Below are 69964 nucleotides of genomic sequence, written 5' to 3' on the forward strand. Positions count from 1 at the left end.
TTGAGCTCCACTTGGTGCCCACACTGCCTCCTGCATCCCTGCATCCTCTGGGCTGTGTCCTGTGCCCCAGGCTCGGGCTAGTTTCCCCTGTAATTAACTCCTGCCTGGGCTCAAACCGTAGAGACACTGCTGGGCCTGGCTAGCCCCAGTGGCCTGTGAGGGCCCAGTCGTTCCAGCTCCAGGTCAGAGTGAAACATCTGCTCTGTGGTGGCTACCTCCAGCCCGCCCAGCACATTCCTCAGGCTTATCTGGGGCCCCGCCCCTCTGGACTCTGCCCTCCCACCCAGGAAGCAGCACCCAGAGGAGTGGCCTAAGAGCTCCAGGGGCCAGAGTGGGCCTGGGATGGTGATTCTCAGCTTTCCATCCTGGGCTGGAGAGAACCAGGTATAGGATGGGGTAGAGCAGAGGATTTTGGGTCTGCTAAAGCCAATAGGGTAAACTGCCTAACTCCAGGGAGGTGGGGTTCACTCAGACCCCAGCCCCTGGGCCCCCTCCTAGCACTCTCCTTCCCATCTGGGGGCACCTGCTCCCTGTGTGTGTGTGTGTGGAGGGGAGGCTTCTGCTTTGGCAGGTTGCACCCGAGTCTGCCCAGAGTTGTAACAGGATAGCAGCTCTGTGGCCCCCCACCCCCCGCCCAGGGCTCCTGGCTTCTTCTGCCCCCACCTCCACAGCAGGAGCTGGAGCCAGCCTCCCAGGAAGGGGTTAACTGCCAGCCCCAGCGTGAGGGAGGGGACTGGGCTGGACCATTTTCCTCACGCTGCCTCCACCTCGTTTTCCTGAATGGTTCTGCCGTCCTGGGGTGGGGAGGGAAGGGAAGGAAGAGGGGCGGAGGGAAGGAGGGAGGAGTGTGGGAAGAGGAAGGAAAAAAGAGCGAGACGGCGGCGGCGAGGGGAAGAGAAAGATGTCACTGTCTCTAATCTCCCTGTCATTTGTGTTTCCAGCAGGCACCGGGCGCTAGTACAATGCTAAGGCGGGCGAGGTGAGGAGGCGCGACAGAGCCGAGCGAGCATCTGGAACAGGTGATCCCGGAGTCCGAGACCGAGGCCACCTGGGCATCCCTCCTGTCTCAGTCTCAGCCCAGCCCAGCGCCCCAGAGACGGCGGGACAGCCATGGCGACCAATTTTAACGACATTGTCAAGCAAGGTTACGTGAAGATGAAGAGCAGGAAGCTGGGGGTGAGCGACCCTCGAGGCCCCGCCGAGGACCGGGCTGGCCGGGTGGCCGGGCACCGTGCGTTTGTAGTCTCCAGGCTTCTCGCCACAGGCTGCCTGGCATGTGCTGCCTGGCTCTGCCCATCGCAGCCCCGCCCCAACGGGGCCGGCTGGCATCCCAGCTGCTGGGCCAGCGGTGGTGGTGGTGGCCAAGGGGCCGGCGGCTCCCCTGCTATTGTTGAAGTTGTGAACGCTGCAGCAGCAGCAGCAGTGGCGGCTGGAGCGCGCTGGGCTGTCTGAGCTGAGCCCAGCTGCCTGCTTCCCGGGCTCCTCCCTCCCCTCTCCTGGCCTCTTTTCTTTAAAGCACCTCATTTCCCCGCTTCCCCCGGCTCTCTTGAGTGTGGATAGTCATCGTATTTTGGGTTGTGGTCTTTAGGGTTACAGAAGTGTTTGGACAGGAGCATGGTCAGTGGGGGTTGGGGGCAAGGAGCAAGGGAGTGAGCCTCCTCTGTTCTGTGGCTGAGAAGTTGGGGCAGAATGTCCCCTTGCCCTGGGACAGGCTGCTGCTTTCCTCCAAGTCCTATGGTTGGTGCTTGGCCTCCAGATGGGGCTTGGAGGGGCTCTGCTAATGAGGCCTTAGAGGGTTTCTCACCTCCTGTAGATGGACTCCCAGCTGGGGAAGATCCCCCCAGAAGTATGAATAGATGCCCTGGGGACCACTTAATGATCTTGGCGAGGTGTCTTCTCCCGCCTCCAGCCTCCACCGAGGGGTCTGACAGCTCCCCACTCCCCAGCAGGAAGGAAAGCCGTGGTGCCTGGGGTCGCCCACCTCTGTGTTTTACCCAAGACTCCTGGTCCTTTCTCCTTCCCTCCCCCATTGCCTTGATTGGGGGGGGGGTAGGACCAGACTGTTCAATACTTCCTGGTTTAGCCTGTGTGGGGTGGAACCCAAGGAGGGGAGGCCCAGGGATCTGGCACCTGGCTCCTCGCCTGGGTACCAGACAGGCAGGACTAGCCTTGGAGAGCGTGGTTTATGCCTCCTGGGGCCCCTGTATTAAGGCAGGGGCCATGGCCTCACTTGCCATCAGCTGGGCCATTGGTCCTTCACGGCAGAGGTGAAGACATGTCTTACCTAGACTTGAATTTGTACTCCAGCCTGGTGGAGATGGGGCTCTGGCAGCCATCAGCCTCTTTGCCTCTCTCTCGGCAGGGATCCAGCCCACTGACTTAGATCCCAGAACAAAGAGAGAGAGGCTGAGCCCCAGGTGGGGAGGCCAGGGAAGCCAGAGCCCAGCTTCTGAAACCACTTCTTGTTTCTATGGCCCAGACCTAGCGCTTCCCTAGGGGGCCAACCAGGCTATGGGCCTGTGCAGGACAGAGCTTGCCAGTAGAAGGAACTGGCCACAGGGGTAGCCACTGGGGGTCTGTATCAGAACTGTTCCAGAAGGAGCCTGGAACCCAAGTAGAGAGGTGGATGCAGTCAGCAGAAGGGTTTGGGAGGTGGGGTGTGGCCAGGCATTATCTGGGGTTCACTCCCAGCCAGGGAATTCAGCTTCCCTCTGCAGATTTGAGCCTCTCCTCCCCTGCTGTGAGGGGCTGCAGCCACCTCTGGGCAGCTGTTCTTGTCTCAGCCCACAGGGGGGAGAGGCTGGAAGGATGGAGCCCACCCTCCTACCTGCCAGGGCCTCCCTCCCGTGGCAGAGCTATGGTAGAGCGCTTCTGAAGCGCTGATCAAAGACCTGGGAGAAGTGGGAAGGAGCGCTCTTGAGTGCGTGGCTCCCTGGGGCGGTGTGAGTGTGTATCCTGTAACCAGGCAACCCGGGTGCTCACCCCCACCCCCAGCCTTCTGCCCCTGACGCCGCAGGCTGCACAGGGCCAACCTGGCAGGGCGTATCTGGGTCGGCTGCATGTACTCATTCATTCATCCATCCATTCCTTCACTTTGCTTTCATATGGTCATTCAGCAGAGCTCTGTTAACCAGACTACCAGGATTTCAGTGAGGATGCTGAGAATAAAGTGCAGTTTCTGCCTTAGAGGAGCTCCACACCTGGGAGCCCAAGGCTGCTGCAGCTTAGGGGCTGGGGCAGGGACTGTCTAGGCCCATTGTACCCTGTGACTCTGCCTGGGAAGGACCTAGTACATTAGGGCTGGGCAGGGGGCCTGCCAGGTTTCTGGAGCCTGCTGAAAGGAGGGGGAATCCCAGTCAGAGTGGGCCAGAAGGGAGCATGCAGTGAGAGCAGGCCCTGGAAGGAAGAGTCGATCAGTACCTAGGGCAGTGGCCGGGTCACCCCTCTGGGTGTCTGACAGGCCCCTTTGTCCCCTCAACCCTAGAGAATGGTCAGTCCTCCTCATTCCTGCTGCCCTGGGAGTTTGTTACATTTTAGAGAATCTAGGTTGCAGAAAACTCAGGGCATTGACCCAGTGGTCAGGACAAGGAAGGTACCATCCTGGGGAGGGCACCCAGGAAGCACCCTGGAGGGCTTCTGGTTTCCCCACGGGAACAGGGAAGTAATCCTAGCCCCTTTATATTCCAGGGTTGGTAGGATGAGAACAGAGGGGGGTGAGAGTGATGGCACCTGTTCTCACCTGGCCCAGAGGACAGGACCAGGCTGATGCACAGGCCAGCTGTGGCAAGGGGCCACTCCCTGTGGCACTGGGGCCCCTTGTGGCAGAGGTGCTGCTGGAGCCCTGGCAGAATGGCCTGTACAGGGGCTATGAGTGTTGGTCTTGGGTGTAGACAGCCTGGTTGTTTTTGTTTAGTAATAGGGATTGAACTCAGGGCTATTCTATCTCTGAGCTCCACCCCTGCACTTTATTATTATTATTATTTTTTGTGGTATTAGGGATGGAACCTAGGGGCATTATTTATTTAGTTTTTGGTGATATTGGGGGTGGAACCCAGGGGCTTTCTACCTCTGAGCTATACTCCCAGACCTATTTTATATTTTATTTGGAAACAGGGTCTCACTAAGTTGCCGAAAGCCTCACTAAGTAGCTGAGGCTGGCTTCAAACCTGTGTGATCCTCCTGTCTCAACCTTCCAAGTGCCCAAGTGCAGAGATTACAAGCATATGCCACCATGCCCAGCCCTTTATTATTTATTTCGAAACAGGGTCTCACTGAATTGCAAAGGGCCTCACTAAGTAGCTGAGGTTGTGTGCGAACCGCGATCCTCCTGTCTCAGCTTCGCAAATGCTGGGATTACAGGCATGCACCATCAGGCCTGGCTCCTTTTTTATTTATTTATTTATTTATTTGGTGGTACTGGGGTTCCTGGAAGCCCTTCTACCTCCGGGCTACACTCCCAGACCTATTTTTTACACTTTCATTTTGGAAACAGGGTCTCCTAAGCCAGCGCGCGCGGCTGGCTTCGAACCTGCGCGATCCTCCTGTCTCTGCCTCCCAAGCGCGGGGATTACAAGCGTGCGCCACCACGCCTGGCTCCTTTTTTATTTTAAAACAGGGTCTTGCTAGAGGGTCTCGCCAAGTTGTTGAGGCTGGCCTAGAACCTGCCATCCTCCTGTCTCAGCCTCCCAAATGCTGGGACGACAGGCATGTGCCACCATGCCCAGCTTAGCCTGTTTCAAACATCAGTTCATCGTTTGTCAGCTATTAGTTTTCTAGTGCCTCACTTTCCCTACCTAGAACCGGCCTCAAGAGTGGCACTGAGACTGGGAAGTGCTAATGCAAAATGTATGAACAGGAAGCACTCGTAAATGCTGACTGCTTACATTAGGCTCGGAGCTGCGCTCACAGTAAATGGCAAGCCTCTTTGCTGAACAGCCTTTCAGAGGCAGCAAAGAATTGACTGCCTTCTGGGGCGGGCTACTCAGGTATTCTCCAGACTGGGGCTTTAGGGACTGCTGTGTGGCACTGCCCCCTGTGGCAGGTGGGGGTAACTGCAGGACCCATGGGCTGGTGGGAGTGGTCCAGGGAGCCTGATCCCCTGTGGTCTTGCCCCATGCAGATCTACCGGAGGTGCTGGCTGGTGTTCCGGAAGTCCTCCAGCAAGGGGCCCCAGCGGCTGGAGAAGTATCCGGATGAGAAGTCAGTGTGCCTCCGAGGCTGCCCCAAGGTTAGGGGGCCTGGGCCCTAGCTCCCCGTCTTGTAAGCAAAGATGATTTGCTGAGCTCTGAGGTCCCGGGGCATCTTCCTGGGGGTGACAGAGCTTTAGGGAGGCACAGGGAGGTATTCCAGCCTAAGGCCTTTGTGGGTGCCATCCCAGGTGACCGAGATCAGCAACGTCAAGTGTGTCACACGGCTCCCCAAGGAGACCAAGCGGCAGGCGGTGGCCATCATATTCACGGACGACTCAGCACGAACCTTCACCTGCGACTCAGGTGAGGCCCCTGGCTGCAGCCTTCATCTGGTCTCCAGGGATTGATTGGTCATGGTCAGTGGTCCAGCCGGGAGGAGGTGCGGCAGGTAGCGGGGACTAGCTCTGCTGGAGAGGATGAGATTGGGTTGGGGTACCTTTGAAGGAGCAGACCTCTAAGATGGGCAGGCAGGCAGGCAGTCTGGCTTGCCCTCTGCCTTGCACAGCAGGATAACAGGCTGAGGCAGATGGGGAGGGCTGCAGGGGACCCTGAGCTGGCAGCGTAACGAGATGCGGTTTTCTCCAGAGCTTGAGGCGGAGGAATGGTACAAGACACTATCTGTGGAGTGTCTGGGGTCGCGGCTCAATGACATCAGCCTGGGAGAGCCTGACCTCCTGGCCCCAGGGGTGCAGTGTGAGCAGACAGGTGAGGCCTGGCCTGGCCCTGGGGGTGGGGAAGGGGAGGCAGGGTCTCCTCGCCCACTCATCCTCTCCCGCCCAGATCGCTTCAGCGTCTTCCTGCTCCCCTGCCCCAATCTGGACGTGTACGGAGAGTGCAAGCTGCAGATCACCCACGAGAACATCTACCTCTGGGACATACACAACCCCCGCGTGAAGCTCGTCTCGTGGCCCCTCTGCTCGCTGCGCCGCTACGGCCGGGACGCCACGCGCTTTACCTTTGAGGCCGGCCGGTAGGACCTTCTTGCCTCCCCACCCCAAGCCACAGTGGTCATGAGGGCGACTCATCCGCTCTGCATGCTTCAGTTGTCAGCACAGCAGTCCACAGGGGAATGGAGTTTCCCATTTTACAGATGAGGAAATCAAGGCTCAGAAGTGTTTCGCCCATGGCAGGCAGGTCACATGAAGCTGTTTACCAGTGGCCCAACGGTTTGGGCTCCAATCGGTTGCTGGCATTTATCAGCTCTGTGATTGTGGACCTGAGTCCCGGTTTCTTCATCTGCCACACAGGATAATCAAAGTACTTAACCTTGTAGAATTATGGGGAGGACAGAGTAGCCCCTTGCTGGAACTTGTCAGCCAGTCTGTCCTTAAATTTTGTGTCCCTTTGAATAATCTTGGTTGAGGTGTGGCTTGTGTATGCTTTAGTCTCACCTGTAACTGCTGGAGACACATTACCAGGGAAGCTATCAGTAGTGCACACACCAGAGTGGGTAGTGGAGGAAATGGAGTGGTTAATTCCTTTGAAGCCTTTAGACCTCCATCCAGTGTACACAAGATGCCTAGCACATACGCCCTGCCTGTTCGCCAGGGGCCTGGGTGAGGCACACTGGTGTGCAGGAGAGCCTGACCAAGCACTCATGGTGTGGTGCCCCCCCCCCCCCCGCCTTGCCACCTGTGTCCTCAGGATGTGTGACGCTGGGGAAGGGCTCTACACCTTTCAGACGCAGGAGGGGGAACAGATTTACCAGCGGGTCCACAGTGCCACCCTGGCCATCGCCGAACAGCACAAGCGGGTCTTGCTGGAAATGGAGAAGAACGTGAGGGTGAGGCCGTGGTCATCAGTCTGGGGCCCGAGGGAGGTGCTGGAGGGTGGGGTGGGCAGGCCTGAGTGCCTGGGGTCTGCCACTGTCCCAGGGCTAATGGAAAGGAGCCCTTCTCTGCTCCTCAGCTGCTGAACAAGGGCACGGAACATTACTCGTACCCCTGCACACCCACCACCATGCTGCCCCGCAGCGCCTACTGGCACCATATCACGGGTTCCCAGAACATTGCCGAAGCCTCCAGCTATGCCGGTGAGTTGCCGCCATGTCCCTGACCTGTAGAGGATGAGACCTACCCGGGAGGGGTCTTTCAGCCAGGATCTAAGTTCTGAGCCTGCTTCTGTGCCCACAGGTGAGGGGTATGGAGCAGCCCAGGCCAGCTCAGAAACGGACCTCCTCAACAGATTCATCCTGCTAAAGCCAAAGCCCAGCCAGGGGGACAGCAGCGAGGCCAAAACCCCCTCCCAGTGACAGCGGGGCTGGCGGACACCGATGACTGCTGGGGCTGCCTGTGGCAGGGCTGACTGCAACATACTGTGGACACCCTCGTGGGGCTAATGACCAAGAGCCTGGAGAAAGGGAGCGAGCTGTTCCCTCTTGCCCCCAAAGGGGAGGCTGGACCAAGGCGAGGGGCTGGCCACACCACCTGAGCATGCGAGGGGCCAGAGCCACATGGGACTATATACCGTTAATGATTTTAATATATATGGCTATGACATATTCTATATTAATGAGATTTCCCCTCTATCCCTCCTCACCAATATACATTTTTAATCTCCCATGACCAGACCACGGTCAAGGCTGCTTTTGACTGAGGGGAGCTGCTTCCCTGTCCTCCATGGTACAGCCCTCCTGCTGCTAGGAACTGCCTGAGCTCCAGGGCCAGAGGAGGGGGACAATCAGAACTCCAGGCTGGAACTGCCTGCTGACTTCCCAAGCAGCCCAGGGGCCAGACAGCAGGTGGTTTCTGAGTTCCTTTGGGCCCAAAGTGGCATAGGAAGGACCCGGACTTCCGCAGCACCACTTGGCAGCCTTGCACTTGGGAGTTTTAAGCAGTGTGACATCTGGCTGATGCCTCAGGTGAAAATCTGGTTTTAAAATGTAATTTCTGCACAGGTTCCTTCCTGCTCAATAGGATGAGAAGCCCTCAGGATGGGGTGATAATTACCTCAGCCAGGTGGAGGGTGGCTGGGGCTCACTCCCCACCCTGGGGCTGCGCCAGGAGGGAAGGCCGCAGGACTGCTGTGGGGAGCACCCCTGCTGCCCCCTCACTGACCAAGGGTGGACAATGCCCAGCACAGGGAGCCCTTCTGCCCTGGGTTTGGCCACCCCTATGGCCGAGCTCTCAGAAACAGACCTTCCCACCTCTCCTCCCCACATGGTGCTGAGGCTCCCTGCTGAAATGCAATTAAAGCAATTGATTTTCTAGTGCTGGTATTTATTGACTACCGTGCAGAAGGGCTATCTTTCTAATCACATCAAACCTTTGGTTGCGTGTTTTGTTGTTTGTTTTTTAATACTTTTAGGGCTCTGACTGGTGGGAACAGACCCTGTTGTAAATAACCACTATTCACATTTGTGGCAGGATGATAGAGACCCCCTCCCAAAGAAGCCCTAGAGCCAGGGAGGTGGGGGCACAGACAGCTCAGCTCTACATGTGACCCAGGGAATGACCACCCAGAGGAGTAAGCTAATCTGCAGGGGGAACTGGGGTTCACAGGCCTTGGGGAGGGCGGCGGAGCTAGCTGGCTCGGCTAGTGGCACGATGACGCATGAAGGAGATTATGTTGTGCTCTTTATTGCCAAAAATAAAAACTTTTAAAAAGACAACTACTATTAATAAATAGCCCTTCCTTTCTGTACTGATCGCTTTCTCCAGGCTGCCTAATTAACTGCTTTGGGTACGCTTCTACCCGAAGACGGTACTGCAGGGCTTGAACCATCATTAAGGAGAAATGAAATATGTGGAGGGGCCTTTGCTCCTGTCCCTCCCTCCCCAAAGAAAATGATCAGGCTGCTGATAGTGAAGATCAGAAGCAATAGTAGAGAAAAAAATACTATGTTTATTTGTGGCGGGAGGAGACGGCCAGAGTCTTAGAAGCTATACTAAATGTTTCTGGCTCCAATTGGGGTACCTGGAAATTTGAAGGGCCAGTAGGCTGACTCTGGGGAAAGGACCAGAATGGTTTATAAACTACCTGAGTGAAGATTCTAACATTCAATCCAAACACCAGAAACTTAAGCACAGCTGTGAAAATTCTTTCTTTTGGATAGAAAATAAAAGCTGAAATGACCAGGCGCGGTTCTCAACAGGGAAGCAGCCTGGCCCCTACAGGTGTGCCAGGAAATGGAATAGCAGGGGTGTTTGAGTTCTGGGGAGCATTATGGCAATTAGCAGGCAGGGCCAGGGATGCTAAATGTCCAGTAAAAAGCTATCCTACCTAAACACCAGTGGTGCCCCTGGTAATCCTGTCTGCAGTCCCGTTCTAGTTGGTACTCATGACCCGTCAGGAAGCTTGAGCAGCACTAGTCCAGAGCCCAGAAACCAGAAAGCCTCAAGAGACCCGAGACCCAGCTGCTCTTTCAGACCCACGCTTTTGCTGAAACAGGCGAGCTGCAGCTAGTTTATGGTTAGCACGTCCCTCTGGATCTCGTGGCTTAATTGAGTCTGTAAATCACTGAGTTTCTTCTTCAATTCAGAGAGGGCTGAGAGGACAATGGTTTCCGGGCGCAAAGAGCCACAGGATTCCACGTTGTAGTAAAACCTAAGAGGCAAGAATCCGGTGAGAGCTCTCATGAGGCAGACTGGACAGCCTGCCATGCTTCAGCCACAGACCACCCTTCCTCGCTCTCGGTCTTGACCTTAGCACAGGGATGACCTCCCTTCATCGGAGCCCTCTTGTGGAGTGGTCCAAACCCACCCTGTAGGTCCTCAAGGAGCCTACGAGCCACTTCAAAAGACAATTGTGGAAATCCCAAGACAATTCTGCTTGTATGTGCTCCACACTGGGGAGAAAAAGTCAGCAGGGACTCCGTGCTCCGGCCCTTCCCATTCCTCACTGTAGGGCTGTGGTCAGCTTCTGCCCAAGCCTGGGCCTGCACAGCCTCTTCTTTGGAGGCTCAACCATAATAGGAATGGTATGGGTTACTGGAGGGCCCCTCTTTCTCCTGGTAACCAAAAGGGGGATGATGACCGGCCCAGGACATGTACACCATGCACTGTTTGGCAGCTGGTGGCCCTTCTCAGCTAATAAAGATTGAGATGGTGGGAGAGTGGCTCCATCTTGAGATGGCTGCCTGCACAGCCTACACCCCAAACCTTTCATTCTTGACACCCTTCACCTTCCCTGGGACCAGGGTCTTACCTCTCTGGCTTGCCGTTTGGGTCATAGGGAGCCTGTGACTCATCCTCATCCAGCTCTGAGTACTCACTCTTTGGCCTAAGGTGAAACACAGGTCAGCACAGGCAGCAGCTGCTGCTTTCCGGGCACCTGAGTTCAGAGAGAGCCTGCCCCACCTCACTCCCGAGCGGCCACTTCCAACTGGCCCCCACCCTGAATGCCCGCCTTCACTCTGACAGGAACATACCATTCCTCAGGCTTAGGGTACACTGTGTGCCTCAGGGCATTGTCTGGATCGTATTCAAAGGCCACCCCTGCAGTGGGGTTCCACTTAGCATGCTCCTTGCCAAAGCCCTTCTTGGCATAGGCTCGAAGTCTCAGCTCCTGGCCCTTTCTCAGCTTGACAATGAGGATGTCTGCAGGGAGAGGTACATGTTAGTCAAGGACCGGGAGAAGCAAATTCAGGCCTGCAGAGCCACCACAAGACTGTGCACATCTGGAAAAATAGGTCGAGGGCCAAGTTACAAGGAGACCAGCCAGCATTAAGAGGCCGTGTCTGGTCTCTGTCCCTCTGGCCCACAGTGTCAGCTCAGAAAAATGTCTGCACACTGACCCCAGTGCCTTACCGTCCTGCTCCACATAGTCATTGGGGTCATTATCTCGGTTCCGGGATGTTACCTGCAGGGAGCCCAAACAAGCATATATGAGCCTCTCACCTCCCCAGGTGCCGCAGGCCGCCATCTTCCAGCACCTCCCGCCTGTCATCTGGCAACCAGGCCACCCACGGGGAGGTGGCAGAGGTGCCCATGGGAACCCCACCCACTTCACGCACTAGGATAGCCTCTGCAGTGAAAACAATTCCATGGCCTGTATTAATTATTTACTTAGGTATTGGGGATTGAGCCCACAGGCATTCTACCTCCAATTTATACCCACAGCCATATATTTTTTGTGTGTGTATGGTACTAGGGATTGAACCCAGGTCATTCTACTTCTGAGCTACATCCCCAGACCTATTTTATCTTTTATTTTGAAACAGGGTCTCACTAAGTTGTGGAGGGTCTTACTAAGTTGTGTTAAGTCACTGACGCTGGCCACGAACCTGTGATCCTATCTCAGCCTCCTAAGTACTGGGATTACAAGTGTACACCATCACACCCAACTCTTATTTTTTATTTGGAAACAGGGTCTTACTATGTTGCTGAGAGCCTCGCCAAGTTCCGGAGGCTAACCTCAAACCTGCCATCCTCCTGTCTCAGCCTCCCAACGAGTGGGACTACAGAGGCTCTTCGCAGCAATGCTATGCTGCCAAAGAATCCACAATCAGCACTTCTAGGCATGGGGTTAAGGCGGATGGTCAGGGAAGGCCAACGTCTCATTAGGATCCACGCAATCTGGCCAGAAAGAGAGGAGCAAAGGCCCTGGGGAGGGAGGGTGCTGACCGGAATGACCCGTGGGCTGTTGGAGATAAGGTCTCGAGATGTGACGTGACGCGTCTGGTCTTCGTTGCAGCGCACATCAAGGGTGAACTCCACTGAGCACTCGGGGCAGAACTCTTCACATGTGCAGTTCTGAGGGAGAAGGATGCAGGAGCCAGTGTGTGAGAGGCAGAGACTCCCGACTGCTCCGCCTTCTAATTCCCAGATCCTTCCATATAAAGAAAGGAGCTGACCAATCTCCAGGTTTTTTGGGCTGTGGCAATCTAACATACCATTCCAAAGGGCTGCTCAAGTTTAGAGACACACATAGCCAACCAATTTCTTTCCCACCCCCACCAGCTGCCAGGCCACTGGGGGATGCACTACCAACATCTCACTCTGGCCCTGAGGCGCCATTCCTCAGAGGACCACAGCTATGAGGGGAGAAGGTGCTTCATATACTATGGGTTCGCTTGCCAGGGAATGAGCAGGACCGCCCTTGAAATGTGACCGTGGGCTGGCTTAATGAGATACCCTGATATGCTATGAGCCCCATCAATCTGAAGCCCCAACAGAAGCAAGGACCTAGGTCTACCTCAGGTTCTAGACACCTTCTCCATATTATTTTTCTTTTTTCTTTTTTCTTTTTTTTTGCAGGTCTGGGGATGGAACCTAGGGGCATTTGACCTCTGAGCTACACCCCGTGCCCTATTTTTTATTCTGTATTATGAAACAGGGTCTGAGCTGCAAAGCACCTCGCTAAGTAGCTAAGGCTGTCCGCGAACCGCGATCCTCCATTCTCAGCCTCCCAAATGCTGGGATTACAAGTGTGTGCCACCATGCCCGGTTCCACATTATTTTTCTAAACTATAATACAGTCTAAGCTGGAAGCAGAAAAATCAGTAAAGATCTCTCAAAGAACTGAAGCCTCTTCCTACTGCACACAGTCAACCCACTACTCACATACCCGCGAGTACTGCAGCTTGTCCACAATGTCGTCACTAGTGAGAGGAATTAATCCTGTAAGACAAAGAAAAGCATTTTAAGCTGGGTGTGATGGCACACGCTTGTATTTAGGAGGCTGAGACAGCAGGATTGCAGTTTGCGGACAGCCTCAGCTATTACTTAGTGAGGCCCTTTGCGACTCAGTAAGACCTTATTTCAAAATATAAAGAATAAAAAATAGGGCTAGGGGACGTAGCCTGGAGGTAGAATGCCCCTGGGTTCTATCCCCAGTACCGCAAAAAAAAAAAAAAAAGAGGACCTATACACTGGCGTGGTGGTACTCTGGAGCTGAGGCAGGAGGATGGCAAATTCAAGGCTAGCCTGGGCCACTTAATAAGACCCTATTTCAAAATAAAAATGGTTGGAGCTGTAGTTCAGTGGTAGAGCAGCCCTGAGTTCAATCCCCAGCACCACAATAAATTAATAAGTTAATTAATTAAAAATAAAAGGGGCTGGGCATGATGGAAAACACCTATAATCCCAGTACTGGGAGGCTGAGAGGAAGAAGATTACAGGTTCAAGAGCAGCCTCAGCAATTTAAGTAGACACTGTTTCAAAATAAGGGCTGGGAGTATAGCTTGAGGATAGACTGCCTCTGGGTTCAATTCCCAATACCAAAATAAAAAAAGGTCAGAAGTGTAGCACAGTAGTTGAGTGCTAGTGGGTTTAATCCCCAGATCAACCAACATAAAAACTCAGAAGTCCCCTTGGAAGGGTGGAGAGGAGAGGCCTCCTTCTCTGACACCAGACACAATACCCTCCCCCCACAACCTCCTAACACTGGCACTCACCAAGCCTGTGAGCAATGAACTCATCGTGAAGGACTGAGGAATTGGCATCAATCTGAACCCAGTCGATGGCTAAAGAACGAAACAGAGAAGCACAAATGTAATTCAGCCTCCAAATTCACTTAAGGACTCATAGCAGTGTTCTCAAGATTTAGGAATCACCCAATGCTTCTCAACTGCAAGCCAGGCTGCCAGAGGGTCCGATTCCCCAGCATTAGATGAGACCTAGGAATCTGCATTTTAACAAAAGCCACATACACCACCCCTTAACTCTCTGCAGGATTTTTTTTTTTTTTTTTTTTTTGGTGGTACTAGGGCTCGAACCCAGGGGCATTCTACCTCTGAACTATACCTTCAGCCCTATTTTATTTTTTATTCTAAAATGGAGTCTCACTAAATTGCAGAGGTCCTAAGTTGCTAAGGCTGGCCTTGAACCTGTGATCTCTGGTCTCAATCTCCCAAGTACTGGGATCACAGCTGTGTGCTACCATGCCTGGCTTTCCTAGTCTTTAAGTGCCCCCCTTTTTTTTGTGCAGTACTAGGGATTGAACACAGGAGCATAGGAGCATTCTATCTCCAAGCTACAACCCCGGCTCTATTTTTTTATTCTTTATTTTTAAAACAGGGTCTCACTAAGTTGCAGAGGGCCTAAGTAGCTGAGGCTGGCCTCATACCTTCCATTCTCCTGTCTCAGCCTCCCAAGTACTGGGATTGCAAGCACGCACCATCACACCCAGCTTCCAAATCAGTTTTGTTCTTGGATTTGGTGTTGGCACAGGAGATCTAAGCACTTACCACAGAAATATCAAGCCCAAAGATATGCTCCCACTCCCAAAATATTCTGTTTCTCTATGTGATACAAGAAATTCCATACATTAAATTCACCTGGGAGGCTGAGACAGAAGGATCACAGATTCAAGGCAAGGCTTGGCAATTTAGCAAGACCCTATTTCAAAATAAAAAATAAAATTTGTCTGGAGGTGTAGCTCAGAAGTAAAATGCCCCCTGGGTTTAACCCCCAGTACCAAAAATAAAACAACAAAAAATAGCACTGGAGCCCAACTGCCAAATAAGGGGCATGAACGCTAAAAACAGAGGAAAGAGGATTACGCTTCCTCACCCGGAGCAAGGACCATGACACGAGCTTTCCTGCCTCTTGACTCCTCAGCTCCCATTCTCTGGCACACCCTAACTCCAGCAGCCCCTACCTCCTCACAAGTTAGAATTCCAAGCTTAAAAACCAAGCCTTGTCTGCCCTCCATGTAACAAAAGTGACCAATTTTTCCTTGGAATTCCTCCTTCACAAAACTCTGATCAGACCTCCCTTAGGATGCCGGTCATATTTTGCCTCATGTCATGTTTGCCTACGTCATATCTCTTTCTCAAGCTCTGATAACTCCTGAGGCAAGGGCTTCAGATGTCTTTGTATTCCTAAATTGGGTGCTCAGTATCATTTGCAGAGCTGAATTTGTTTAACAACAACAACAACAACAACAACAACAACAACAACAACAACAACAACAAAAGTGGCACTTATAATGTTAGGGCTACAATGTGAAATACAACTCAGATTGAAGCATACAGTGATCAGGCAGAGTGGCACTCCAAGCTGAGCTGTGGGTGTGACTGGCGTGGTAGTGTGGATAAGCCTCAGCATTCTCTTGTCCACTATTCACCTGGTCTGTTTATTTACTTAAAAGCCATACTTGCTGCATGTGGTAGTGCATGCCTGTAATCCCAGCAATTTAGAAGGCTGAGGCAAGAGGATGGAAAGTTCAGGACCAGCATGGGCAACTTAGCAAGGTCATATCTCATAAAAAAGTAAAAATGGCCGGGCGTGGTGGCACACGCTTGTCATCCCTGCGCTTGGGAGGTGGAGACAGGAGGGTCGCGCAGGTTCGAAGCCAGACGCACTGGCTTAAGAGACCATGTTTCCAAATAAAAATATAAATATAGGTCTGGGAGTATAACCCAGAGGTAGCATGGTTTCCAGAAACCCCAGTACCACCAAAAGATAAATAAATAAATAAGGAAACAAATAAATAAAAATTAAAAAGGGCCGAGGAAGCCGGGTGTGGAGGTGCACACCTGTAACCCCAGTACTTGGGAGGCTGAGTCAGGAGGGTCTCAGGTTCAAGGACAACCTCAGCAAGTAATGAGACTCTCATCAACCTAGTGAGGCTTTGTTTCAAAATAAAAATAAAATAGACCTGGGACTATAGCTTGGAGGTAGAATGTCTCTGGGTTTAATCCCCAGTACCATAAAAAAGAGGAGACTGGAGGTGTAGCTCAGAGGTAAAGCATCCCTGGGTTCAATCCCCAGTGCTGCAAAAGAAAAAAAAAAAAAAAAAAAAAAAGAAAATCCAAAGCAGTGGAGGGAGCGGCTATAATTTATATTTCCTTTGCCTGAAACCCACACTCTCTGAGCTAACACTCGAAATCTACTTATGGAATTCCATACAAACATAGTTGTGTAAAAGTGGAGAATGGCTGAAGTGAGCACAGGACCGGGTCTTCCCTCCATTGAGGGCCAACGGCACTGTGGCTATGCTTCTCTCGTCCTGATTCACAATCTCTCCTGCAGCATGTCTGCGGATTCATCTTTCCCCTGAAAGTTCACCCCGATCTCCAAGAGAGCTAAAACTCGGCTCTATGCAGCTCAGCGTTCCCAGCGCCTAGCAAAATGCCCGGAACTTGGATGGTCGACACATGCAGCTTAAAGTACAGATTCGTTTTTCTTAAAAAAAGGTCTATAGTATTAATTAATTACTCACTAAACTAAGGCACTTAGTATCGATGACCTCACTTAATACTCGGTATCACCCTGATGAGAACGGCTCGCTGAATGGCTTGCCCTGCTACGTATAGAGTACTGTTACTCTCAGCAGAGCAAACACGATGTAAAGGGCGGACCTACGGGGCTGGTGGGAGGGGGCCACGGAGGCCGGCAGTGGCCACTCGGTCAAGTCCCCAGCCTGGCAGTCCTCTCCGCAACCTGCCCCCTCCCGGCCGCAATCAAGGGCCGGAGTGCGGGACCCCACGATGGGGCGGCGGCAGGAACTGGTGGTCGGTCCCGGGGACGAGGAAGAGGGGCTCGCTTACCTATAACTGGCACCTCGGCGATGAAGACCCTCCGAATAGAATTGGCCACTCTGAGGGAGAAAACCCGAGCAGGGTCAGGGCGCCGCTGCCTCGACAGGCCGGCCCCGAGCCCCCCGTCCCCAAAGCCAAAGCCCCGGCCCTGGGGCGGCCCTGGAAGGACCTCCTCCTGCACCCCCGCGCGGGTCTCTTCCCTCAGCAGCCTTACGCCAGGTCAGTATTCTCAATGATGAACTTGACGTTCTCGTCCGTGAGCTCCGTGATCCGCACCGTGGGCTGGTTGGCGTACGGCATCGCGCCCCGCAGCCCGCAGGCCTGCGCGTCCGCCCCGCCGCCGCCACCGGAAGTCGGTCAGCGCGGCTCCCACTTCCGCCGAGGAGCGCGCGCAGCGCCCCCTGCTGCTCGGAGGCTGGAGCCGCCCCCAGGCCTGCGTTGTCTAACCCCACCTGCTCCAAAATGCACAGGGTCCAAAATCATCTTGGAGGGTAATGTGGCAAAACATGTGTACGCCTTTGACTCAAGAATAAACTTCTAAGAGTTCATACTCCAGGAAGACTTGCAGTTGTAAACATATGTGCAGAATCGTTTGTATTGTTTGTAATGGCGGAAGATAAAACGACAATTTTTCAGAGACTTGGTTAAATGTACACACATAAAAATACTATGAACCCTTTAAAAAGAATGCAATAAGCCGGGCGTGGTGGCGCACGCTTGTAATCCCCGCGCTTGGGAGGCGGAGACAGGAGGATCGCGCAGGTTCGAAGCCAGCCTTGCTGACTCTAAGAGACCCTGTTTCCAAATAAAAGTGTAAAATAGTATATGGAGTGTAGCCCAGAGGTAGAAGGGTTTCAGGAACCCCAGTACCCCCAATAAAATAAAATAAAATAAAATAAAAAGAATGCAATAAGCTGTGCATCTACGGAAAAACAAAAGTATACTTTAACAATGTGTGTATTTCTTAGCAAAGTATGCTTAAACCATAGGCTTTTACTTTTTCTCATTTAACTTTCAAGTCTGGACCACACACGTTAGAAAACTGGAGGATACTCTTTAATATAATGCAGCTACAGCTCTGTGTAGCTGAAGTGGGTGGGAGCTCTTCATCTCTGCATCCCTAGTGCCTGGCAGTATCTATCACACGGTGTACGCTCAATCAAAAATTACCAAGGTCCCCTGGTCCTGGAGATGGGTTTGAATGGGCCTCAAAAAAGTGACATCTGCTCAGACAAGAGAAAAGAAGCCTTAAAATAGAACCCAGCAGGACCTACATCTAGGGGGTAGAAAAGTAACCAGAGAATAAAGAGGAGTTTGCTGTAGCAAAAAATGACATCTCTTCCTGAGACTGAAAGTGGAAGGGCACAGAAGGGGCCTTTACCTACAGCCCATGTCATCTCAGTAAATGATGAAGTACAGCCATCTGCTGAGCGTGAGATGGATATTATGAAAGATATTATGAAAGATAAAGGAAAGAGTGCAATGGAATGTGGAAGAGCTACTGCAGGAACTTCACAGGGTGTCACGAAGCACAAAGAATCAGCAGTGCAGAAAGGAGCCAGTGGGAGCCCCACAAGAAGAAAGCTGAGATTTTGTTAGCTTCTGACTTCCCCCAGATATTCAGCTGACTTATGCAGGAAAGAGTAAAGCAGAAGACAGAGCTAACAAGAGACGTAAAGGAAGCCCAGCCAGCATAGAAGCTGAGAAAATTATTAAAGCTAAAGAATGCATCACTGAAGTGGTTAGTGACAGACAAGAGCAGCCAAGGGACCGAGGGAAGACCTGTTACCTAATTTTACTGATGAGAAGACCTAGGCCCAGATAATGAGTTGCCATCATTACCCCATAGGTATTAAATAGCACCAGGACCAGACTTAGGCCTCCTGGCTGCTAGGCTAGAGCCTTTTCCACACAATTGCTGTATCCCACTGAGGTCTTGGATACTTATCATGGCCGAGATGGAAAGAACACAACAGCAAACTGCTTCAATCACATTTATTAACTTTACAGATTCTTAATGCACTAATAATCCCGCAATGCATGCTGGTGTAATGTGACCGGAATCACACGTCTGGCCAGGCTGAGCATCACTGTCCAGCAGGTACCTGTCTCAGGTGAGGGGATCCACAGGAGCAGCATCTCAGGACGGTGGCGAGGAATACCTGGGTGCAGGTGCCTGTGCTGCTCAGTGGATGAACTGCCACCTTGTGGTAGCTTCAGACCTTGACTCTGGCTTGGAAGAACCAGAGAGCATTTCTAAGAAGGTTAAGACTTGATCAAGATGCCTGTGAAACCATGACAGACATGTTGAATTTCTGCGGCTTGAAAGCTTAGAAAAGAGTCTCATTTTTTAATTACACAGGCGTAATGAAGAAAGACATCAGGAGCAGCCAGGTATGGTGGTGCATGCCTGTAATCCCAGTACTTGGGAGGCTGAGACAGGCAGATCATAAATTTGAAGCCAACCTCAGAAACTTAGTGAGATTTTCAACAACTTTGCAAGACCTTATTTACAAATAAAAAATAAAATAGGGCTAGGGGTGTGGCTTGAAGGTAGAATGCCTCTGAGTTCAATCCCCAGCACCACACACACAAAAAAGACATCAGGAGGTCAGGCCTGGTATTAGGAACTGAAGAAGTGGTCCAATCCCAGGCCGGAACTGTATCATGACGTGTCCTGTGGTTTCTAGGTGATTATGCACAGTAACTGCAGAGTCCTTCAGTGTGTTCTCATTCACATCTGTCCCGTGATGGCACTTCTTACTTTTCAAAGCCCTTTAAATCTGCTTGTTTTCTTCCAGGCATGCTGGCTTCTGCCCTTCCTCTCACCGACGCTGGTTTAGACCTGTCAGGTTCTTGAGCTAATATAGGGATGAAAACAGAAAATGCTAAGGCCTTGCCCTGCCTCTAGGACTCCCATGGGAAACACTTGGGTTTTCAAGGCAGCAGGCATGGCTATGATAAAGATTCCTGACACTCCAGGGGGCTTGAGTCAGTGATGTTTATTGATGCTGGTAAAAAATAGAAGTGGAGCATGAGAAATTAAGACACTGGGGCTGAAATAGTATCAGGCTTATTATTAGCTTTCAGTTTGAAGCAAAATTATGTGGGGTCAGTGACAGATGCTTTAAGTACCATGCCAGAGTGGGTTGGGAGGTGGGCGGGGATGAACTGGATAGTACTCACCGTCACCGCTGCACCCATGAGTCCTTGTACCAGTGCTTCTCCAGTAGACTTCACCTAGAAGGAACGTGGGTCAGTTCCACTTATATCCCCAACATGAACTGAAAGGTGGGGCAAGCAGGACCCTACAAGTATGAACCCCCACTAGTAAATTCAAGATGGCCCCATGTTCTATAAGCATGGTTCTTAAGGAAGGACTGGCATGAGGGAAAACTAAGAGGTTCCTGGAAAGGCCTGTGTGACTGTCAGTTGAAGCCAACAGGAAACAAGAAAACAGCCTGTGGCCTGAGGAAGGTGAAGGTTTGCAATGGCTAGTATCCAAATACCTGCTTGGCAGTGTGGCCCATGTTCATTGCGTCACTGATCCGGTTTTCCAGGAAGCGCCAAGTGTCCTCAAAGTCTGGGGACGAGTCCTGCATCATCACCAGCTCTGTTGTGTTGTAGATGCCAGCCAGCACAGCCCGGCGAGTATACCAGTTAAACTGCAAAGAAATCCACCCAGAGAGGTAGGTTACCAATGCTGTGACGGGCAGGGCAAGTCTGAGGTTCCTACCCAAGGTGCCTCACAAATATATATGGCACTCTGGACAACACTACTGTCCCAGACTTGGTAGGGCATCAGAATTGCCTGTGGGATTAAAATTGTCAGCCCCTCGGCCCAACATAGAGTTTAGGAGTCAGTGGGCCTGAATCAGTGCCAGCAATCAGGACATCTAGTAAGCATCCAGGTGATCTGGCTGTATCTAAGCCACCATTGAACTGTGGGGGAAAACGTTAAGTCTTAGGGTGTCTGAGTCCCAGGGAGGCTGTGCCAGCAGCCAGCTACAACAAAATCTTAGTGCTGGCCAGCAGAGTGAGGAGCGAGGTGGGATCCAGGACAGGTGACAACACCTGGGCAGAGGAAGGGGTTGAGTCCCTCAGCGACTAATGCCATTCCTAGCAAACTACCCTCCAGAGGACCAGCTCAGCTGCTTGGCCTTTTTATTCCTTTCATTTCTTCGCTTCCTAATTGTGCCTTCCTACATCTCTGTTGGTGGTATATTCCCACATGCAGGAAGTTTATTAAAGCACTTTGTTTCAAGTGTGGTGGGAGTATCTGTGTGCCTCTGCATCCTGGATTTCACAAGTACCATCCTGTTTTAATTTCTTTTATGGAAGTGTACATTGTTTTTCTTAATTTCCCACCAGAAATATAGTAGCATTAACAAGTCAGATTCTTTCCTAGTACCTATTTAAAGAGGATTATTGATCTCAGCAAAGCAGGGTAAGATGGGGGGGGGTTAAAGCAATGGGTGTCTCCATGGCACTCTCTTTTTTTCAAAACCAGTCTCAGGAAAGACAGACACCAAGGAATTCTGCTGCAGAATCTACCATCTTAGGAGAGAGGGGGGAAATAGTTATAGAAAGGCAGTCCAATCACAAGCCCCCACACATAATGCCCCCACTGGAAGTGGGAAGGAATAAGCACTGGCAGACTGTTGGTCCCTGAATGAAGACGACCTAGATCCAGGAACCTTACTGAGGAACCTTCCTCATACGTTAGATAACGACACCGCAGCCCCCTGAAGAGACTTGTAACCAAAGAATTTCTTTTCCTTTTTTTTTTTTTTTAATAGTACTAGGGATGGAACCCAGGGGCATTCTACCTCTGAGCCACACCCCCGCCGGTCCTATTTTTTATTCTTTATCTTTAAACAGGGTCTCCCTGAGTTGCAAAGGGACTCATTAAGTAGATGAGGCTGGCTGCAAATCCAAATCCTCCTATCTCAGCCCCCCAGATGCTGGGATTACAAGTGTGTGCCACCACGCCTGGCAACCAAAGAAATTTCAAAAACCTTTTTGTGTGTGTGTGTAGTACTGGGCATGGAACTCAGTGACATTCTACCTCTGGGCTACACCCCAGCCCTATTTTTTTCCTTTATTTTCAAACAGGGTCTTACTAAGTTGCTGAGGCTGGCTGCGAACCTGCCATCCACCTGTCTCAGCCTTCCAAGTCCTGGAATTACAAGCGTGCAACACCACATTTGGCTTTCAAAAACTTTTTAAAGAGATGGCTAACCCAAGCCTTTTTTTTTTTTGCAGGTCTGGAGATGAAACCCAGAGGCATTTGACCTCTGAGCTACACCCCATCCTATTTTTATTCTTTATTTTGAAACAGGGTTTCACTAAGTTGCGGAGGGCCTCGCTAAATAGCTGAGGCTGTCTGCGAACCATGATCCTCCAGTCTCAGCCTCCTGAATGCTGGGATTACAAGCGTGCGCCACCACGCCTGGCTCAACCCAAGCCTTTTTACAAAGTTGTGTGAGCCTGCAGGAAACACTCACGTCAGTAGACTGGTCTCCAGCATAATGCCACATGTCATCTACCATGCTGGTGAGCAGGTTCAGGCTGGGTGGGATGTTATGAGGGAGCAGGAGGATGCTGAGGGCCTGAGGAGAGAATACAGAACAGTTATCACACATAGGCAACAACAGCACACAGGTGGCTCCACAGAGTATAAAAGGGGAATGGTCCAGTTCTGGTTCTCTGAGGTTTGCCATCTCCACCCACCGAGTGAGCTCAACAACCCTGACTACAGCTGATGGGGGCTAGGGAATTTTTTTGTCCTAAGATAGCCCAATCAGATTGTGTACCCCTAACAGCTGGAATTGGGAATGCAGGCAGCCAAAGGGTCTAGACTGGTCTAAGAATACTGAAAGCAGAGATGAGGAAGAGCACCCCATTCTGTCACAGAATTAGGCACAGAGTAGAGGTCAGGAGGAGGGAAGCTTGAGGTGGCTTCCAGGACACACTAGACTACCCTCAGGGCCCAGCAGCACGCCTGCCCTTGATGCACTCTTCCCATTCTTTTGCTTAACATGATTCCTGTTTTCTAAAAGCAAAAATTCTTCAACTAACACTAGTGACAATACATGCCTCCTTGTCTCTTTACCAACTCTAGGAGCCACTGGCTATGGCCTGTATCAGAGAGGTCCTGGGTTGGTTGGAAAGTTATTAGTTAAGCAGCCTAGAAGGAAAAGCTGTCTGAGTCCTGAAGACATGTGCACTTCCAGAGTTTCACCTACAGGGGTTGGGATGACTCAGCAGTGCTCTCTTCACACCAGGACTGGGTCAGGTGCTCCTCAGGTGCTCAAATAGCAACTGGATGACTGAAATTACATGCTCAACAGTCTTCCAGCTGGACTTAGGACATGAATGTTGAGTCTCTCTCATTACTGGGTCTTTCTGCATTTTCTTTTTTAGGGTGTGCCAGGTACCCTGGGGTATTCTACCTGAGCTGTACCCCCAAACTTTTTTATTTAATTTATTTTTATTTTGACACAGGGTCTAAGTTGCTAATGCTGGCCTCAAACCTGGATACTAACTTGGTATCCATTTCTCCCTCTTCCTCCTCCTCCTTCTCCTCCTCCTCTTCTCTCTCTCTCTCTCTTTTTCTCTCTCATATGCCACCTTGACTAGTATTGACTATTTTCTTAGCTCAGAAAATGGCCCACACTGTGATATGCTTTGCAACAGAGGAAAAAACTTCAGAAAAGGAAACAAAAGCCCTTGGAATTCTTTCCCTCATGCATCACAGTGACAATTTGACAAGAAATCCCAGTCTTCGAGATCAGAAACACAACAGGACTATTACTAAAAATGGCCCATAAAATCTTCTGTCCATTCTAATCTCTCCCATACACTCTTCCTTGCTGGAGACCTGGCGGCTACTAGGCCACAGAGACCCCATCCAGGATGTGACCTAGTGTGTAGACCACTCACGTGTCAGAGCTGAGACACGGATGGCTTAGAGTTGCTCTTGTGGCACTCCCAAGCATGAGACCTAGCTCTATGAGATGTACTGAGCATTCCTGGGCTTATGGAGATTAATGAGCTCACTTCTCAACAGTGTGCAAAGTCTTCTGTGTGCAAGGTACTGAGAATGATAAATACTAATATTATTGTTGCTTTGGGGCCTGGATATGGACTTTGTACCCGGGGCCAGTGCTCAATGTACGGGATCAGCATTCTCAGTCTGGTTTCCACTGCATCCCTCAGGAACTGGTCTGTCTTCCTCTTCCTGGAAGAGGGAAAAGAAAACAGTGTGTCTCTGGGTCAAAGGCAGGGGCTTGGTGCTACAATGCTTACTCAGCCTGGGAAAGTGGGTCACACCAGCTCCTGGTGCTGGCCTGACTAAAGATGTCAAGAGACAGGCTGCTGGATCTCAGTACGGTCCAAGCAGCAGGACTGAGTGTTACTCTCTCTTGGCTGCTTGAATTGGCTTCCTGGGGATAGCCAGTGGGGCCTATATTCGCCATCCTCAGCTGCCACCCTAAGCAATAATGCCAGAAAACTTACTCTGCCTGGCCTAGTTGCACCAGCTTCTGCTCCTCTTCCAGCACCTGGCTGAGCCGGGCATTGCACTGGGTCACAAAGTGCAGGATCAGCTCACTGCCATCATTTCCAAACATGCTGGCTGCTGCACTGGAGAGACCAAGAGACTAGAGGGGAGAGAAAACAGAAACATGCTTGGCACACCCCTTCTCACCTTCTGCTCATGCGTCAACCCACTCCAACTGATTTCTTTGTGTGTGTGTGGGGTGGGGGGGTACTGGGGATTGAACCCAGGGGCGTTCTACCTCTGAGCTACACCCCCAGCCCTATTTTTTTATTTTGAAACAGGGCCTCACTAAGCTGCTGAGGCTGGCTCTGAGCCAACGATCCTACTGTCTCAGACTCCCAAGTACTGTGATTACAAGAGTGTGCCACCACGCCCTACTTCCAACTGATTTCTGAACCAAGGGACTCCATTCCAGTGGCTACAATAACCAACGTCTAGTTGCTCAAGCCACCCTCTCCATCCTCCCACATCAGGCTGCTCTCCCTAGGATTTCTCTGACGGCTCATCCTGATCTACCTCCCTGACATGTCAGAGTGCCTGGAGGGTCTAGACTCCTCTCTCATCACATTACACGCTTGCTTGGGGCAATCTCATTCAGTCCACTCTTCAACATACATACACAGGTTGATAACACCCAAAGATCTACCTCTAGTCCAGCTATCTCCTCCCTTTCCAGGCCTATGTGCCTCATGCCTCTGCTTGGTCAACTCAAAGACTCCTGGGGATTAATGCAGATCAAAGATGTACTTACCATTATTCCCTGAACCTGGTCCTCTTCCAGTGGCCCTACTCTTAGAAAACGACACTACCTTGTACCCAGACATGCAAACTGGCAACTCTGCTGCCATCTCGTCACACCCCCCCCCCCCCCCCGCACATCGATCCCCAAGCCTGCCCACGTGTCTCTGGTCACTGCCGTTGCTCAGGCCAGACAAGCTCACCTCTCCTGGGTAACTGGCAGCAGCCCCTGATGATTTTCTCTGCTTCCAAAGCATTTTCACCCAACAACATTTTGAAATGCCACATTTAATACTCTATTTGACTATAGTGAGAATAAAAACCTAAGTCTTTAACATGACCTCAAGGCTGGCCTGATTTGGTCTCCAGCCACCTTTTTCCAGTCTTACTCGTCTCAGGTCTCTCTGCCTTTACTCTGTGCTGGAAGTTTTCTGTTTTGTTTTTACCCTTATGTAGTATGTTCCTCCCCACTTATACATAGTGCTTCTCTATCTGAACTTGTTTATCCCCCATCCCTACTACTAATTCAGATAAACTCTTCTCATTCCTCAATCGAGGCTCAAAGCTTTTCCTGAATGTTGGGTCCCTCCACTGCATGTCCCAATTGCACTTTTACTTGACAGCACATATCATATTTTAATAGATAGTATATGGTAATTTTGATCACAGATATTTCTTGCCTAATGGGGTGGTTTGGCCTTAGAACGTAACACCAAGGACCAAACCTATGGCATTCTTTTTATAATTAAAAAGTAAAGCCTTTCCCATTCTTTTGGAGGAAAAAAAAACATATGAAGTCCCAGATAATCTTATACCTATGAGAGGCCCCACGCTGGGCTGGAAGAAGGTACGAAGCCCTCTGCTGCCCTGTGTGACCCTGGCTGATTTGCGTCATGCTGCCCTGCCCTCACCTATACACACCTGAGCTCCTTCAGCAATTGCCTCCGCGGTCCAGCCATGGGCAGGCACGAACTCCAGGGCTGCCGTGAGGATGCGTTGCTGCAGCTGCTCCTCACTCTCATAGTCCTCCTCCTCCTCTCCGCTCTGGTCAGTATACCTGAAACATGGGGACAGTGCCCAGCACACCTCATCTCACTGTCTACTGCCTGGCATGCAAAACGGGCCTGACCAGAGGCTCTGGATCTCCTCTAAGGACATGTTGGGAGGACACTGACTTGTATGTCAGTGTGGATACTTTAATGCCAAAGGAATAAAATCCTATCATCCAGCCCTGCCCACATGGTCAGAGAGAAGATTCAGTGAACCGAGGTCTCATGATATGAAGGCAATGCTCCCCCAGCAACCTGGGTGTCCTGTTTACAGCCCTTAGCACACTGTGCTTAGAGGATTTATCTGTATTTGCACCAGACTGCAACTCCATGATGCAGGGGCAACGATAGTACAATTCATGGGACACAATGCATAGTAAATCCTCAAAATATATTTGTTGGCTTGAAATGAAAAGTAGTTTAATGAGAAAACCAGAAAAAGATAATGAAGAATGCTCTAATTTCACATTGAGGAACACTCAACCTCGAATGGCAGGATTAAGGAGAAAAACAATCTAAAGAAAATGTAAATTATCTTTTCATTTTTGGAAATCAATTTAGCCCCTTGTATATAACAAAACTTTTTTTTTCCCCCAGTACTGGGGATGGAACCCAGGGGCATTATACCTCTGAGCTATACCCTCAGCCCTATTTTTTAGTCTTTTTATTTTTGAAACAGGGTCTCACTGAGTTGCAAAGGGCCTTGCTAAATAGCTGAGGCTGTCTGTGAACCATGATCCTCCTGTCTTAGCCTCCCAAACGCTGGGATTACAAGCATGCGCCACCACCTCCTACATAACAAAACTTTAAATGTACATCTCTTTAACTTTGTGCTCCCACTTCTAAGAAAAGAGCCAGAGACTTTATCACATTATCTTTCAATGTCAGAGAAGGAAACCTAAATATTTATCAATAAGACAGATTAAATAACTCTAGGCCCATTTACTGCCAGAATGTTATATAATCATTTAAAGATAATGTAGTGTGAAAAAATATTAAAAATGTACTGCTAGCCAGATGTGGTGGTGCATGCTTGTAATCCCAGCATTTGAGAGGCTGAGACAGGAGGATCGCGGTTTGTGGACAGCCTCAGCTACTTAATGAGGACCTTTGCAACTCAGTGAGACCCTGTTTCAAACTAAAGAATAAAAAATAAGGCTGGGAGTGGAGCTCAGAGGTAGTATGCCCCTGGGTTCTATCCCCAGTATGGGGCGGGGGGGGGGGGAGGAAAAAGATATATCCAAACATTCAGAGTAGCCACCAAGCGGTGGCCTCAGGTTCTCGTGCCTACCTTGGAGGTATGCGAGAAGACTCTGGATCAGGTTTTTGTGCCCCCTGTGTCTCAGAATGCTGCTGAGAAAAAGAAGGGGGAGGCTGCTGCTTCTGCTCCTCTGAAGACCTTAACCTCACAGCTGAAGCATGGAAGGCACGGGGTACCAAGGGTGGTCGGCAGCGGGACACTGAAACAGAAACTGGGCTGTCAGTCAGGGATATTCACCAGAGAAGACCCTTTGAAAAAGACTGGTAGTAAGAACATAAATGAGGAAATGCAGAGATTCCTCTAAAACCACTTATTCAAGTGTTGTATCACACACAAAAATCTTGGATAAACTGAAGAGCTTGGAACATAATGTGGTAGCAAAGTGATGAGCCAGAAAACAAAACCTACCTGGCTTCTTGGAGTGCTTCTACATTTGTCAGCTGGAGCAATGGGCAAACCAATTTACCTCGATGTACAGATTTCAAAATATGCAAATTTAGAGTAATAACTTCCACTTGCTCAATGACAATGCCTGAGGCCCAAAGAAAGATTGACAGTGACATGAAAATGTTACAAGTTTGTGTAGTGTGGCTAGGACACTCGGGTAGGAATCAGAAGGGCTCAGTACTACCTACCTAGTGCTTACCTGGCATCTCTCAACAAGTCACTTATCTCTGCCTGCTTTTCCATCTGTACTACTTGCAACCCCCCTTTACTGTAGGAGAGATCAATCGTGTTTCCTAAGCATAAGCTCATCCTTTTTATTTCTCAACATTTTATTATAAAAATTTTCAGACAAGCCGGGCATGGTGGTACATGCTTGTAATTCCAGCATTTGGGAGGCTGAGACCGGAGGATCGCGGTTCGCAGACAGCCTCAGCTACTTAGTGAGGCCCTCTGCAACTCAGTGAGACCCGGTTTCAAAATAAAAAAAGAATAAAAAATATGGCAAGGGCTGTAGCTCGGAGGTCAAATGCCCTTGGGTTCCATCCCCAGACCCACAAAAAAAAAAAAACCTCAGACAAGTTGAAAGAATTATGAACATCTGTATTATACAATCTAGCTCCGCTACATCTATTATGCTCTTCTTTAATTTATCCTGCCTTCTGATGCACTTACTGGAGAGCTCAGTATTCTGCATCTTCAAACATTTTAGCATACTTATCACTAACTGGAGTTCAATATTTGCTATTCTTTTATTGAGGTGCCATTTATACACACTGGAATACAGAATCATAAACATATTATTCTGTGTTGAGAAATGTATACAACTTGTATAGCTTGGCCCAGATGTAGACAGACCATAATCATCACTCCAGAAAGTCCCCTCAAACCTTTTCACACTCATTCTATCCATACTGTTCTAAACTTTTCATTGCACACTAGTTTTTGCTCGCCTAAGTTATACCTGTCCTAGGATTTCATCTAAATGTACTCTTTTCTGTAAGGCTTCATTTGCTTAATATATTTTTAAAGATTGGTCTATATTTTTATGTAAATCAGTAGATCTGACAAAGACTTTTCTCTCCTTGATCAAATTCTAGCCAGGCTCCCCTAAGCCCTCTTCATAATTAGGCCTCAACCTTGATCTACAAAGATGAACACACTGGATGTGATGGTGCACGCCTGAACCCCAGTACGTAGGAGGCTAACACATGAGGATTGCAGGTTCAAGATCCACTTCAACAACCGAGTAAAACCCTGATTCAAAATTTTAAAAAGGCTGAGGGTATAGCTTGGAGGTAGAATGGCTCTGAGTTCAATCCCAGTACCAAAAGGGGTGGTGGTGGGGGAGACCACACATTAACGTAGTTTTGCCTTTTAAAGTGCCTGCCTAAGAAAAGTCAATGCTGTCAAGAAATCTTGTTTCCAGCCGGGTGTGGTGGCGCACACTTGTAATCCCTGCGCTTGGGAGGCAGAGACAGGAGGATCGCGCTGGTTCAAAGCCAGCCACGCGCACTGGCTTAGGAGACCCTGTTTCCAAATAGAAATGTAAAAATAGGTCTGGGAGTGTAGCCCGGAGGTAGAGGGGCTTCCAGGAACCCCAGTACCACAAAAAAAAAAAAAAAAGAAATCTTGTTTCCTTCCAACTGAGGGTGGCTTGTCTCCCTGTGGGAAGGTAGAATCTTAAATAATTGCTAGCTAGCAGACACAGCTTGCCTAACTGCATTTACAGTAAGCCTTTGTCATTTTTCACTTTCTTGACTCCACTGAGGCACCACCTGCTCCCTCTTTCTTCCTTTAAAACGCTCAGTTCCTTCTGCATGAGTTCCTTCTGCATGAGATGGACTCTTTTCCTTACTGCAATAGCTATAACTGACTAAAATCTGTCCTAACCACTCTTGTGTCTGGCTTTCTCTTCCGATAGATTACTAGTTTTGTTGTCCAGTAGTATTCCATTAAGATGCACTGTTAAGTTGGGAGAGGTAGTGAATGCCTGTAGTCCCAGTGTTTGGGAGGCTGAGACAGGAGGATAGCAGGTTTACAGCCAACTTCAGCTACTTAGTAAGGCCCCCTGCAACTTAGTGAGACCCCGTTTCAAAATAAAGAATAAAAAATAGGGCTAGGGGTATAGCTCAGAGGTAGAATGCCCCTGGGTTCAATACCCATTACTGTAAAAAAAGAAAAAAACACTATTAAGCCAAATGGAGCATCATACATATGTAATCCTAGTGACTTAAGGCTGAGTCAGAATAACAAGTTCAAGACCAGCCTGGGCAATTTAGCAAGATCCTGTCTCAATATAACAACTAATGAGCTGGGGATGTAGCTCAATGGTAGATTACTCAATCCTCAGTACTGCAAGAAAAAAAAAAAAACATTATTAAAACAGGGTATGGTGGTACAGGCTGGTAATCCCAGCCCTAGGGAGGCTGAGGCAATATAAGAGCCCAAGGGGGTAAGGGGGACAATACTGTTTTGCTGATAGATATCTGGGTTATTCAGGGTTTGGCCATTATGAATAAAGATGCCATGAATATACTTGTACAAACCTTTTTTGTAAATATATATTTTCTTTTTTGGGGGGTAAATATCTAAGAGTGGATTTGATAGATCCTTGACATTACTTTCACTAAAGGTATTTTTGTCTATAATTCTTCATAAAAGTGACAAAAAGGGCCAGATGTGGTGGTACACACTTGTAATCCAAGTACCTGGAAGGGTGAGACAGGAGGATTACAGATTTGCAGCCAGGCTCAGCAACTGAAGCCCTCTGCAATTTAGTGAGACCTTGTCTCAAAATAAAGAATAAAAAATAAGGCTGGGGGTGTAGTTCAGAGATAGATGCCCCTGGGTTCAATCCCCAATATCGGAAAGAAAAAAAAAAAACAAGACAAAAAGGCACTCACTAAAAATATATAAAATAGCTGGGTATAGTGGCACAAACCTGTAATCCCTGTACTTGGGAAGCTGAGACAGGAGGATCCCAGGTTGGAAGCCAATTTCAGAAAGTTAGTGAAGCTCTCAGCAACTTAGACCCTGTTTCCAAATAAAAGTTAAATACCGCTGGAGGTGTAGCTTGGAGATAGAATGCCCCTGGGCTCCATCCCCACCAGGCCAACAACAACAACAACAACACACACACACACACACACACACACACACACACACACACACACACACACACGGCCCGCACCAGGGAACAATGACATCAATGACATTTAAAATGTAAAGAAACACAGAAGCTGGGCCTGGTGGCATATGCCTGTAATCCCAGTACTTGGTAGGCTGAGCCAGGATCACAGGTTCAAGGACAGTCTCAGGTAGACTCTCATCAATATAGCGAGACTTCTTTTTTATATCAAAATCAAAATAATTAGTGAGGCCCTCTGCAACTTAGTGAGACCCGGTTTCAAAATAAAGAATAAAAAATAGGGCAGGGGGTGTAGCTCAGAGGTCAAATGCCCCTGGGTTCCATCCCCAAACCCGCAAACAAAATAAATAAATAAATAAATAAAATAAAATAAATAAAATACGGCCAGGGGTGTGGCTTTGTAAAATGCCCCTGGGTTCCATCCCCAATACCACAAAAACCCAACCAAACAAACAAAAATAAACAAAAACCAGTACAAATCAGTACATATAAAAATATCAGTATTTTAGTATCATACAGAAAACGGAGCAAACATCTACAAAACTTTGAAAAGGAAGGGGAAGGTTCCAAAGTAGGACTGGAATCACAGCAGTTCACGAGAAAATCTTAAGCGGAATGCAAAATCATAATATTTCATTAGTTTATATTTATGTTAAGGGATCAGTGCATAGGACATTCTATTTGTGGCAAGAGATACCGGTTTTCCGTTTATGATAGCGACATAAAGTTTCTTCAAGCAAATGTCTAGGTTTAAAGATACTCATACGTAGAAATAAAAATACTGAACACATAGCGGCAAAGGTGGCAAGAGAAAGTCACAGAAGTAGTGAAGGAGTTGGGAAACAACCGACTCTTGGCAAACCACGGACTGGACGCTCTCTGTGGACATTTCCAACTGTCCCTGGAGTGATCCTGGCCCGGGCACCAAGGGCAGTGAAGTTGAGATTGAGTCTGCGGCTAACAATTCTGCAAACATCGAGCCGTGTAACTCGGGCACGCTCCGTCCTCTCTGAGGCTCCGTTAACTCTACGAAATGGGAGTGACAAGCCCTGGTCCGCTGCTCTTGCCCCTCACAGCTGGTGACTGGAGACAGACGCCGGCCAGGCGGCAGGTCCCAGCTGCGACGCTGGCGCCTCCGCACCGATGCCCTTCACCTCACCTTGATCGCGGGCCGCCGCGACGGCCTCTTCCGCCCCGCGCCCAGCCCAAGCCGGTTTTGCACCCCTTTCCGGTTCTTCCCCGCTCCCCGGCCCTGCCGCACCCCTCACCGGACAAGCATCGCAGTTGTAGAAGCCTCCAGCCCCCTCGGCCCAGAGCGCCAGACACGGCCGCCGCCATCTTGGAAGCGGGCACGCACGCCGCCGACGCCGACGCAACGTGCGACGCCAGGACGTTCGCGCGGGTGCTTCCGCCCTCCGAGTGACGCGGAGCTTCGTGTTCTCGCGAGAAGCGCGAGAGCGGAGCCGGCGGCTGTAGCGGAGCCAGCAGAGACGACGGGTGAGCGCTCGCTGGGTAGCCTTAACCCCAGACCTTCCCCAGCCGTCCCCTCCCGGCCCACCCCCGTCCTGCATCCTTTCGTTTCTTGTTCCCAGCCGCGTCCCTCGATGGGAAAGGCTGCTCCGCCGAGAACCCCGGTGGGGGGCCGGGCCCTGCTTGCCCCAGGCTCCTGCGGCGCCCTGTCGGTGCTGGGCTGCCTCGTTTTTTCTCGCGGCCGGCTCGGGCGCTGCGCGCTCGGGAGGGATAGGCCCGAGCTGGAGCCCTAGGAGCCCCGGGGCTCAGGCCCGGGCCTGCCCCGTAGCTAGCTGTTTGACCTTGCCTCGCAGTTCCTCCGAAGTTTCGGTCTTTTGGGGTTGGGGAGGGTGACAGCAAAGCTCGAAAGCTTAGGGGTCTATAGATCGTAAGTTTGAATCTATGGCCTGTCTGAACCCCCCAAGGGTTCAATTTCCTAAACTTGCCAGTTCAGACGCATCTTCTAGGATGCCAGTTAACAAAGCGAACACCCAGGTCTTTGCCCTGAAGAGTTGATTCCCGTGTCTGGGAGTGGTCCAGGAATCTTGTTAGCAAGTTCCCTGGGTGATTTGTAGGATCTGAAAGTTTGGGAGACGCTGGTTTTATTCTTCTGGCTTTACTGAGTGGCCTAGCTCCCGTTGGCTCAAGGACATCATGGTGTAGTCATTAAACAAATGTAAGCGGAGCACCTCACTGAGGATATTGGGAAGAAGTAAATTGTTTTTGGAGTAGGGATTATTACAGGAGTAAGTCATTCTGTTAGTTTTGTGTTTGCAGTTAGACCCCCATCTTTTCATTTGTTGTGTTTTGTACACCCCCATCAACTAGTTTCTCCAAAACATCCTGTTCTCCCCTCTGCACAGGGGTGGGAGAAAACCTCCCAAGCCATAAATCTCTCCAAATTTCAGATTCGTACCTCGAAATTTAAGTAAATACTACTGAACTGTCCCTGAAACTTAGCTTCTTTCTGTTTATTTTTGAGGTAGGGGTCTTCTGTATTGCCCAGGCAGGTCTAGAGCTAGTAAGCTCAAGTGATCCTCCCTTCCTCAGTCTTCCAGTAGCTAGGACTACAGGCCTGCACAATGCTAGGCTTTGTTTTCTGTCTATTTTTGAGTGGGTTTTCCTGTGCAAGCTTTTTTTTTTTTTTTTTTCCTTGGTACTGGGGATTGAACCCAGGGCTTCACAGGGAGATGTGGAAGGCAAGCATTGAGCTACATCCTCAGCCCCATTTTATTTTGGGACAGGGTCTCACCAGGTTGCCCAGGCTAGCCTAGAACTTTGGTTCCTCCTGTCGCGCCCTCCCAGGAAACTAACACTTAGATATCCTTTCTGGAATCCTTAACTCCTTAACATTCCATTTCTTTTCCATTGAGTTTTCACCTCCTTGTTTTAATTTTTCTTTTAATATTTTGTTTCTGAAGCTTGAACAGGGCAAGTACTCTACTATTAAACTACACTCTTATCCCCATCTGGTGGATTTAAATTTTCCTCAGACCAGACATGGTGATGCGTGCTTATAATCGCAGTATTTGAGAGGCCGAGACAGGAAGATCACAGATTCAAGGCAAGCCTCAGCAATTTAGCAAAACCCTGATTCAGAATTGAAAATTTAAAAAGGGCTGTGGATGTCCCTTGGAGATAGAATATCCCGAATATTAATTCCCAGTACCGAGAGACAAGACGCTCCAAATGACTCAGAACTTGATGTTGACTGGTTCCTTAAACAAGTGCCTATCCAGAAGTTATTCTCAGACATCTGTTTTTACTGCCTGCCAATAACGTTTTATTTATTTTTATTTTTTTGTGTGTGTGTGGTACTAAATATTGAACCTAGAGGTATTCTACCTCCAAGCTACACCCTCAGCCATATTTTATTTTTATTTTTTGAAACAGGGTCTCTCTCTAGGTTGATGAGAGTCTAACTTCTTGTTGAGGCTGACCTCAAACCTGTGATTCTCTTGTCTCAGCCTCCCAGAGCCATAGGTATGTGTATGCAGCAGTCGTTGGGAAAGGTATCTAACAAACAAGATTGGTGATGTGACAATGACTTTTACTCTGTCTCTTAGTTATGAAACCGGGCCACGTCACATATCCTAAGTATTGTTGGCTTATGTGCTGAATGTTTTTTTACTGGAATTACAGTCATGTGCCACCACACCCAGCTGGTCATTTATTTCTTGTAACCTAACTGCCCAGTAATAGTAATCCATTCTCCTGTCTTCCCTGGCTAGTTCTTTTTTTTTTTTTTTTTTTTTTGGTAATCAAATTTGAATCGTGGCCTTGAGCATCCTAGGCACACACTCTACCACTTGAGTTATAGCCCCAGTCCCTTGGCTGGTTCTTATATGGGATTTGATCACATCACTCTCCTTAAAGAATGCAAGGGTTCTTCCTCAACATCATGAGATGAAAGCTTAAAAGTAGCTGGGTATGGTGGTGCACGCCTATAATCTCAGTACTTGGGAGGCTGAGATAGGAGGATCGCAGGTTTATGGCCAGCCTCAGCAATTTACTGAGACCCTGTTTCAAAATAAACAAAAAAGTTTGAGTTCTCAGTGGTGTATCTTTTAAGGGTTTAAAATCCAGAGTTAAATCACTAAAGAACCACTTTGGAATGGTGGAGTCAGATTATGAAGGGCCTAAATCCAGCCAGCCAAGCAGTTTTGACTTTGCTCTAGAAATTAAAACCTTCAGTAACTCATTTCTGAAATGAGTGACAGAATCAAAGCACTAAAGTATTTAAGGATGACTGGTTAGCTAACATGGTTTATATACAAAGAGGAGATATGCATTTGAAGTGAACATTTTTAAAGACAGAAGAACATGGTTGGCATGGCTTAAATTTAGTCCTAAAGTGTCTGTGGCTACGTAATTGTCACTGAACCTATCACTTTTACAGAAAGTCAAAGTGTTCAGCATAAGATTAAGTGCTTGACCCTTCTACCATTGCTGCTGTTTAATATATTTGAGCTATTTTAACTCAGAAACTTGGTGACAATATTTAAGAAAAGAAGAACAGAGAAGAGTGCTCTTTGTCAACCTTGTTTCATTATAAGCAAATTATACCTGCATATCAAATGGAAGAGGTTACTTTATCCACCTAACACTTATTGTGTGACTTGTAGAGAGTCAGCTGCTGCAGTTTCCTGCCTGTAAAATGGGAGTAAAATCTAGTTTAAGGCTGTTCTGTGGTCAGTTGAGGTAATGTATGTAAGGTGCTTTGAAAAGTCTGACTAACATTAAGTGGTAAAGGCATAGTAGATTCTATTGATCGCTGTAGGTTTAATGGAACTAAGTTGTCATATTTTGATAAAAGGGAAAATGTCCGTATTTAATTTGCAAATTTTAAATGTGTTGTCTCTTTTAGAAACATTAAGCTGTGGTTGGGTTACGTCTGCCAAATTATTTGCCTTCCTTGCTGAGTCATACTTCTAATTAATGCCCTGTGTCTTTTATATTCTGTTCAAGCTGAGTTATCTTAAAGAGGAAATAGTCTTTCTGCCTCCAATCTTCTTGTTTAATCCCTTTTTCTTGACTCTGCCAACATCAGGACTCTTGCAAGCCTCTTGCCAATTGGGGAATGTCAGGGTTATGAAGCCTTGAGGTAATAGTTTCACTTACTCAAACAATAGAATCTATGGTGAGATTTCTAATGTCATCTGCGTTCCCTGGTATGGTAGGTAGTTGAAAGTAGGTTATGAGTCTAATCGTGTTTAACGATACTGCAGGGATTAAATTGCACTGCTGTCTCTACTCAGTCTCAATTTTCTTGGCCAATAGTTTTTAAAGAACATCAACGCTGGAGGAATGGCGGATTTTGGGATATCAGCTGGCCAGCTCGTGGCAGTGGTCTGGGATAAGTCATCCCCGGTGGAGGCTCTGAAAGATCTGGTGGGTAAACTTCAAGTGCTAACTGGCAACGAGGGCCGAGTATCTGTGGAAAACATCAGCCAGCTTTTGCAGTGTAAGTACCTACTCACATCATCCGACCCTATGAGGGGGTTTGATGGGAGTGCTACTGTGTAGTTCCTTAAAATCTAGAGCTTTTGGAGTGGTACATGAAAGTAGTAATCAGCCCCCTGTTACTTTTCAGTAGACATACGACAAATTTAGGAGTGTAGTCAATGGTTTCTGAAAGTATGTTCTTGTCTCATCTATTTCGCATTTTTTTAAACTTACTCTTCATCTAGCCTCCCTGTTTCTTTCTTTCCTGGGCATATGAAATCATTGCCCATTTTGCTAGTAATGGTGTTTAATAGCATTTACTAAACAGGTGAGGGCTTGTAGTTGGGCAAGGTCTGTAGTCTTTCTGGGGTCTTGGGAGAGGCTGGGAGATTGCCTCTGGGGTTTAGGTGGTTACTGATTAGAGTTTTCTTTTCAGCTGCTCACAAGGAATCTAGCTTCGACGTTATCTTGTCCGGTATAGTCCCAGGAAGCGTGACTCTGCACAGCGCTGAGATTTTGGCTGAGATGGCCCGGATCCTTCGGCCTGGGGGATGTCTTTTTCTGAAAGAACCAGTAGAGACAGCCGTAGGTAAGGAAAGCTTCACTTAAAAGACTAGAGTTTGGCAGGGTTCCATGTTAGGGCACACTTGCTGCGTCTCTCTGTACATGAGCTAGCATTTGGAGGTGGTGTGTGTTCCTTCCTATAGCAGAGCTTACTCCTTAGGAATTAATTATTGATAAAGTCTAAGAATAGATCTGAATAAACTGAAATCTTTGGCTTACCCATTAGGTAATAAAATAGAAGGAAACCACTACCTAAAAATTGATGAGTCATTAAGCAGGCAAAAGGTCAAACTTTGGTATGTCTGTAGCATGGAAAACAACACCAGAAAAAGGAGCAAACTACTGATACGTGCATCAAGTTGGGTAGATCTCAAGAGAAGCGTACAGAAAAGAGGCCAATCTCAAAAGGTTCAATGCAGTATATTTTTATTTGTATTCTTGGAACAAAATTATAGCAGTGGAGATCACATTAGTGGTTTCTAGGAGGTGCATGCAACTATATATGGGTAATATGTCAGTTTCCTAGTCTTCATGTTGTAAGAGAGGGTCTTGGTTCACAAACCTCCTTGAACTTGTCTTTGTTTTATTTTGATTTGCAACTTTTATGAATCTATAGTTATTTCAATTAAGATTTTTGGCCGGTCGTGGTGGCGCACGCTTGTAATCCCCGCGCTTGGGAGGCTGAGACAGGAGGATCGTGCAGGTTCGAAGCCAGCCTCAGCTGGTTTAAGAGACCCTGTTTCCAAATAAAATATAAAATAGGGCTGGGATTATAGCCCGGAGGTAGAAGGCCCCTGGGTTCCATTCCCAGTACCACCAAAAAAAAAAAAAAAAAAGAGAGATTATTTGGCGGGGGTGGCTAGGAATATAGTTCAGATGTGGAGCACTTATCCACCATATTGCAGCAGACTTTCAGTCAAAATGTGAGAATTTAATTCATCAAATAAAACAACAGAAAAGAATGTTTTTTGAAATGTATAAAACTATTCATTGTTTATGTGGAACTATGACCTCCTGATATATGTAGCAGACATCATTGTTCTTTGCTGGAAATTTAAATCTTAGATGACTAAATTATAGTGTTTCTGACAAAACTTTACAAAGAGAATGCTTGCATTTCTGTGCACTTTTATTTGTATTTCTGTGCAGTTTCTAACATTCATTAACCAATATCCCCTGGAAGGAGTTTCCAAGAAGCAGAGAGGCAAGAAACAACAATAATGGGGTTATAATACTTAAGGCATAGGGACGAGCACTTTGAACAACCAAAAAGAATTTTCAAATTAAAACGCTCCCTTTTCCACTGAATACACATTAGGCTGGGTTGCTGTTATTGTTTAAATGCCTGACCCACAAGGGACAGAGTCTTTATTACTTTCCCTGCTTTGACTATTAAGCTGTTAACTGGGGGTTTCCTCTCTGCAGTTAACAACAGCAAGGTGAAGACGGCGTCTAAACTGTGCTCAGCCCTGACTCTTTCTGGTCTTGTGGAAGTAAAAGAGGTATGTGTATAGACAACCTTCTTTGCTGGAAATTTAAAATTGGGTGACCAAATCCCAAATCTGCTTGTCAGAATATTTGGGGGAAAGTGAGGTGATCTATGTTGCATAGAACGTGGAAACAAGTTAAGACTTGCTCTGCCTGTGAACCATGTGATGCCTCAAAGGAGAGCCCCCTGGGGATATCTCTCCTTTGCAGAGACTCAGCTGGGCCCAGGGTGGTGGCAGTGGGCGAGAAGAGCAGAACCTCTGCTGCCTCCATCCCCATCTCTCAGTGGACACAAATGCTTGGCCTGGGTAAAACACTCATATAGACCAGCCTGCCACCCTTTCATCGAGGGTGGAGTATGTCAGGGAGAATCAAATTTCTGGCATTATTCAAATAAAACAGGTATTCTTATTTTCATATTCCTCTCCAGTGCTGACATTTTCTCTTGGATGTGGTAGAGGTAAATTTATCACATGATAGCTTTCATATCTGATTTCTGTTTTTTACAGTATTGGGAATTAAACCTGGAGGGGTGCTCTACCACTGAATTGTTATCTCCAGACGTTTATTTTTTGTTTTGAGACAGGGTCTTGCTAAGTTGCCCAGGCTGGCCTCAAACTTGTGATCTTTTTGTCTTGGCCTCCCAAGTAGCTGGGATTATAGGTGTGCACCACTGTGCCCAGCATGTTTGACTTCTCATGGGACCTGGGGACTTAGATTTTTTATGTCTACCCTTATTTTCCTTTAAGTTTAGGTTTTCTATGCTTGATTCTAACATAAGGGATGCTTATAAAGATTTAATCTATACTGAAGAATATAGAATATAAAAGTGACATCCCAATCATTGCGTATACTTACCTTCCCAGAGTACGCATTTTGTATGTCTATACAGAGTTTTTTCCTTTGTATTTACCAGCATATTTATGCGTATTCTCCCTTTTTAATGTAAATAATATGTCGACATAGTTCAGTCCCTGCTTTCCACCCTTCAGTATCTTAGACATTTATCTGCTTCAATCACTCCTCAGGAGAAATGGACAGTTCAGGATCATTCATGTCCTCACATGTAAACTCGGAGTCTTAATAAAATTTAGCTTATTTATTTACTTATTATTTATTTGTTTATGGTGGGACAGCCAGAGAGAAAAGCAGAGCGCTCCTTATACTACATCTCCGCTAATTCTGCCACTCAGTCTCTGTACAGAGCCTGTTTTTAATGATAAGTTTAAAAAAGTGTCTGTTAATGCCAGATTCAGGATACACAGAAAGCAGCTTGTAGTACAGAAAAAGAGGCTGTTCTTAGCACATATCAAGGACAGATGCAGGGTAAAGGAGTGTGCACCTGGGCTCATTTCTGATAGCAGGACCTTGAGCCAGTCCTGTGTGCAGGAATTCTCCACAGCTCACTGTGTGTGCTGCTGAGACTCTGATTGACCTCAGAAATTTAACCCTTGATGGTCCTCAGCATTTATCTACCTCAGTATATTTTCTCTTGTTTTTAATAATGATGAAACAGTATTATATGCTACATGAACTTCAGCTTATGTAATCATTAAGAAATTGACTGGGCATAGTGGCACGTGATCCTAATCCAGTACTTGGGAGGTTGAGATAGGATCACAGGTTAGAAGACAGCCTCAGCAAGTAGTGAGACTCTCATCAACCTAGTGAGACCAGGTTCCAAAATAAAAATAGGGCTGGGGTGTAGCTCAGAGGTAGAATGCCCCTGAGTTCAGTTTCAAGTACCACCAAAAAAATTTTTGCAGAATTGCCATTCTGAGCCGGGCATGGTGGCACACACTTGTAATCCCAGTATTGGGAGGCCGAGACAGGAAGATCAGCACCAAAAAGAAAGTTTAAAAGGAGGCATTCTGACCCCCCCCCCCCACCTTTATTGTTTGCTACTTCTTTCTCAGGAACATAGAAAGGATTTCTTCCTCCTTTCTCTTTTAGGAGAGAAAGTTCTATCTTCATTGTAAGTGTGCTTCTCTTATTATACAACAGGACTGTGTCTGATTCATCTTTATAATCGTAAGCAGTGAGCCCCCACAGTGACTAGCATCATTCCTGGTACACACCTATTATTTGATAAATGCTTTCAAACTTTCCAAAGGTAGGCTCAAAGTAAGCATGCCAACAAAGTTATACTCTAGGGTTCAGATGAGTGGGAAACTGAATGTGAGTCATGAAGCGGTACGTTATCTCCTACTCCTACGTACTTAGACACAGAAATGAGTGCTGAGCACTGTATGGGTGACTGTGGTAAAATACTTGATAGAAGGCTTGTGAACTAATCCCTTTGATGTTCTGAATTGCAGCTACAGCAGGAGTCCTTAAGCCCTGAGGAGATGAAGTCTGTCCGTGAACACCTGGGTTGTGACAGTGACAGCTTGCTTTCTGTTCAAATCACGGGCAAAAAGCCAAACTTTGAAGTTGGTTCTTCCACTCAGCTTAAGCTTTCCATCACCAAGAAGTCTTCTCCTTCAGGTAAGACCAGTCTGAGTACATTCTTCTTTGTGAATGGCCTGGGGGTCATGTTGGAAATTGAGCCAGTCTCTAAAGCCGGGCATGGTAGCACACGGGCATGGTAGCACACGCTCACCTATAATCAGTATTTGGGAAGCTGAGACTAGAGGATCACAGGTTCAAGGATGTCTTGAGTGAGAGACCTACAACTTAGACCCTGTTTCAAAATAAAGAATAAAAAATAGGGTTAGGGGTATAGCTTGGAGGTAGAGTGCTCCGGGTACAACCCCCAGTACTGCAAAAAAGAAAAGGAAGGAAGGAAGGAAGGCAGGCGGGCGGGCTGGCAGGCGGGCGGGCTGGCAGGCAGGTGGATTTTATGTTTTTTTTTGTTTGTTTGTTTTGTTTTTGGTGGTACTGGGGATGGAACCCTTCTTCCTCCACGCTACACTCCCAGACCTATTTTATATTTTTTTATTTGGAAACAGGGTCTCTTAAGCCAGTAAGGTTGGCTTCGAACCTGCGCGATCCTCTTGTCTCTGCCTCCCAAGTGCGAGGAATACAAGTGTGCGCTACCACGCCTGGCATTGAGCTGGTTTTTAGAGAATTAGTCCTTTAATTTCTGATAAATTTCAGAATGCTCAATTAATTTAATTATCCTGGCTGTATTGGAATCTGAACCTGAAGATGCATAGATGATTGTCTTACTGCAGCCCCTTCTGCACCAGAGGACATTGAGTTTCTCATTTAATTTAATTTAATTTAATTTTGCAGTACTGGGGATGGAACCCAGGGGCATTCTACCTTCGAGCTACACCCTCAGCCCTATTTTTTTTAATTTTTAATTTTGAAACCGGGTCTCACTGAGTTGCAGAGGGCCTCACTAAGTAGCTGGGGCTGGCCATGAACCATGATCCTCCTGTCTCAGCCTCCCGAATGCTAGGATTACAAGCGTGTGCCACCATGCCCGGCTGAGTTTGTCAGTTAGAGGTAGAAGTCATATGTTTAATTGGTGAGGGCTTTCCAGACCCAGAGGTATACAGTGTATATTTTCAGAAGACCTTACAGTAGTGATGGTGGTAGATAAAGAACTCTGTGTTCCCAGGGCTTTTTTCAGGGGCCAGAAAAATCAGTTTTTTTTTTAAGTGTCCTATGCTGTGTATGTAACTATTTCTCCTGTCCAACTTTGCCACCACTTTTATTCCTACTTTTTTTTTTTTTTTCCCTCCTCCCACTAGTACTGGGGATTCAACCCAGAGACATTCTACCACTGAGCTGTAACTTAGCGCTATTTTCTGTTTTGAAATAGGATCTTACTAACTTACTGAGGCTGCCATTGAACCTACAGTTCTCCTATCTTAGCCTCCCAGGTACTAGAATTACAGGCATGTACCACCTCACCTGGCTCTTATCAGTATTTATTAATGCCTGAGTTATTGTCCCAACTGTGAGGAATGCAAAAAATAATAGCTGTTTACTGACATATCTACACTCTACGATCGAATGCAAGGACATTCTACCTCTGAGCTACACTCCCAGCACTATTTTTTATTCTTTATTTTAGAACCGAGTCTCACTAACTTGCAGAAGACCTCACTAAGTAGCTGAGGCTGGCCTCGAACCTGTGATCCTTCTGTTTCAACCTCCCAAGTACTGGGATTACACCACACCCAGCTTATGCATACAGTTTCAGCAGGGGTCAGTGGGGTTGCATTTACCCCCAACAGCCTTTTAGAGAATTTTCCCACACTGAGCCCATTCTCAGTTTTCTCAGGCCCTTCCTTGCATCCCCTGACCTAGAGAGAGAATGATAGGCATGAAGTATGTCTGCCACTGCAGTTGACCTTAACACCAGCAGCTCTACAGCCTGTTTTCTTATATAACAGGTTTAGAAGAGGCTGAGGCTTTGTTATTTATAAAGTCTTTGCTAATTTATCATATAATCCTCAAAATAACGATAGTAGATAGAAGGAGTAATTCTTAGCCTCATGTTATAGTGGTGGGAACTAAGATACCAAGGAGTTTCAAACATTACACTTGTATTTGTGATCTCGTATACCAGGCTTAAATACTTAAACTTGTTTCCACAGATGTCTTAGGATGACAAAAATTAGGATGACAAATACCTCATAAAGTTGTTAGCAGGATTAATTTATGAAAGTGCTAATGTATTCGGCCTGGTAGCACATACTTACAATCCCAGTATTTGAGAGGCTAAGACAGGAGGCTCGCAGGCTCGCAGCCAGCCTCAGCAACTTAGTGAGACCCTGTTTCAAAATAAAAGATAAAGCCAGGTGTGGTGGCACATGTTTGTAATTCCAGTACTTGAGAGGCTGAGACAGGCAGATTGCGCAGGTTCAAAGCCAGCTTCAGCAGTTTAGTGAGGCTTTCAGCAACTTAGTGAGATCCTGTTTCCAAATAAAATATAAAATAGGTCTGGGGATGTAGCCAGAAGTAGAAGGCCCTGGGTTCCATCCCCAGTACCATACACAAAAAATATAAATAAAATGTTAATGTGGTGACTGATAAAAAGCGAGTGCTTCACAAGACTTGTATTAGCATCACAAGGAGGTTGGCTCAATGCCGTGTGTCTTGTAAATGAGTGGCAAAGCTGGACCCCCGAGCCCACGTCTTCTGACTCCCAGTCCAGCATCGTCCTCTGCAGTCTCTAGAAAATGTGTATGTGTGCTTATAATTTGTTTCTGACTGTTTTTATGGAGCTCTTTTACTTTTATTGGTTTTACTCAGTGAAACCTGCTGTGGACCCTGCCACTGCCAAGCTCTGGACCCTCTCAGCCAATGACATGGAAGACGAAAGCATGGTGAGTTGGCACTGGTCATTTGACCGCTTTCCTCCAGGCCCCACTGTGAGTGTGAACAGCTATAGTTTGTAGTGACCTTTCTGGACTTGTGGGTGTGAGTGTTTCAAAGCCCAGCATTGTCATTGTGTCTGTCACTGGTGTGTTGGATTTAGAAGGACATTCCCTATTGGTGGCATTTATTTTTTAGCATCTCTTCCCACAGGTTTTCTTGTGGATATTTGTACACCCCCCAAAAAAAAAATTTGTCAGCCCGTGTGTGTGTGTGTGTGTGTGTGTGTGTGTGTGTGTGTAATACTGGAGATGGAATTCAGGGACTTTTTACTTCCAGGACCTAATTTACCTTTTATGTAGAAATAAAGTCTCACTACTAAGTTGCTGAGGCAGACTGTGAACCTGCAGTCATCCTCCTCAGCCTCTCAAGCATTGGGATTACAAACATGTATCACCATGTCCAGCTACCTAAATTTTTTTTTTTTTTTTTTTGGTACTGGGGGTGGAACCCAGGGGCTTTTCTACCTCCAGGCTATACTCCCAGCCCTATTTTATACTTCATTTGGAAAAAGGGTCTCACTAAGTTGCTGAGAGCCTCACTAAGTAGCTGAGGCTGGCTTCGAACCTGTGCAATCTTCCTGTCGCAGCCTCCCAAGCCCTGGGACTACAAGTGTGTGCCACCACGCCTGGCTCCAGCTACCTAAATTTTTTAATAGATAATAAAGTTCTTCATTTCTATACCTAAACTGTTGAGCTTAGTAGTTCAAGCTCTCATGGAGTTAGAGACTTAACTCTCTATATGCTTATGAAGAAATACATAAAAATATGTATAGCCGGGCGTGGTGGCGCACACTTGTAATCTCCACATTTGGAAGGCTGAGACAGGATCGCACAGGTTCGAAGCCAGCCTCGGCTACCTAGTGAGGCTCTCAGCAACTTAGACCCTGTTTCAAAATAAAATAGAAAATAGGTCTGGGAGTATAGCCCGGAGGTGAAAGCCCCCAGTACCACCAAAAAAAAAAGTATAATTGTTTGTCTTTTCCTCTTAGATTACATAGAAAATATTTATCCCCTGTCACGTGACTGCATATATTCAACTAAATTTAACACTTTTTCCTGCCTGTTCCCACCCTCCCCACTAACACACATTTTCATTGTTTCTCTTTCTCTATCTCCATATTGCTGACTAATCATATAGTTACTTCTCATATGACTTGGTTCCCGATTCTTTCACATCTTAATCTGTCTTCTGTATGCCATTGGCCTCTTGAGCACTTGGTTGGGTTGAGCGTGAGTCAACCCAGCATGGTTCGAGATGAGGCTCTCTGCCCTGGACTGTATGAGTTGCCCTTGCAGCCTGTGATTGCTTTAGCTTTTCAGTAGACCACAACTCTGTTACTAATTGCTTTCAACACTCCAGGATCTCATTGACTCAGATGAACTGCTGGATCCAGAGGATTTGAAAAAGCCAGATCCCGCTTCCCTACGAGCTGCTTCATGTGGAGAAGGGAAAAAGAGAAAGGCCTGCAAGAACTGGTGAGTGCTAGGGCAAGCAGAGTCAGTTATGCCACTTCTGTGGCTTCTGAGTCTCTGGTCAACAGCACTTTGCTTTGTGTGTGTGGTACTGGGGATTGAACCCAGGGCATTCTACGTCTGAGCCTGAGCTACACCCTCAACCCTATTTTTTATTCTTTATCTTAAAACAGGGTCTCACTAAATAGCTGAAGCTGTCCTTGAACCTGCGATCCTCCTGTCTCTGCCTCCCAAATACTGGGATTACAAGTGTGCGCCACTGTGTCCGGCCTATTTTACTTTATTTTTAAACAGGATCTCACTGAGTTGCAGAGAGCCTCACTAAGTTACTGAGGCTAGCCTTAAACCTGTGATCCTTCTGTCTCAGCCTTCTAAGTACTAGGATTATAAGTGTGCACCACCACACCCAACTCCCTTTTTAAAATTTTGAGACATGGTCTTGCTAAGTTGCCTAAGCTGGCCTTGAGCTTGTAATTCTGTCTCAGCTTCCTGAGTCACCAAAATTATAGGCATGTGACACTGCACCCATTTAGTGCATATTAATTATACAGCATAATGGGCTTCATTGTGGCTCCTTCGTACACACATGTAACATACTTGGATCATATCCATTGCATTTCTGGTTTTTGTGATAGTTTACCACCTATTTTGTTATAAAAAGAAATGAGTAGCAAGCCCTGTAAGGGAAGGCCACTATTCCTGTATTCTGTGAATGCTCCCAGGGAAAGGTGAGCTGAACAGTCTTTGGGTCATGGTTTGGTCTCGGCCTCTTTGAGAATCCATAAGAGCCCCCTCTGGGGAAGTTGGAGTCCTGAATGGGTTGGAGGAAATCAAGCGCACTCTGCAGTTAGAGCATTGGGCAGGTTTGGGTGAGGTACAGTTAGTAACATGCAGTTGAGGTGTATGTGGGGGGGCTGTTCTCTCTTTTTCTTTTTTGTATGTGTGGTACTGGGGATTGAATTCAGGGACATTCTACCTCTGAACTATACCCCCAGATCTTTTAAATATTTTGTTTTGAAACAGGCTCTCACTTAGGTTGCTGAGCATCTTGCTACATTGCGAGGCTGTCCTTGAACCTGTCTCTGCCTCCCAAGCACTGGGGTTATAATTGTGCGCCACTGAGCTCAGCTGCAATGGTCTTGAACAGGGATCTGTTTTCATTCTTGGCACTAACTACTCACAGCATCTTCAGTTTAAGAAGCTCTGTCCATAGTCCTAGAAAATATTTTTTAGTTTTGTGAGTTTTGTCTTCTCCGTTTTCTCTGAGTGATCTATGATTCAGATAGTGAACTTCTTTGATCCTATCATTTTCTTTTCTTAGTCTCCCATACTTTTGACACTGGGAGATTTCTTCATTTATCTTCTAAAACCTCTATTATTTTATTCCTACTATTATGCTTTTGATTTCTAAATTTCCTATTTGCTCTTGGTGCTGTTTTTTTTTTTTTTTTATACATAGAACATCCTGTTTTTATTTCATGGATTTTTTTTTGGGGGGGTTGCTAGGGTTGTGCCTCTGAGCCACATCCCCAGCCTTTTTTTTTTTAAAACAGGGTCTCAGCCAGGCTTGGTGGTGCACACTTGTAATCCCAGCATTTGGGAGGCTGACAGGAAGATCGTGGTTTGCGGACAGCCTCAGCTACTTAGGCCCTTTGCAACTCAGTGAGACCCTGTTTCAAAATAAAGAATACAAAATAGGGCTGGGGGTGTAGCTCGGAGGTAGAATGCCCCTAGATTCTATCCCCAGTACCACAAAAACAAAAAAACAAACAACAACAAAAAAAAAAACCAGGGTCTCACTAAGTTGCTGAGACTGGCCACCAACCTGCAATCCTACTATCTCAGCCTCCCAAGTACTGGGATTACAAGCGTGTACCACCATGCCCAGCTGTATCTTTTCTTTTCCTTTTTCTTTTCTTTTTTTTTTTTTGCGGGGGGGGGTCGTTGGAACCCAGGGACATTCTACGTCTGAGATAGCCCTATTTTTTTATTCTTTATTTTGAAACAGGGTCTCACTGAGTTGCAAAGGGCCTCACTAAGTAGCTGAGGCTGTCCGTGAATTGAAATCCTCCTGTCTCAGCCTCCCAAATGCTGGGATTACAAGCATGCGCCACCACACCCAGCTAGGCTTTTAAGATGCCTGGTAACCTTAGGCTTTGTGGTTGGGAGTGTAGGACAAAGGATGGTCAGCTGCTCTGAGCATCCGGGTGAATTTTTGACTGCTTTATTGAAGGGAAGCTGGACGGACCTTTGGAGGACAGTCTGCACTTGATATCTTTGAGCCTTTCCTTGGTTGCTTAGACTTCTCTGAGCATCTTCCTGGCATGCCCCACTCTTGTGCCTCTTGAGGTTTTGGGCGGTGACAGGAGCGGTACTCTGTTAGTCAGTTCTCTTTCCATCTGCTTTAGTTTACAACACAGAATCGCTTGTTGTCTCCCTTCCAATACTTCTGTCTTTGTGGATTTATGTTTTCACTGAAGCCATGGCTGGATTTGAGGGAAAATAAAATTTCAGATGTCTGCACTGGCCTGTCCTTTTAACTTGGAAGTCTGGGCTGGTACTTTCCATTTGTTTTATAAGTCAATGGGAAGGTAGTAAAATGTTAGCTGGTAGCTGCAGGTATAGTTAATCACTAGTGTATGTTTAGGTGTGCAGGTTGCCAGCACTTACAAAACAGATTTCAATTAAACATCTAGATTGCTTTCCTTTTGTTTTTTAATTTGGAATACATGGCAACCCTGGGTCTGCTTTCCATCATGAGGCTGAGCAGTAGCCATACTCTGTAGCAGGCATGTCCCCTCTGCCTGTCCCCATTGCCTGCTGCTCTTACTATCTCCCCAGAAGCCTCGTGCTCGGCCCCATGGGCATCAGAGTTGACAGCCTGGTATAAAGAGAAATGTCTACCTAGGGATGGTGGCACACACCTGTAATCCTAGTGCTTGGGAGGCTTAGACAAGAGGATTGCAAGTTCAAGGCCAGCCTCAGCAACTGAGCAAGACCCTGTTTCAAAGTAAAAGGGAGCCGGGCGTGGTGGTGCACGCTTGTAATCCCAGCACTCGGGAGGCTGAGACCAGAGGATCGCGGTTCGCAGACAGCCTCAACTACTTAGGCCCTCTGCAACTTAATGAGACCCTGTTTCCAAAAAAAAGAATAAAAGGGCAGGGGTTGTAGCTTGGAGGTCGAATGACCCTGGGTTCCATCCTCAGACCCACAAAAAAAAAAAAAAAAAAGTAAAAAGAGTTGGATGTCTGGCTTAAAAGTAGAAAGTTTCTGGTTTAATTCCCAGTGGCAAGGGAGAAGGGAAGAGAGATAGAGATACGAAGGAGACAGAGAAGTCTTGGAGCACATTTTGGCACTATTACACAATTGGACTTTCTGGGTGGCGGTACATCTTATTCATCAGTGACTGGTTCCCCCAGCACCTGTGGTCTTGCAGAACAACTAGAAAAAGAGAAGTCAGAGGAACAGAAGAACGCCCAGCCCAAATCTGCCTGTGGAAATGTAAGTATCTGAATCGTTACTCGGCATTCACACAGCCCCAGTGGAGCTGAGCTGAGCATAGTCTGGCTTTATGCTAAGGGATTTGCTGTCCACGCAGTCCACCAGCAGGCCAGTGTGAGAAGACCTGCACACAGGTGGGAATGGGGAGAGCTTAGTTCCCCAGGTGGTTAGCATTAGCATGCTCATGCAGTGGGGTGAGGCTCTCGTCATGTCTTAATTTGGCCCCTTTCTACCTCAGATTGGACCCGGATATTATTCACCCATTTGGCTGAGCCTGGCTATGATTTGAACTGCTTAGGAAATATAGACATATGGCCACCTGAGGAATATTCACTTGGATATATTTTATGTAACTAGAGATCTTGAAAACTCCCAGTATTTAGGTCCCAACTGGACCTGCAGAGGCACCTTCTGGCTCTTGTCTGGGGCAAGCTGGCCTTCAGCTTCCCTGTATAATCGTCTGTTCTGTCTCAACAGTGCTACCTGGGTGATGCTTTCCGCTGTGCCAGCTGCCCCTACCTTGGAATGCCAGCCTTCAAGCCTGGGGAGAAGGTGCTGCTGAGCAATAGCAATCTTCACGATGCCTAGGAGGGACCCCATGGGACACATTGGCTCCAACCAGCCCCTTTCCTTCAAGTCCCGCCACTGTGGCTCCACCCCCTCTGGATTCGCTCATTCTCTGTTTGAAATCCCTTTGCAGGGAGGGTGCTTGTAGACAGAGTGAAGCTGGCTGTGGGTGCAGTGGTGTGTAGTGCTGCTATTTACTGGAAGACCGAGGTATGGTGGGGCCTGGTTCCCCGAATCAGGGGGACACATGTCCCCACTGACTTAGGAGAAGGGAGCCTCTCCTGATGTCAAAGCGCTGACCATACACTCGAGCCCAGACAGCCTCGAGTACTTACGCTCTGCAACAAGCTCCAGGCCCCACCCCTGTCATGAGTTCTGCCTCCTACCTATGTTCCTGGGTTGGTGGTTTACCCAACATGCAGTCTTGGTGACATGAGTCAACTGTCTCATGACCTCAGGGTACAAAAGAAGTCACTCACTGACTGCTCTGCTGCACCCCCACCCCACCTCATTGAGCGTCACATCTGTGTCCTGTTGTCATTTCTGTTAATCTATGGTATTTAGCTTGCATACTTCTGAGTATGGTTTGTAATGAGGGAGTATATACTTGTCTGTCAGTCATCAACATTCAACTTGGACCACAAAACTTTCTTTTAGAAGGAAGTTGGGGTCCCACCCACACAGATGGGGCCAGTGCTCCACCTTGGAATATGGCCTCTCTGCTCTACTTGAAAAGAGTCCAGGCTGACGAGAATTTGGAGAGAAGCAGGGCAAACTCATCCAACAGTAAGTCTCTGAGCAGGAGACCTCTCTGTTCTGGCTGCCCACCCACACCTACCTGGACTCGATCTGGCTAAATATATGGAGAGATTGTGTGGATTTAAGAGATCTGGGTCTATATTTTACCAGTAAATAAAAGTGTTGATTGATATCTTGAAATTTGATTTGATTCTCAGCCTGCTTTTGCTTACCCTGGACCTGACTCCTGGAATTTAGTTACAGTTATAGCTAAATCCTAGGCGGACTCCAAAGCCCACGTGGGAGGCAGAGTTTGAGGTGCTCTGTGACCCCATCCTTGTGTGACCCCTCCCCCACCTCTTGAGCTTGAGCAAGACCTGTGAACGCCATGGAATCCCCCTCCTGGGATTAGGTGAGGTTCTGTGGCAAAAGCAAAGGGATTTGTAGATGTAATTAAAGTCCCGGGTAGACTTAAAGTTAATTAAAAGGGAGATTATCCTGAGAGAGCCTCTCCTGTCAGTTGATCCTGTAAAGAGCTAGAGAAGGAAGAGCTTTCCTTGCTGGCCCCACAGAAGTCAGCTGCCAAGTTGTGAGAGGCCCATGGGCAAGAAACCAAGTGCAGACACGTCCCCCAACTGCAGGCAGCTGTGCTCTTGCCAAAACCATGGTAGCTTGGAAAGGGACTTGGAGTCCAGGTGAGAGTGCAGCCTGCATAGCTTGCAAGATTGGAGCAGAAGCCCGGCCTTCGGGGCCTGGACCCCAGATGGACAGAAACCAAAGTACACGGTGCAGCCCAGTGGTAGCACCTGCCTGCACAGTGCAAGGCCCTGGGTCTAATCCCCAGCACTGCAAAACAACTTTTTTGTCTCTTCCTAGAGAAACTGAATGGGAAACCAAGAGAATAGTTGGGTGTTAAGCAGCTGTATGTGTGGTGAAGCTAATACAGCTCCCAGAGTGGCCCAATGTTGCGTATTTAGGGAGCGTAGAGCCACTCTATTAGGTGCTTCTGCTGCACTCGCCAAGGTGAAGGGCAGAAATCTCCACCTCCAGGTTGAGGACAAGATCCTGAGCCAAGGAACGTCCTAGGGTGGGTGTAGCAAGTGCTGGGAGCCTTGCGGCCTTGATTCTTGTTCTGAGACCCAACCACTGCTGGCAGACGATGTGCTGCCACTGAGTGGCGTGCAGGCCTGCTGGCAGCTGCTGCGCACTCCACAGGGCTCAGGGAAGCCAGCCAGCTCAGCGGAACCTGGGACGGTGGAGAGGCCTTGCCACTGCGCGGCGCACATCAGGGCCTCGGAGCCTGGCGGCAGCTCCTCAACACAAAGCAGCAGGGAAGGAAATAGCTAGTCCTGTTGGCGACATGTTCCAAAGGGAGGTTTTAGCCTTTTGCATGGTCACAATATTGAAGCCAAAAAGTGGTCTCAGATTATACTAAATTTAACATCAAGTTTGTGTTTGACTAGGCGAGACCAAGAGGGTGACCTACTGCCATCAGTCACCTTGAGGATCTTTTGAACTATAGATGTCCAGTGCCCTTGGACATTCTGAGTCAGTAGGCCTGAGGTGAGGCTGGAAATCTTGGCTGTTTTTTTTTTCTTTTCTTTTTCCTTTTGGTACTGAGGATTTAACCCAGGGGCACTCTTATCAAAAAGCTATACCCTCAGCCCTATTTTATTTTTTATTTTGACACTGGGTCTCACTAAATTGTCCAGACTGGACTCAAACTTGTGATCCTCCTGCCTCAGCCTCCTGACTCACTGGAATTATAGGTATGTACCACCACACCTAACCCTTCCTCCCTCCTTTCATTTGTTCCCTTCCCTCTCCTTCCCTTCTTTTTGTACTGGAGATTGAATCCAGGGCCATTCCACCTGCAAAAGTGTCTAAGTTGCTGAGGGCCTCGTTAAGTTGCTGAGGCTGGCTCTGAACCCGTGGTCCTCCTGTCGGCCTCCTGAGTACCAGGATTACAGGTGTGTGCCACTACTCAGGGCTTTTTCTTACTTTTCTAAGGTTTTTTGCTCAGAATATGGCAGCACACATTTGGGACCCTCCCAGTCCCTACTGAAATCACTCAGTAAGGAGTGGGCAAAAGAAAAGAGATGAAGCAGGGTGATCAGCACTTGGATGAGATAGAAGAAATAACTAGGTAGAAAGGAGACAGGAGAAGTAAAATATAACTAGAAAAGTCTGGTAAAGTTCCTTGTACTTTTACTCTCCAAAACAGCTCTCTCAGGCCTGTCTCTCAAATTCCCCAGGAAATCTTTAAATCTTAAAGTTAACCAAAAAAAACTATAATTACTGTGTGCTGTTAAGATATCCCAAGAAACCTATAATTTAGGGAGCTTTACAGCTTATCTTCTGAACAGATGATAAAAGACCACGACCAGCCTAAGGATCCGGGTTAGGCAGACCACCGTAAGTAAGCCAGCTTGTGATCATCAGACTGATGTCGTCACCACATACCTTCCCATTCCCACCCTTTACCAAGTTTCCTATCAAAGCCATGAACCCTACAATCTCTCACTCTAGAGATGGCCTGTCTTCTCTCCTGAATGCAAATCTGTCTCTGTCTCTGCCTGGTGCCATCGGATCTGAGTTACAGCTCCCTCTCTTCCTCCACTGGGAACTGCTCCAGACCCTTCCCAGGAGCAACCTTTCTATCACAAAACCATCCCTTCCTCAGGACCGGGAGACAGCCAGAACTTGGGCTGAAAGCAGAGCCCCGGAGGTAGTGTGGAGAGAGAAGGGAAATGAGTGAGTCTACAATCCGGCCCCAGTGTGAGCACCACCCGCCTCGAGTTGAAAAGTTACCCCCGATTGTAACTGGCTTCAGTGGGGCGGAGGGAGAATCCCAGTGCTGGAAGCGCCCTGTACTTGGGTGGCAGAAGAGGGGTGGAGCTTTGTGGACAACCTCACAGATGTCTGTCTCTGCCATGATGGGGAGGGGAAGGCCAGCAGAAACCCCGCAGGCTAGGGTGTGGCCATGTGGAACATAATGTTGCCGGGATTAGTTTGGGCAATTCAATGACTGGCTTCGTGTTAGAATCACCTGGGTAGCTTCCCATGACAAAAACAAAACCACCTGGGTTTGCCCGGGTTTCCCTTCCTTCCAAACACCAATTAAGTCAGAATCTTTTGGGCTGCTGCCAAGGGTGCCAGTATTTTTGCAAAGCTTTCCCAGGCTGGTCATGGCAGCTCAGGTTTATAATCCCAGTACTTGGGGGGCTGAGACAGGATTACAGGTTTGCATCCAGCCTCAGCAACTTAGTGAGGCCTTCCACAACTTAGTGAGACTTTGTTTCCAAATAAAAAAATAAAATAGAGCGGGGTGTGGTGATGCATACTTCTAATCCCAGTACTTGGGAGTACCCAGTACTTGAGACAGGAGTATCGCAGGTTCCCGGCCAGCCTCAGCTACTTAGTGCAGTCCTCCACAACTTAGTGAGAACTTGTTTCAAAATAAAGAATAAAAAATCGGGCTGGTGGTGTAGCTCAGAGGTAGAATACCCCTGTGTTTAATCCCCAGTACCGCAAAAAAAAAAAAAAAAAAAAAAATAGAGCTGGGGTATAACCCCTGGGTTCAATCCCTACCACCACAAATAAATAAAAATAAAGTGCATCCAGAATTGAGAACCATTGCCCTAGAGAAATTCGTTCCTTCATGAGCCAGAGGACAAGCTAAAAAATATCCAGGTGGCCATTAGCAAGAGAATGAGTTGTGTGACCACACACTGGGACTTATGAACCTATGGGGACTACAGCCAGGTACTCAGTACAGGAGCGAGACAGAATGTGGAGCCGCCGAAGAAGATCACAGTGGTGTGTGAAATATGTTATCATTTATTTATAAAATTCAAGAACATTCAAGGTGCATCAATACATCATTAAGGATATATAAAAGCATACATATAAATTATGTATACACACATATGTGGAAAATCCTAAAGAGGCTCAAAGAGACTGGCAAGGAAAATGCAGGGCTACAGTTCTAGAGCAAGACGGGGGGAGAGGGGGAGCCTTCAGAGAGCACGAAGCCCCCTCCCTTCATTTCCTGGTTGGCCCCCAGGGCCTCAGACACTAAGCACACGCTCCTCACTGAGCTGCGCCCCAGCCTCTGATGGTTCTATTTCTAGCTGGGTGGTGGGTATTAAAGGCTTATATGCCTGCTCATCCATTATCATCTGTGTTTGTGGCAGTATTGGGAATTGAATGCAGGACTTCACACGTGCTAAGCAAGCACTCCACCATGGAGCTACACTCCCAGTCCTTTCTTTTCTTTTTTGGTACTGGGGATTGAGCCCATAGACATTCTACTTCTGAACTATACCCTAACCCTATTTTATTTTTATTTTGAAACAGGGTCTTGCTAAGTTGATGAGCGTCTCGAGACTCCTCAAACCTGTGATTCTCCTGTCTCAGCTTCCCACGTATTGGGATTATAGCCATGTACCACCACACCTGGCTAGCTAGTTATTTATTTATTTATTTATTTATTTATTTATTTATTTGCGGTACTGGGGATGGAACCAAGGGGCATTCTACCTCTGAGCTACAACCCCAGTCCTATTTTTTATTCTTTATTTTGGAGCAGGGTCTCACTGAGTTGCAAAGGGCCTCATTAAGTAGCTGAGGCTGTCCTTGAACTGCAATCCTCCTGTCTCAGCCTCCCAAATGATGGGATTACAAGCATGCGCCACCATGCCTGGTTTTATTTCTTATTTTGAGACAGGGTGTCACTAAGTTGCTGAAATTGTCCTCAAACTTTCCATCCTCCTGTCTCAGCTCCCAAGTACCGTGATTATAGGTGCACACCACCACATCTGGCTCCCATCCCTTTTAATGTTTTATTTTTATTTGTTTTGTGGAACTAGATATCAAACCAGGGGCATTCTACCTCTGAGCTACACCCCCAGTTCTATTTTCTTCTTCTTCTTCTTCTTCTTCTTCTTCTTCTTCTTCTTCTTCTTCTTCCTTTTTTTTTTTTTTTTTTTTTTTTTTTTTTGCGGGTCTGGGGATGGAACCCAGGGCCATTCAACCTCCAAGCTATACCCCCTGCCCTATTTTTTATTCTTTATTTTGAAAATGGGTCTCACTGAGTTGCTGAGGGCCTCACTAAGTAGCTGAGGCTGTCCGCGAACCACAATCCTCGGGTCTCAGCCTCCCAAATGCTGGGATTACAAGTGTGCGCCACCACGCCCGGCTTCCCAGCTCTATTTTTTATTATTTATTTTGAAGCAGGACTTCACTAAATTGCAGAGGGCCTCACAAGTTGCTGAGGCCAGCCACAAACCTGCAATCCTTCTGTTTTAGCCTCCCAAGTACTGGGATTACAAGCGTGTGCCACCACACCCAGCTTACTTTTTACTTTGAGACAGAATCTAAGTTTCCCAGGTTGGTCTCAAACCTGAGAGCATCTTGCCTCAGCTTCCTGAGTCACTGGGATTACAGGTGTGTGCTAACATGCCCAGCCTTACACATACATTATATATTTTGCATTTATAGGAAAATGCATTTTATTTATTTATTTTATTTTATTTTTGGGTAGTACTGGGGTTCCTGGAAGCCCTTCTACCTCCAGGCTACACTCCCAGACCTATTTTTACATTTTTATTTGGAAACAGGGTCTCTCCTAAGCCAGCGCGCGTGGCTGGCTTCAAACCTGCGCGATCCTCCTGTCTCCACCTCCCAAGCGCGGGGATTACAAGCGTGCACCACCACACCCGGCCAGGAAAATGCATTTTAAAAGAACTAGGAAAACATAAAATCCCGGGTCTTAAGCGGGCATGGTGGCACATGCCTGTAATCCCTGCATTTGGGAGGCTGAGACAGGAGGATCTCGGTTCACAGACAACCTCAGCTACATAGTGAGGCCCTTTTTCAAAACAAATAATAATAATTAAAAAAATAGGGCTGAGGGTGTAGCTCAGAGGTAGAATGCCCCTGGGTTCCATCCCCGGTACAGCCAAAGAAAGAGAAAGAAAGAAAGAAAGAAAGAAAGAAAGAAAGAAAGAAAGAAAGAAAGAAAGAAAGAAAGAAAGAAAGAAAGAAAGAGAAAGAAAGGAAGGAAGGAAGGAAGGGGGAGAGAGAGAGAGAGAGAGAGAGAGAGAGAGAGAGAGAGAGAGAGAGAGAAAGAAAGAAAGAAAGAAAGAAAGAAAGAGAGAGAGAGAAATTCTGGGTCTTAAAAAAAAAGCTGCTATGCCAGAACAAAGTCCTGCTTCTCCATGGCAATAAACCTCCAGGAACTGTTTGACCCAGTTATAATCTCATTCAATATTTAAGAAGTGGAGCACAATATGTAAAACATGGAGCACAGCATCCATGTAAAGCCATCACGTAATAATAATGATAGTGACAGTAGCACCTAGGGCAGGGCTGGTGAGCCAGTGGGAGCACTCAGGAAAGGGAGGAGGGGGAGAAGGTCACCACAGAGCAGATGAATACTGTAAACAAAATTTTGATACAAATTATACAAATGTATTAAAATATGAATAATTAAGTAGTTGGGTGTGGTGGCACATGACTATAATCCCAGTACTTTGGAGGCTGACCCTATTTAAAAAAAAAAAGTTTTAAAAAAAGAGGTAGGAGCCAGGCATGGTTGGCACAGGCTTGTAATCCCAGTACTTGGGAGGCTAAAACAGGAGGATGGAAGGTTCAACGCCAGTCTCAGCTACTTAGTGAGGCCCTCCACAACTTAGTGAGACCTTGTTTCAAAATAAGGAATAAAAGGCCAGGCGTGGTGGCGCACGCTTGTAATCCCCGCGCTTGGGAGGCAGAGACAGGAGGATCGCGCAGGTTTGAAGCCAGCCGTGCTGGTTTAAGAGACCCTGTTTCCAAATAAAAATATAAAAATAGGTCTGGAAGTGTAGCCCGGAGGTAGAAGGGTTTCCAGGAACCCCAGTACCATAAAAAAATAAAAAAAATAAAAAAAATAAAAAAGAATAAAAACTAGGGTTAGGGGTGTAGTTCAGATGTAGAATGCCCCTGGGTTCAATCCCCAGGACCTAAAAAAAAAAAAAAAAAAAAAAGAAATGTAGCTCAGAGATAGAAAGCGCCAGGAAGCCGGGCGTGGTGGCGTGCGCTTGTAATCCCCGCGCTTGGGAGGCAGAGACAGGAGGATCGCGCAGGTTCGAGGCCAGCCGCGCGCACTGGCTTAGGAGACCCTGTTTCCAAATAAAAATGTAAAAATAGGTCTGGGAGTGTAGCCCGGAGGTAGAAGGGCTTTCAGGAACCCCAGTACCACAAAAAAAAAGTGCCAGGAAAACACACACACACACACACACACACACACACACACACACACACAAATAGGCCACCAAATTGAAATGAAAAAGGGGGGGAGAATAAGAAAATTATTAGGCATAGAAGACAGGAAATACACAAATTATCAGAATATTTACTTAAAGGTATAATTCAAGAAAACTTTAAAAAATAAGAGTGGATTGACGGACTGCAGGAGGAAGTGGCACAGTCGTTTCAGTTTTATCCATGGCTCCTGTGCACCTGGCTTGCACAGGGCTGCGCGTTTCCACGGTGGCATGGTTAACGTCCAATTTCTCTCCTCACTCTGCAAGTCTACAAATGAGTGAAACGATTCTGAGTCCAGAAGAGCGTCTGGCTCATCCTTGTCACCTTAGCCCTCTGTCGTCTCCATGGTTTTTGTTGTTGTTGTTGTTTCCTTGTCACAGGGAGGCCGTGGTGAGGACAAGGCTGACGTGGGGGGACCCAGGAGCTCTCCAGACACAGAAGCCAGCGGCCTGTGGCCCCGCCTTCTGTGCTCACTCACTCACCGAGGCATGGCGCCCGCCACACCCAGCATGTGCGCAGAGCTGCTGACCTCCAGGAGCCACGCTGGGTCTCAGCGGGACCCCAGGTGCCCTGAAGCCCCTGCCTCCCCTCTTCCTTCCTTCCTTCTTCCCTTACGGCCCCTCTCCTCTTTCCTTCCTCCCTCAGTTCTTTCCTCCTTTCTTCTCTTTGTCCTTCCAGCTTTCCTTCCTTGATTCTTTCTCTTCAGTTGTTTAATTTTACATTTTTTTTTGAATTATCAAAGATTTCTTGTAAATTCCAGTACTTGGGAAGCTGAGACAGGAGGATCGCAGGTTCTCAGCCAGCCTCAGCTACTTAGTGAGGCCCTCTGCAACTTAGTGAGACCCTGTTTCAAAATAGGCCTGAGAGTGTAGCTCAGAGGTAGAAAGCTCCTGGGTTCCATCCCCAGAACCACAAAAAAATAGATAAATAAATAAATAAATAAATAAATAAAAATTATAAAAGATTTCAACTCCAGAGCATCACAGATATAACCACTGGAGTGTGTGTGTGTGTGTGTGTGTGTGTGTGTGTGGCCATGAACCACACATCCTTCTGTCTCAGCCTCACGAATACTGGGCTGTGAACCTTTGTGTGAGGCTGGCCATGAACCACCATCCTTCTGTCTCAGCCTCATGAATGCTGGAATTACAAGCGTGCACCACCATGCACCCTTTTTTTATTTTTTATTTTTATTTTTTGGTGGTACTGGGGTTCCTGGAAACCCTTCAACCTCTGGGCTATACTCCCAGACCTATTTTATTTTATTTTATTTTATTTTATTTTATTTTATTTTTTTATTTGGAAACAGGGTCTCTTAAGCCAGCAAGGCTGGCTTTGAACCTGCGTGATCCTCCTGTCTCTGCCTCCCAAGAGCAGGGATTACAAGCATGCGCCACCATGCCCAGCGCCCATGCATCCATTTTTAAAAGATGAAATTCACATAGTATAAACTAACCATTAAAAATGAACAATTCAGCCGGGCGTGGTGGTGCATGCTTGTAATCCCAGCATTCGAGAGGCTGAGACCAGAGGATTGTGGTTTGCGGACAGCCTCAGCTACTTAGTGAGGCCCTCCGCAATTTAGTGAGACCCTGTTTCAAAATAAAGAATAAAAAATAGGGCGGGGGGTGCAGCTCAGAGGTCAAATGCCCCTGGGTTCCATCCCCAGACCCCCCCAAAAAAAGTGAACAATTCAGCTGGACATGGAGGTGTACACCTGCAATCCCCAGTACTTAGGAAGCTAAGACAGAAGGATCATAGTTTCAAAGCCAGGCCTCTCTTACAAGGCCCTTAGCAACGTAGGAGACCCTTTAAAAAAATAAATAGCACTGGGGCAGAATGCTCCTGGGTTCAAGCCCCAGGACCCGCCCACACACACACACACACACACACACACACACACACAAGAACAATTTAGGGGAAGCTGAGGTAGGAGGATGGCAAGTTCAAGGTCAGCCCTGGCAACTTGGAGAGACACCGTCAAATTAAATAAAATAAAGTTCTGAAGGTGTAGCTCAGAGTCAGAGCACTCCTGGATTAATCCCCTGCTCTGTGGAGGGGGGGAGAGAGAGAAAGAGGAAAGAAAGAACAATCCGGCAACCTCTAGTAATTCAGTGTTGTGTTCACTACGTTCTCCCTCCTCTCTGTCCAGTTCTCATTTCCATCTTCCCCAAAGAAAGTCCTCTGAGCACAAAGCAGCCACCCCTGCTCTCCACCGCCCGCTCCCTGCCCATCTGTGTTCTGACTCTTGTGACTTGTCGTATCAATGAGATCATACGACCCGTGCCCTTTGGTGGCTGGCTGCCTTCACAGAATGGGTCTCCACTGTTCTCCCTCCTCATGACCCATGCGGCAGGACACTATTCCATGTGTGAAAACGCCGGAATGTGTTTATCCATCGGTCGTCAGTGGATGGACCTGGGGCTGGGGCTGCTTCTGCCACTTGGCTGCCTCGAATGTCCTGCTACGAGCAGGTATGTGCAAGTGCGGACTGGGGCCACCGGAGGCTCCAGCTTCACGAGGCCCTGTCCCTGTGCTCCGCTGAGTGTCCCATCCCTGGAGTCACTATGGCGGTGTTGGGCAGGGGTAGGGAACACTCAGGTCATGACAACTTAATTGCTAGAAACCTGCAGCTTTCCTGAGGGTAACGTGAGAGGCAGAAAAGCAGCCGGCTAAGCACAGGCTCTTTGCTGGGCACATCCTCAAATGAACCAGCGACGCTCAAGTTCTCAGCTTCATGGAGAAACAGACCCAGGAAGGACAGCAAATGTGCGAAGGTCCCATAGCCACTCAGTAGCAAAGTACACACTGGAAACAGGTCGTTGGCCCTTGTACATTTCCCAAGAGGGAACAGCACGCCAGACAGGGCCACAGGGGACACATGGGGTTGGCCAGGAGGCAAAAAGGAGGGTGGGGGCCACGCACCGCAGCCTGTGAGGGGTTTCCATGGGAAAGCTGAGGCAGAGAGGGAGGGAGCTTAGAACTGGCAAGGGAATGATTCCAGAGGGCCCCGGGCAATGGGCTGTCCCTAGCTGTCTGGTACAGAGCCCTGGATGACTTAAGGCTATGAAAATTTGATAAAAGAGTCTAGATTGGGCCGGGCATGGTGGTGCACGCTTGTAATCTCAGTACTTGGGAGGCTGAGACAGGAGTAACTCAGGTTCAAAGCCAGCACCAGCAATTTAATGAGGCTCTCAGCAACTTAGCAAGACCTTGTTTCCAAATAAAAATAAATAAATGAAATAGGTCTGGGGGTGTAGCCTGGAGGCAGGAGGCCCCTGGGTTTCACCCCCAGTACCACAAAAAAGTAAAAATGTTAAAAAAAAAGAGTCTAGATTGGTTGAAGGATTTATGACTTTTTTTTTCAGTAATAGGAGATGAACCCAGGGGCATCCCACCACTGAGCTATACCTCCAAGCCCTTTGTATTTTTTATTTTGACACAGGGTCTTGCTAAATTGCCCAGGCCGGTCTCAAACATGGGATTCTCTACCTTAACCTCCTAAGTAATTGGGATTACAGACACAGACCCCTGCACTTTTTTTTTTTTTTAACTGGATATCTCTATATTGCCCAGGCTGGTCTCTAATCCCTGGGCTCAAGCAATCCTCCTGCCTTAGCCCCCCAAGTAGCTGGAACTGCTGCACATATCACATCTGGCTTTGTAATGTCATTTTATTTATTTATTTATTTATTTATTTATTTATTTTGGTGGTACTGGGGTTCCTGGAAGCCCTTCTACCTCCGGGCTACACTCCCAGACCTATTTTTTTCCCCATATTTTTATTTGGAAACAGGGTCTCCTAAGCCAGCGTGCGGTTGGCTTCGAACCTGCGCGATCCTCCTGTCTCTGCCTCCCAAGCGCGGGGATTACAAGCCTGCGCTACCACGCCCGGCTGTAATGTCATTTTATTATATGACTTTTGGAGAAATATCAAAAGCTTGGGCCATTAATTTGGCCCTACAATGAATTGATACCAAATAGACAAATACAGAATCTAGCCAAACACAGAACACCCCTGCCCAGCAACCCAGCCGCTGCCCAAGTCCCTGCTGGAGCTGGCGGCCCTGCAAGCCCCAGCAGTGCCTGCTCCTTCTTCCTCTCCATTCGGCAGAGTGTTTGGTGATTTCCTTGCCTCCGCTCTCCCAGAAGAGATGGTGGCTACAGACACCCCGGTCCTGAGGCTGTGTGCATCTATACCAGCCTCCAACTTTATTATAGGGCCGGAGTGCCCCCCAACGGGAAACTGTGAAATAACCCAATTTTAATTTCCACTGCTTATGACGTGCGGGACTTCAAGCCAAGTAGTCAGGGCTCCTGGGGAAATTTCTTTTTCCCCACTAGTGCCCATTGTGGATTTCACGTAGGCGCTGTTGATGAAAATATATAAATCAAATGTCCACTATGCACAAAGTATTCCCTCCCTCCTATAACTGGGTTGTGTCCTGACCCAAATACCTGCCCCCATGAGCCTCCTGGGCGATCCCACCCCACGCAGCTAAAATGGTGTGTGTGTGGGGGGGGTGGTGGTGTGGCTCTGATGGAGCAGGTAAGGGTGGGGGCTGGCAGAGAGAGGGGCCAGATGCAACCAAGGAAACCAGGAAGGGCCGCCTGGAGGAGGCGGCATTTCCACGGACTCGCAAGGGGAGTGGACTTCAGAGGTGGAGGGGACCCTCCAGGTGAAGGAGAGCTCTGTGAGCGGTGGCCCTCCTGGCTGCTCTCCAGTCCCTCCTGTTCCTCTTTCTTCCTCCCTCCTGCTCACCAATCCTGGGCATCACCTTTCCTCAAACTGCCCCTGGGGAACACGGCAGGGTCTTATCCCACCACCTTGCACCCTGGCGCTGCCGTGAACACCTGGCTTTCTCTGAACCCTGCCTTCTTTGCCTGTCCCGGCTCCACTGCCCTCAAAGCAAACCCCTCCTGCTCTTCCTCTTTCTTCTTCTTTGTACTGGGGATTGAACACAGGAACATTCTACTCCGAGATACAGCCCCAGCCCTTTTTATTTTTATTTTTTAAAACAGGGTCTAAGTTCCTGACAATCTTACTGAGTCGCCGAGGCTGGCCTTGAACCTGCGATCCTCCTGTCTCAGCCTCCCGGGTATGGATTACAGATGTGCACCGCGATGTGAGGCCCCCTTAAACTCCGCTCACTTCCGAGGGCCCTCCCCACCTCCTCGCGGGCCTCCACGGCATTCTTCCCCTCCAAGTTTACCACATGGGCTTCTGAGTGAGATTTCCCCAGGAAAAATAAATCTTGCATCTGTTGAGAAAAGTCTGCAACGCACAGAGTTAAACATACTTGGAGTCCTCCTGTAAGAATCAAAGTAATCCCGTTTTGTTTCAGTCAGCCATTTTAAACGGTTTTACCTGCTGCCCCCTCCCTTTCTTCTCCACTGTAGAAAAGTAAATTGTTTTGTTCAACGTTGAGACATTAAGTTCATACCAAATAAGAAATAGATAACTGCCAATTCTGCTTCTGTAAGATGGCTTGCTTGCTCTGGCTCATCCCAAGACCATTGTGCGTGTGTGTGCGCGCGCGTGTGCGTGTGTGTGTGTGTGTGTGTGTGTGTGTGTGTGTGTTCCTTTATAAGCCCCATCTCCCCGGCAGACAGCGCGCCTCTCAAGTCTGAATTTTGGACTGAGGGTACGCTGCTAGCCAGCTAATAAAGGCTTCCAATTGAAAATGTCCCCAGGCTCCCGTGTCTCTCATTCTTTGCTTAAATTGGGTTATAACATTTGGAGGCCCCAGTGAGATTTGCAAGAGAATATTGGAGTTACCGGTGGAACTCAAATTCTGCCTCCCATCGTGGCCTTCTGGGGCTGACTAGGAGGGTAGAGGGGAGCTCGTGAGAAGACAATCCTCAGCCTCGCTCTCCACCGCCACCCTCAGCCCAGGATCAGACCCCTCTGGTGAAGCCGCCTGGGTTTCTGGTAGGTCAACCATATGGGGAGTCTGGACAGGCTGGACGCAGCCGCTCACTCCAGCTCCAGGATTGGGACTAGACATCATCCCGGCTCCCTGTCAGGTTTTCTGTTTTGTCTAAATATCTGTTGTCTCTTAATCTTTGTCGCGATTTTCGTTTCGTGGTACCCTTTTGTGTTGCTTTGTGCGTGTGCTGCGCTCGCATAGTTGAGGTCATGGGGCAGGGATCATCCGCGGACGCACGTCCCACTGTCCTTCAGTGTTTTTTTGACCATTTTCAGAAATCCGCTGCTGGATACAGCACATCAGTTGACTCTTTTGTCCTCCGCAGATTGTGAGATTGATTGGCCAACGTGCAATGTCAGCTGGCCACCAGAGGGCACCGCCGGCCGTCCTACTGCCCTCTGGGTCAACCCGAACATCCAGATCAAGCCACCTGTACACAAATCTGGATAGATGCCCTCTTTGACAAACCCAAGTGCCTTAAAGTTTGTCTTTCAGGTTGCCCACGTGATCTCCGATCTTCAAACTGTTCGCAGCCACAGAGAAATCTATTCTTGTCACCCGTCCTAAGATCTCTTAATTCCTCTTCTCCCCCTTCCCCAGCCCCAAGTTGTCCGGAGGTTTTTCAAACTCCCAACGAGTCCTTGGACCGTGACCCCATCCCAAATTCACTTTACCCTCCGCTTCCCCCTCCTTTCCCCCCGTCTGCCCCATCCATTCCTGACTCTCCAGACACCCTTCCCCTTTCCTCCCCTTTCCATACTCGGGCAGGCTCTGCATATGGGCCCAAAGGGAAACCAATTCTCCCCCTGTGCCAGGCTCTGTCACACTCTGACCCTTTCATGGTCTATGTCCCCTTCACTACTAGCGATCTCTACAACTAGAAACATCAAAATTCCTCCTTTTATGAGGCCCCCCAGGGCCTCATCTCTCTCCTCGAGTCAGTCTTTTCTACCCACCAGCCCACCTGGGATGACTGCCAGCAGCTCCTTCAGACCCTTTTCACTTCTGAAGAAAGGGCATGTGTTGGCCATGAAGTGTGGCAGTCTGTCCTGGGCCCGATGGACACCCCACCTCAGATTCTGACTGCTTGAGGCTGTTTTCCTGAGCACCCGCCCAAACCAGAACCCCAGTGATGACAGAGGTAAGGAGTTTCTGGATAGGTATCGCCAGACTCTTCTCTGTGGGGTCCAAGCAGCTGCTCGAAAGCCCACAAATTTGCCTAAGGTAAGTGAGACAATTCAGGGGTCCTTAGAGGCACCAAGTGCCTTCCTAGAACATCTCCTGGAAACCTATTGGCTTTATATGCCCATAAACTCAGAGGCCCCTGAAAATAGATGGGTCATTAATCTGGTTTTCATCTCTCAGTTGACCCCAGATATTAGAAGGAAACTACAGAAGTTGGAGGGCTTTGAGGGGAAGGTGCTGTCTGAGTTGGTAGAAATCACCCAGCGAGTCTTCAACAACAGGGATTCTCCAGAGGATAGACAGGCTAAGCGGCTGGCAAAAATTTTATTAACTACTCCCCTTGGTCCAGAAAAGCGGCCGGAAAAGACAAGAAACAACACCAGGAGCGTCCTCCGCTGACTAAAAACCAATGTGCCTACTGTAAGGAGGAGGGCCACTGGAAAAATGAGCGCCCTAAGAGTAAAAAAGCCTGTACCCCAGTCCTATGATTAGCGGAGACTGAGGAGGACTGAGGAGGTCGGGGGTCCTTCTCACTGAGCCCCGGGAGCCCAGGGTAACTTTGGATATAGGGGGCACACGTATTAACTTTTTAGTTAACAGGAACCACTTTTTCAGTGTTGACCCAGCCCACTGGACCCCTGTCAAAAGATAAAATACCTATTCAGGAAGCAACAGGGAAAACTCAAAGTTGCCCCTGGATCAAGGCCAGGATTACTAACCTGGAAAAAGGAACTATCATCCATTTGCTTCTGATTATGCCAGAGTGCCCTTACCCCCTGTTAGGGGCGATTAACTACAAAAGCTCCAGGCTACCATCTCGTTTCAAGGCAACAGTGCTTCACTAAGCTGGCGAGCCCCCTCGCACATCCTTGTAACCTGTCCACTGAGTGAGGAATATTTATTACACGACCAGACTGATAATCAAGATGAAGAAGAACAGGCTGATCTAATAAATAAATTAAAATCACAGGTCCCTCGAGTCTGGGCAGAAGACAATCCCTGGGACTAGCAAAACACTGAGCCCTGATGGTGGTACAATTGGCCAGCAATGTGCTCCCAGTAAGAGTAAGGCAGGACTGAATTAACTTAAAGGCCAGGCAGGGAATAGCAAAACAGATTAAACGACTTCTTTTTCTTTTCCGGGTTTGGGGATAAAACCCAGGGCACTCGACTTCCGAGCTACACCCCCTGCCCTATTTTTTATTCTTTATCTTGAAAAAGGGTCTCACCAAGTTGCGGAGGGCATCACTAAGTAGCTGAGGCTGTCTGCAAATCATGATCCTCCTGGATCAGCTTCCCAAATGCTGGGATTACAAGCGTGTGCCACCACGCCTGGCTTAAATGACTTCTCGAATCTGGCATTTTGAACCCTTGCAAGTCTCCTTGGAACACCCCTCTGCTACCTGTCCAGAAGCCGGGCACCAATGATTTCCTACCTGTACAAGATCTGAGAGAGGAAACAAAAGGGCTGAAACTCTCCACCCAACCGTGCCTAACCCTTACACTCTTCTCAGTCTCCTGCCACCCAGCCACCGTCTACACTGTTCTGGACTTGAAGGATGTCTTCTTCAGCCTACCCTTGGCCGAGGTAAGTCAGCCCCTATTTGCTTTCAAATGGACAGACCCAGAAGGAGGATTCTCAGGGCAACTAAGTTGGACTAGGTAGTCCCAGGGGTTCAAAAACTGTCCAAATCTGTTCAACAAAGCCCTCAGTAAAGATTTGCAGGTGTTTAGATATGCTCGTCCCAAGACTGTCTTGCTACAATATGTGGATGATTTACTTCTGTCAACCCAGACTATGTCTGAATGCTATGATGCAACCCTGCATGTATTGGAGGCATTGCAGGAACTAAGTTACAGAGTGTCTGCAAAGAAGACTCAGATTTGCTGTTCTTGAGTCACCTACCTGGGGTATAGGCTGGAAAAAGGGAACCGGAGTCTCTTGGTTGATCGTATGTGAGCTATCTTGCAGATTCTCCAGCCTACCACCAAGCGGCAAATCCCTGAATTTCTGGGAGCAGTGGGGTATTGCCATCAGTGGGTACCAAGGTTTCCAGAGATAGCCAAGACATTATATAAAGCCACACAGGGAACAGGAGAGGAGAGATGCTGGGCAGAAACAGAAAAAAAAAAAAAAAGGCTTTTAAAGCTTAAATCTTAAAAAAAAAAAAAGAAAGAAAAGAAAAGGTAGGCCTTATGCTTGTTTTAATTATGACCAAATAAAAAGTTATTGCAAGGAACAACAAGATGTATATGGGGGTTGTAAGTAATGGAGCTGTCGCATACATGATGCTTATGTATGTGAAACTGTGCCTTTAAATGCCTTTTATGTACGAGAAACCATGCCTTTAAATGGGACCCCCAACATGGGTCTTTTACATTTACCATTTCTTCTCCCACCGACCCTAAGTAGTCACGAGGGGTCCATGGAAACCTATATCATAATTCAATTATTTAGACCTATCCCTCAGGTCATATAAAAATAGAAAGAGTCTTGGTTCCTGCCAGTCAAGAAATACAACTAGTAGCCTCTGTATCGGATTCTGAACATCAGCTAGAGACCCAACTTGCAGCGGCCAACTTAGCAAGTCCAGGAAAAGCAGTTCAATCTTGTTCTATTACTTATCATTCTTGGCTCCAGTTGCTACAAAGTGCTCTCATGTTTTTCAATGCTTCAGGGGTCTGGGTGGATCCCTCAGATTGTTTTCTGTGAGCCTCCCTCTCCCGTCCTCTATTAGCCTCAGTCCCTGCAAATTTTACTGGTGTCATTCAGTCTACTTATCACCCCACAACCGGCCACAATTTCTCTCAAGTTCCTTTGGGGCTCCCTCCTCATAGACCTAACGTTTCCACTCCAGTAACCTGCACCAACTCACCTGCCTTCCAGTCTTCCTTATGATATTGTGCGACATACGTGACGGGTTCCCCACGGATGGTCCCCCCTGGATATTAGTTCTGGTGCAACAGAACCCTCTCCCAATGTCACAGCCGGGAAGATCCCTGTATAGTAGTGCTTGTAACTCTTGGGCTCACCTCGTATGGTCAGGCAGAACTAGCAGATCTTTTATACACCACCCATTGTGCCCCCAGGGCAGCCTTCCTGCCAATATTAGTAGACACAAGTTCAGTATTATCACTCGTGGCTGCAGGGTTGGCTGGAGGGGCCCTTGGACACAGTGTCTTCCTAGCCCAGGATTTTGAAAACAAGATTAGAATAGCAGTCGATGCCACCTCTACCTCCATGGAATCCCTTCAACGGCAAATCACCTCCTTGGCAAAGGTGGCCTTGCAAAATTGGCGAGCATTAGATTTATTAACTGCAGAAAAGGGTAGCACATGCCTATTCCTTGAGGAAGAGTGCTGCTACTTTAATAATGAATCAGGGCAAGTTAAACAAAACCTTAATATCCTTAATAAGCTTGGCAATGACTTAAAACAACAAGCCAGAGTGTCCGATCCTGGAGCCTGAGAGGAAACCCCCTCCTGACCTGGCTAATGCCCTGATGCCCTTGGTAGGACCAATTGTTACTGTCTGCCTTCTATGCATGGTTGCACCCTGCGTCCTCAAGTTTATAAATACCTGTGTTAATTAAATGTCTCAGGTTTTCTTCCCTCAGCTCCTGTTCCACTGACACACACCATTACACACCATGGATACTCTTGAAGGGCCATAGAAACAAAGATTTGCTTTAATATTCACAAAAACCAGTGGGGAATGTGAGAATCAAAGGAACCCCATTTTGCTTCAGTCAGCCATTTTGTTCTACTCCACTTACTGCCCCCTCCCTTTCTGCCCCACTGTACAAAAGTAAATTGTGTTGTTCAAGGTTGAGACATTAAGCTCTTGCCAAATAAGAAATAGATAACCGCCAGGTGTGGTGGCACACGCTTGTAATACCATAGCTTGGGAGGCTGAGACAGGAGGCTCGCGCAGGTTTGAAGCCAGCCTCAGCTATTTAGTGAGGCTCTCAGCAACTTAGTGAGACCCTGTTTCCAAATAAAGTATAAAATAGGTCTGGGAGTATAGACAGGAGGTAGAAAAGCCCCTGGGTTCCACTCCCAGTGCCACACACAAAAAAAGAAAAATAGATAATCGCCATTTCTGCTTCTGTAAGATGGCTTGCTATCTCTGGCTCATCTCAAGGCCACCTGCATGTAGTTTTGTTTTTTTTTTTCCTTTATAAGCCTCTTTCCCTGGCAGATGGCGCACCTCTCAAGTCTGAATTTTGGACTGAGGATACCACTGCTGGCCAGCTAATAAAGGCTTTCTATTGGAAATTTCCCCAGGCTCCCGGGTCTCTCATTCCTTGCTTACGTTGGGTTATAACACTCTTGGCTCTGGCTTCCAGGGTGCAGGGGTCCCGGCCTCAGCCTTGATCTCCCTTGATGTCTTAGGGGCTCCTCCTTGCCTCCCCACTTTTAAAACTCATCCTCCCTCCCCCAGTGGATCCAGAGGGCATTTTTCCACAAAGAACTCAGGGTGGCTCTGAGGTAGTTGCTCTAGGGATAATTCTTGATGTCGGGGCAAGAGGAGAGCCCTAGTGGCCGAGGGAACCTTGGGGTCACTCCGAAGCCAGTGTATCGCTGCTGTCAGCCTCCTTATTATCATTGTTTTTGTTGTATTCTTTTTCCTAGTGGAAAATGAACTTTGGTTGTCATCGGCCCGGTGATGAAATAATTGACCACAAGGGGGCAGCAGAAGGCAAAAACTTTATCTGAAATCATTGCAGAGAACAGCAGGATGAACCAACCACCCAGGGAAGAGTCCTTAGGGGAGGACACAGTGCCTCTGCCCCAGCCCCGGCCCCAGACAGATGCTGACCAGATGGGTGAGGTAGACCAGAATGTAGACACCCTGACTCTTTCTCCTGCTGATCACTGTGGCTCCAGCCCTGAGTTGGGCTGAGGCCGAAGGAACTGGGATGAGGACTCCAGAGACTCCTGTCCCCACCCATCAGAGAGCCTGGGGTTGGTTCCCAGAGTGGCTGGAGGAGCTCCCACTGTAACCGGGAGCTGCAGGCACACGTGACATCGCTGGGAGAACCGCCCCACGCCAGGGCGGTGCAGTGACCCCTGAGACCTGGAGGGGCTGTGGGTGAGCATGAGGCTGGGGCTAAGCTGGCTGGACATCCATGCTGGAAGGGGGTGGTTCGCATCAGGGTCAGGAGGCACCATAGGGCTGGGAGTGGACAGCCTGCCAGGGGATGGAGGAGGCTAGGAGCAGAGGGAGGCCCAGGCTCCCCCCAGCTCTTCATGGGAGGGGGGCTGAGCTGCAGGTGAGCTGGGGTAGGGGCCAGGTATAGAGGGGTTGGGCCAGCCGGGCTGCAGTGCCGGCGGGGGGGGGGGCTGAGCAGTGGGGAGGTGGGGCTGCAGCACCCCCAGCCAGTGAGCTCCCAGCTCTGCTGAAAACATTCATGAAATTGAATCTAATGCTAAGGGGAAGCATGTCCTCAGCTCCACTTTGGGCAAGAATGGGGGCTGATCTGGGGGCGGGGGTGACTGAGAGAATTTAGGGACAGAGAGAGAGAGAGAATCCAGTCATCCCTGCCCTGGATCCCCACCTGCCTAGGCACACAGCTGGCAGAAGGGGCAGCCCTCA

The 69964-nt window shown here is 48.1% G+C and overlaps 4 protein-coding genes across 6 annotated transcripts; 2 read left to right on the plus strand and 2 right to left on the minus strand.

Annotated features, from left to right (window-relative positions):
* Positions 1 to 1110: 1110 nt before the first annotated feature.
* Positions 1111 to 7440, plus strand: DOK4 (docking protein 4; the record flags this gene model as incomplete). Its single annotated transcript, XM_080704382.1, has 8 exons — positions 1111 to 1176; positions 5120 to 5227; positions 5378 to 5492; positions 5775 to 5894; positions 5970 to 6159; positions 6834 to 6972; positions 7098 to 7221; positions 7322 to 7440. 8 exons carry the CDS (start codon positions 1111 to 1113, stop codon positions 7438 to 7440), a joined length of 981 nt encoding a protein of 326 aa, XP_080560508.1.
* Positions 7441 to 9589: 2149 nt separating this feature from the next.
* On the minus strand, positions 9590 to 16953 carry POLR2C (RNA polymerase II subunit C; the record flags this gene model as incomplete). The annotated part of the gene is made up of 9 exons (XM_080702614.1): positions 16829 to 16953; positions 16624 to 16673; positions 13525 to 13593; positions 12696 to 12748; positions 11753 to 11881; positions 10937 to 10988; positions 10558 to 10726; positions 10335 to 10409; positions 9590 to 9734 (listed from the first exon to the last, which is right to left on the minus strand). Exons 1-9 carry the CDS (start codon positions 16912 to 16914, stop codon positions 9590 to 9592), a joined length of 828 nt encoding a protein of 275 aa, XP_080558740.1. The 5' UTR covers positions 16915 to 16953.
* Positions 16954 to 19439: 2486 nt separating this feature from the next.
* On the minus strand, positions 19440 to 32159 carry COQ9 (coenzyme Q9; the record flags this gene model as incomplete). Its single annotated transcript, XM_080702434.1, has 9 exons — positions 19440 to 19475; positions 19801 to 19854; positions 20124 to 20279; positions 22122 to 22226; positions 23773 to 23857; positions 24136 to 24278; positions 25838 to 25973; positions 27257 to 27425; positions 32090 to 32159. The coding sequence occupies 9 exons, from the start codon at positions 32157 to 32159 to the stop codon at positions 19440 to 19442; spliced, it is 954 nt and encodes a 317-aa protein (XP_080558560.1).
* A 3978-nt stretch (positions 32160 to 36137) lies between these two features.
* Positions 36138 to 49225, plus strand: CIAPIN1 (cytokine induced apoptosis inhibitor 1; the record flags this gene model as incomplete). Of its 3 annotated transcripts, none has more annotated exons than XM_080703184.1 (8): positions 36138 to 36298; positions 36731 to 36864; positions 38265 to 38341; positions 40646 to 40814; positions 43539 to 43612; positions 45024 to 45139; positions 48556 to 48637; positions 49115 to 49225. In XM_080703184.1, 8 exons carry the CDS (start codon positions 36138 to 36140, stop codon positions 49223 to 49225), a joined length of 924 nt encoding a protein of 307 aa, XP_080559310.1. The 3 variants fall into 3 exon arrangements, with proteins under 3 accessions (XP_080559310.1, XP_080559309.1, XP_080559311.1); XM_080703183.1 differs by having other exon boundaries at positions 36138 to 36294; positions 36712 to 36864; XM_080703185.1 differs by lacking the exon at positions 45024 to 45139 and having other exon boundaries at positions 36138 to 36294; positions 36712 to 36864; positions 49115 to 49128.
* Positions 49226 to 69964: the final 20739 nt, after the last annotated feature.

This window comes from Muscardinus avellanarius, assembly GCF_963383645.1.
Source record: "Muscardinus avellanarius genome assembly, chromosome: 10".
NCBI classification, from domain to species: domain Eukaryota; kingdom Metazoa; phylum Chordata; class Mammalia; order Rodentia; family Gliridae; genus Muscardinus; species Muscardinus avellanarius.